A 72,089-nucleotide genomic window follows, 5' to 3' on the forward strand; every position below is an offset into this window, starting at 1 on the left:
CTACAAAAAAAATTCTGCCTTGAAACATTGCACTTGGTCAGTGCAAATTTCTCTCCACTTGTCTTTTTGACCTTAATGGTAGAAGATTTTGGCATTTTGTTTACCTGTGTGTGTGTCACGACCACTCTTTTTTGCTTCCTGTGGGACTGATATTAATCATAAAACTACAAAACATGTTTTCGGGGGTGTTATGTTCACAATTGAAGCACTTGGACACATGGATGCAGACAAAGCTTTGTGTACTGTTTCTCTGAACGGGGCTCAGAAGCTTATTTCCAACGGCCATGCTGTGACAGGACGCTACAATGTAGTTAGTGTGCGAGATCAAATGACAGATAAATGATTGAGCTCTATTTTGAAATATATCAAAACAATAATATATCATACATAGCTAAATACTTTTGGCCATGTTGAGTCAAAACTGGGAAGAAAGCTTTCACTATAACTAGTTGGTCCAGGCCCTAATGCTGGTGTTTCATAAATATGAATACATATGACTTTATATTATTAAATATAAAATGGCTGTCTTCTCTCTAACAGCATGATGCCCATGTCAACATTAAAGTGTCCAGAGTGTCTGCTTGCTAAACAAGTTTCTTGTGGGCATACTTCCCTTCTTCCAAGTGTATACTGTGACGTTCTTGTCCCGTTGTTTCAAGTATGTGATCATTTTGTTATCACCTTTCCTTTTCCAAGTTTTTAGGACAGTATTACTTTTTTAATATGTTTGCCCTGTTGCACATAAATATCAAACAAATGTAACTTTACTATTCCAACCTTATTTATGAATGCCTCTGCATCCTTCCGTCATATTGCCAGATTGTTCAATGCGAGATATGTAAATTCAGTGCCAAAGCCTGTAATAATTTTATAAAACCTGAAATAGGCAGCACACATACTTGACCTGTATGTTGGACAAAATTGCCAGTGAGTTGTAGCATGTCTGTCTGAACCTCTTGTGCAATGTGTAATTTACATAATATGTATTTGTGCCCCACACTACTTGCCGTACGTTGTATATCAGAATATTGGGTTTTACAATATTCTTGTGATGTTTAAGGTTTATATGCATAAATGGTATTTTGACCAGCATTTGATGTGGTAAAAAAAACAAAAGTCTCCTCGATATTTCTCAGAGCAGTACATTTCAATTATGTATTACACCTTATTTACATTATTTAAGCAAAAGTAAAATTAAGGAACCACATTGATTGCAAAAAAAGAAAATGTGTACTGCACAGTAGTGTAAAGTTTGCTCAGGTTGACTTGAAGTTCAAGGTGGCGAATGGTAAATCAAAGCAACTGTTCTACCTAACTGATGCACTGTGCATTTTGCATTGGTTACCATTATTGATTTGCTGCTGGCGTGTGTTAACTTTGCAAATGAGCACAAATGAGAGATTCATTAACAGGCTAACATGGCGGCAGTTTGGTGATGGCAATGGTTGTTGGTCTTTCTTAAAACTTGTCTGTTTATTTTAGTACATTTATTATATAACTATGTTTTTTAACCTAAAATCAAAACATCTGTATTTTGAAACGTCAAAGATGGCAGTCGTGTCAATAGTAGTGATTTTTATTTCCTATTGAGGAAAGAAATAAGGAAAGTAAGCACATCCTGGTTTCCAACACTTTTTAACCGTTTTTGTATTTTAAGCATCAAGGATTTGCACAATTGTTAATGGTTAACCTGCCTCCATTATGTGGTTGAGCTTGTTTTTATTTTTATTTTTTAAATAATAGATAAATAATGATTCTCATTATCTACCACCCCCATTTCAGTCAAAACCTTATTTCTGTTTACTTTTACTACAACATAAGTTAAGCTGGTCAATATGTCATTGGCAGCTTACCCCATTTTGACCAACTTATCCCAAAGGTGAATACAAATATTAAAAACAAACCACACATACTGTAAATTGGAGTTTCAAATGGCATGGGGTAAAGTAGATATCATAAATAGTACATGTGGATGTGTAAAAATTAAGGTTTACATTTTAGGGTTAACCGCTGATTTGACTTTGCCTGTCTTATATATTTTTTGTCTTCCATAAAATCAAATTTTGCTATTGTGCTTTTGTACTTCCTGGACAGTATACACCATAGAAATGGACTGATTTGCCAAGTAATTGAACATCGGCCAAGTTTTCTAGTTTTATCAATCTTTAAGGCGGTCATCAAGCTAAGCCGTGTCCTGTGCTCAAGCATCACGTGTTTAATGAAAGTCCAAAGTCTTTTGTTGCACACTGTGTAGTGCACTATATGTGTGGTGCGCTGTCAATTCCTGACGACATGACCTTCCAACTTCTCTTTTAATAATGGAGACGTACGTTCTGTATCTTCCTTGCTGAGCGATCATATTGCCAAAGACAAATAACCCTCATTATTAAATGTAAATATCATCACTTCATCACTATGGACGTATGTTTGTTTCTTTGGTTTTTTTTCCCCCCCAGACAAAAAACCAACCATATACTTTCTGTGCTGTTTTGTCTTCCAGTTGCAATAAAAACGAAACGTGTGGTCTCTCTCCTCATTCATTGTACTATAAGAGTGCTGCTTCTTATGCCTTCGTAACTCGTGGTTGGGCTGGAATTTGAATCAATGGCATCAATGGTCTCCAGGAGAGAACCTCTTTAATTTCGGTGGCGGGTACCTGTTCTTATAAACCTGGTCTTCTATCTTGTAGGTCTATACAACACACAAATGTCGCCCTGTTGATGTGTTCATTGATTGTTCAATTCTGGAACGTGATCATAGGAAGATACAGGCAGCAATTTACCAAGCATACATTCAATGAGACAATTGGTGTACATAATGTGTACATGATACTTATAGGGAATCCTTCGCACCGTGGGCAGTAACCCCAAAGAAAACATAGGTGAGGAGGAGGAGTGACCATCCCTGAGAGTTAAGGATTGACCATGGCTGAAGTCAGCCATGGCAGGATAGACCAAATTGATTTGCAATACACGTGAAGTGGACATGTCTACAAAGCTGCAAGACAGTTAAAGGAATCCACACAACAAAGAAGTCAGTAGATTGGCATGGCCGTACTGTCACAATCCTACTGTTGGGTAATGTTAAGCTGGTGGGTAACTGGTTGTCATGGTGACTGTGGGAGTGGCTCCCTTGATTGGCCTTGATACTGGTCACCTGAGGGATCCAAGATGGCAGATGGTAGCAAGATGGCTGCTGAACAGACAGCATGGTGCCCACACTTGGTTTCACTAAAAACCCTCTGAAAGACTATGTGAAGGCTATTTGCCTCAAGGACAGCACCAGGATTAGGGATTCCTAAAGGGGGAACGTGACCGTCTATTTGTCGTATATGTTTGTCAAGTGTTCGTCTATGTTATATGTCAAACCATAACCAAACAGGTTACCGTTTACCCCAACGCTTGGGCTGTCCCTCAACCAGTGAGAAGGACCAGAGCTCGCCGGGAACCCAGGTGAGTCACTGCTCACGTGGCCGGAAGCTAGTTGCCTGCCAGCTGAGGTTTTACCACTTATGTGTCTCGACTCCTGGCTAGACAGAGAGCCGGTTCGAATATATCAGTGGGATCATGACAGTACTATTAGACTTTGTGGCTACAGTGGAAATGCAAACGGAAACTATCTTCCTAAAATGTTCCTTTTAAATTGACTTGTAATTATATGAACAATGTTCATATAATTTGTATATCATTTTATATTATAGTTACGACACTTACAATTTCATTTCAATCAGGAGTGACAAGTATTTAAAATGAACCCTTTCCCAACATTTATTGACAACAACACATTTGGTGTTGTTGCTTATCATTTGAAATTGGTCAAATAATAAGCAGGGGCGCAAGTGTTTAAGAAAAAATAACGACGCGCAAAAGGTCTAATTTTATTTATCTTTCACTCCCACTAACCGAATTGGGAGTGAATTATGCAAATGAGAATCAATGCTAGATCATAAGCAGTAGTCAAAGTTGAATAGGTGACTAACCTTAATGTGCTTCTAAGGAGTCTTGAGTGTACGTTGTTATCAGTAAGATGCCTGTGAAGCGTTTGAGTAGTGTAACATTGCAGAGGGTAATTATCTGGTATGCTCTAGGAAAACTGTCAATGACAAATTATTTCATGGGGTGATGGCTCCATGAAGTCTGCCAGAAGATGATTTGCCCCCTAATGGTGTCTATATGCTGGTGGTGGAGGTGGTGGTGGTAGCTATGGCTGGAGATCCTGCCTTGAAGGACACAATCCCCTCCTGAGGGAGACCACAGGAGCTGAGCCAGAGTAGAACAGGATGGGGGGAGGGCTACATCAAAGCACAGCAGAAATGAGGCTGAGAGGGGTATAGATATGCTGAGTTTGGCGCAATTGCTCGTTTGAACGCGAAAAGTGCTTTCTGATTGGTTGAGAGAACAGGGGGCACGGTCTGCAATGACAGCGTGGGAACTAAAATAGAGCATAGGCCGATGAGAAATATAGACGGGGATTCGTCAACCTGATTTAACTTTTGCTTTAGCTACATAATACTGACTAGTCGTGTGAAACCCTGAAAAGAACATGCTATGTAAGTAGTGTTTACAATGTCACCATCAAGCCAAACCTTTGGCGCCCACCATAGATAGACTTTATACAAGGGGAGGCCAAAGTGAACCATTGGGATCACAATACCAATCTGTTTGGGTTGCTCAAGTTGCTCTGTCATGGGAACACAACTGATGGTGAACCAGGCGACAACAGTTGTATTACATGGTTTACAAAGTATTATTATGTCATGTCACATTTAAATTCAAAGCACAGCATATCGAGCAAAGACACCACTCTAGATAAGACAATAGGGAAAGGGAGTCTACATAGAACACAAGCAAGAACCACGCCCCACAGACAACTCAGTTGCTATGCAACAGCAGTAAAGAAAAGGCAAAGACGAGTGTGCATTAATCCGTCCAATGTAACAGCACTGGCTTTAAACACACATTACCTTTTCCCATATTGTCCTGTTCTTTCCTGTATCACACCCTGCTGTAATGACGGCTAAGAAATGTACACACTTAAATATATTATTAAGGTGTGCTCAATGTGGCTCACCAACAGAGCAAAGCCGCGTTCACACCAAAAGCAAAAAAAAAAAAAAAGTCTTTGTATGGAGTTGCGCCGCCCCGTCGCTTTTGGTGTGAACGCGCCATAAGAGGAACTAGATTGCAAGACGTTTGTACATTATATTGTGGATTTCCCCAAATCAATTATGTGACAACACCATGATGGAACCTGCAGGGTCTTTTCCCCCCCGGGATTAGGGTTAGGGGCCCCCAGGGGTCCCTCCAAACTTCTGGATTAGGTCAGCTCTGATGTCTCCTCGCCCAACTCCTTCAGCAGGGGGTTGCCATGGAAACCAAGCTAGTCTAGTTCAGCCTATAATTACAGCTGCAGACTGCCAAAATGTAATTCATATAGATCCCATAATGTTTATATTCACATTTACCATTAATATTATAATAAAGAATTATTGGAATAGTGTATGAATGATAATGATAAAATGATAAAACGGGTGGCTTAAATCAAGCAATCTGATTGGTTCCCAACTGTATATTGAGCATATACACACAGCTATGATGCCTGTTGAGTTTACAGAGTTCCGTATCACTCCGCGCCTAACTTGAACTGTTGTTTATTTATATATAAAAGCAATAGCATAGTTCACTGAAGCCTAAAAATGTGTTGATTGCTGGAGAGGGTGGAAATGTTGTAAAGCAATAGGCACACGGTGAGTGAACTCGATAGTAGGCTAAATTGCCGGCGGACCAAGCTACCGTCTCTAGCCTTCTCTCTGAAGGACGCTACAGTGTGTTGCATAGCAACTGCTGTGCACTTTGCAGGCAGCCAGGAGGGACTACATTTTTGTATTTGTTAAAAAAAATGCTTTTCCGACTTTCTTGCTTTTTCAAAATCGAGGGTGTCTATGACTTTCATTTCGCCATACTTACGTAACCGTTTAAGGGGGTCGCCCGTTGGAACGGACAACGCCCCTTAACAGTGGTATAATGAGAACATACCACTGCCTGTCGTGATCTATTGCTTAAATATATTTATTCTACTTCGTTTAAGAATGCTTGATTCTGATTGGCTGGGAGGAGGGCATTAACCCGGCAGGTTGCCCGCTGACTTGTCGGTTGTACTTGCTGCTGATTGAGCACAGCGTCATCAAATAGTAGATCAATACGCTGTTTCTATTTTTTTTCTATTACAGAAATTTCAAACATGAGGTCCATTGTAAAAATAAACCTTGTTTAAAAAAGTTTCTAAAATGTGTCGGAAAGTCTATCGGAGGGTCAGTCGATACATAGTTTCGCAAGCAAGATACAATGTAGCAACTACGTTATTAAACTAGTGATCAGATGCAGCCTTGTGTGGTTGCTATAGAAACTAATTAGCTACAGCTGAGCTAACGTTATTCGCCGTAGTTCTAAAGGGGACTACTTTTTGAGGGAGATTAACTCAAACAGAGTATACATTTAATAAGCATGCAATACAAATAAAAAAAAAAGCATAATTATTAAAGTATTTGAATTGTTTTATTATGTTGGCAAGCAAGAAGTAGAATAAACGGGATAATCACCTCAAGGCAGGGCAATAAACAGTTTGATATGCCCGGCTCGTGGAAGGTTACCTGTTACCCACTAAGCCGTCCACGAGCCGGGCATATCAAACTGTTTATTGCCCTGCCTTGAGGTGATTATCCCTTACATATTTAGGGCTGCATGTTGGGCCTGGCCTCGCTCTGTCAGGAGCTGTTGCTAAGTAAAACATCAACATTTCGAGCCATCAGTAAGGTAGAACGTAGTTTGATCATACATGTATAAGTTGTACATGAATTATGTATAGCTAACTTTGTAAACTGTCTTTATTCAGTGTTGTTGTGGTCTTCCATGTTGATTAGCCTGAACAATGCACAAAAGACCAGTTGCCTAACCTACAGGTTTATATTTAAAGGGAATCTTGAACGATTCTGAAGGCTAAGCATTCTTGGAGATGCAGGAGCTCACAGGAAAGGGGTGATTATAGCAATGATGTAGAAGTGGTGGATGGAGTTATACAGGTAAATGACAAATAAACTGCAAAAGCAATCTTTGGGTTAACTGTTAGTATAGAAGACGATAAAGGAGGATTGGTGAGGGAGGGTGAGAGGGAGACACAGGGTAGCATGGGTCATTCTTTATTGCTCATTCTACCTGTGAGGGACCAAATAAGTTAGGCACGAGAGACACACAAAATTCTAGCCAACAAAAAGTGAAGAGAAAAACAGAAGACAAAATGTGCACATTGTGCAAGAGTTGCTGTTCATTTACATGTTGTATTGTTTATTCCAATGGTTGTGTCTCCTGTGTGCACACACTTAAAAATATATGGCTGTTTTCACCAATATGGGGGTTGACAAGTATGCTCTAGAGTAGTCTTGGACTGTACAGAATCAATCATTACTTCTATTGGACTACTATATCCTACTTAGTTAATTACATTGTTTTGGTTTGCTTTGAAACCTGACCATGGATTATCACTGATATTTGAACGTTCATTTTCAAGAAGTAATTAATGACAAGGGCTAAACCATACACTATTACCCTCTACTAGCCTAGTAATTAGAAATATACTCAAATGACAATGCATTTTGTTTGTACAAAAGGTCCGCCCAGCTCTTATCAAGGCTTCGGCTGGCGTTGGGTGTTCAACACAAACTTCTTCCAAATGTTTCTCAGCCCCAAGAGGTCATCCATCCATCAGATATTTGTTTAGAGAAGAGGAGCTTTAGAATTTAAATGATTTCCATCTAACTTAATTAACTTAAACATGGATTAGGTTAATTACTTTTTTTATTTATGTCTCTTTTATTGACTGGGGGCCGGCCAGACCACCTCAGCAGGAAGAAAGATATCTAAATCCGCTAATGCAGTCTTTGTCCCGAGGCAGAATGGGGACAGCTACAGGAGAATGGAACAATCATGTCATGCATTGAAAAGTAAAAAAGAAACAACACCAACATTTTAACTGCTGATCTGCAAAGATGCAGGAATATATTAAATGTGAATTGGAATTGCGGAACCGTGTTCTTTCTGTCCTTGGGTAGGTGTGCGAAATACATTGCAGACGTGTTGTTTGGTGACATCTACACCTAGCTCATTCGTCATCCATCTGTCTACATGGTGAAGCATTGAACACAACCAAAGGCCACAAACACCTCGGTCAAATGGTGTGAGTGAATGGTAATAACCCACACAAAGCATTTTAGTGCGCAGTGACTGTTTGGCTAATGTAAATATTATCAAGAAGTTAAGTTATTTGGTTGAACTACTAAGCCTACCAAACCATGGCTGCCTATAATGCAAGTGTGTGTGTGTGTGTGTGTGTGTGTGTCTGTGTCTGTGTCTGTGTGTGTGTGTGTGTGTGTGTGTGTGTGTGTGTGTGTGCGCGCGCGCGTGCGCTAAACCCTCTGTCTGAGTGCTTTTCTTGAATCATGCTGTAGATTGTCTTTATCGCTTTAGGTCAGGAGGGGATCCCTGAAGCTGAATGCAGATGGATTCTCATCAACACCCAAACACAGAAAGTTCAGCAGCACACACAAAGAAACGTCCCCTCCCTCTCTCCCTACATGTCTCCACCATTGAGATGGGTTGCATTTCATACACATATGATTGATAGTTGTGTTGCTATAGTATGTTGCAATAGCTCTATGAAGAACATGCAGTAGGTTGCTTCGCATATCGGTATGCAACAATACTTTCAGTTCTAGAACATAATAAATATATATATATAAATAGTAAAGTATGAATCAGGGAAAATAAATTTCGATTCCAAATGGATTTTGGCAGCACTTAGAAGGCCACAGCATGAATACTAAAGTCAGATGCGTGTGATTTTGCGCGTGCACATCGTATGCGTGTGCGAGCCATGCACGTGCGAGACGCAGCACGTGAAACGTGTGGCACATCCGAGTTGAAGAATGTGACCGGAGTTGAAAGTGAGGGTAATGAAGCCAGAGCTCTCTATGCAAGCTGTGCTGACAAAGCACCTGGAAATGCCAACCTGTGTGACTCTCTCTCTGTCTCTCTCTCTTGCCCTGCCCTTCTCCCTTCTCTCTCGCCCATTACAAATGAGCCTGCGGTAAAATTAATGCGCTGTAACCGAGAAGCTAACGGCGGGTAGCCCACTTAGCTTTCCGCTGCTAATGCCCTTGATCTTTCATTAGGAGTCGAGAGCGAGAGAGAGCCTCTCCAACTTTTCAGCCTCCAGCCCTCTCACACTATATTTCTATACGCTGAAATAGATATGTACAACACACCGCATAACGTAAGCTTCACCCAAAAAGCAGTTGACCTTTATTTTGTGCGTCGCCAGTGCAAGAATAAAAAAAGGCAGTATTCCCAATACTGGGGAGGGATGAAGAAGATCCAGACGGCTGAGCTCTGCAGGCTGAGTGGATCCAGAGCTCCAGCGAGCCACCCGCAGCATGCCACCTGCAGCCCGCGCTTGCGGGAGGAGGGGCCTGTGGGGAGGAGGTGCTGAGAGAAGGAGGGGTGGGGGGCGTCGTGGAGGAGTCTTGATTGGGCTGGAGCTTAATTGGGAGGTTATTTACTTGATGAGGCGTGTGTGTGTGTGTGTGTGTGTGTGTGTGTGTGTGTGTGTGTGTGTGTGTGTGTGTGTGTGTGTGTGTGTGTGTGTGTGTGTGTGTGTGTGTGTGTGTGTGTGTGTGTGTGTGTGTGTGTGTGTGTGTGTGTGTGTGTGTGTGTGTGTGTGTGTGTGTGTGTGTGTGTTGATCCAGCTCTAAGTGTCTTTGTTTTTGTGTGTTTGTTTGTGTACACATGGATATGCAAATGCACTCTTTTTTTTCAGTTTCTTGGAGCCTGGGTAGGCAATTTGGACTCCCAGCCAGAGAAGGCTGGATATTCAGCTAGCTTTAGCAACAGCTCTGCCTCTTGGAAGACGAGGAGGGGGGGGGACGGACGGACGGACGGACGGACGGACGGACGGACGGACGGACGGACGGACGGGGGAGGGCTTGGCAAGGAGATGGGGATCCTGGGGTTCATTTCAATGAGAGTAGATGAACTACGGGGATGCATTAGCAGCATGTGGACAATTGCCGTGTGCCCAGTGACAAAACATTCCTCCACTTTATTACCCTGTAGCTTGTAGGTTCAACATGTCCGTACTTGACTGTAAGTGGGTGGATTTGTTATTTTATCACTCATTATTTGAAAGTATTTTTTGGCAAAGTTTATGGGCGGGGGTTGTTGAAGTGCTGGTTTAAATGAGCAATACCAGTTGTGGATCTTTTGATATTCCCCAGGCCCCAATGCAGCCATTATTTGCACAAGTTTGGCTACTTTTAAGTCGTTACTGTTTGCCAGTAGTGCTTGTTACCTCCACACACTAGCCCTAACAGACAGCCCAGTGAATTACACACTGCATGATAAGCCTTTAGGAGTGAGGTGACCTAAGGCTCTGTTTGACCGTTTAGACGCCAAGTGGAACCGTCTAGGTACCGAGGAGAGAATATATATAGTTATTTGGCGCCATCTAATGGTATTAAGTCAATAATGCAGGTTTTTCGGCATATACACATTCGAATCAACGCTGTTTTAAAAGAGCTTCATTTTAAAGAGCGACAGAATCAACTTTTTTCAATTAGTCGGACAGACGTATGTATCAGGGACCAGGCCCTGGACTACACAGAGTATATAAGTCCACTGCCCTGGTTCATACATTAGCAGAGCCACAAGTAATGTCGTGTTATGAGCACACGGGTGTTGTCCTGTGATGATGAAGGGTCTGCGGTGAGAGTATTTTAGGCCTTAGTTTGCTGTCACTCACATATATGCTCAATTCAAAAGGGCGTTATACTAGCAATTATAATTGACCATTTAATTCATTAAAAAAAAAACGAAAGAAATATCCTAAATAAATCAATGCATTATAGCCTAGCTATAGCCTACGTAATCCAGAGTCATCATGGTCCAGCCGTAGTCTAAGATAACGATTAAGGTCTATTTAGTTATATAATGCTCGAACTGAAACCTCAGATATTGCGTCATTGTTTGATTCGCAGACTTGATATATTGTAATATTGTATTGGATCTTATTTAAAAAAAAAAGAATAAACAAAATACGAAAGAACACAACAACAACACCACGTTGAACAACAACAACAACAACAACAACAACAACAACAACAACACAAACAGCCCACGTGGTTCATAAACAACTGGATAGGCTCGAGCGCCTATGTATTTGTCCCGTAAACACATTCCGGGGAAGCTGCCTGGCCAATCACAGGCCGGGGCAGCCGCCTGGCCAATCACAGGCCGGGGGAGCCGTCTGGCCAATCCCAGGCCGGAGGAGCGGCGCGCGGTGCTTGTTCAGTCACGCAGTGCGTCATCCGGTGTGTGCCGGACTTTAGTTGAACTATCGTCCGTGAAGCTCCGCTCTGCTGGGAGCCGCTCTGAGCCCCCACGGAACCCAACCGCTGACCCCAACCACTGAGCAGGTATGCGGACACTACACTCGATACTGAACAGAGGTCTGGTGCCAAAGCACTTAATGTTGAAGCGGGAGATACTTTGGCTCCTTTCTAGGGTTAGAGGGTTGCCCTAACCCTAACCCGGTGTGTTGTTCGACTGATGTGTGTGTGTGTGCGTGCGTGTGTGTGTGAGGGATCTATTCAAATGTTCTGCTGGCGACTTTCGGTCCGGTGAATGACGTCATTGGGCCGGTTCAGGACGGGGTTCGAGCCGATCTCCGCTGAGCGCTCAGCCCGAGTCCCGGTAGAGTGAAGTCACGTCGGGCTCCAGGGGTTCCCGGTAAACTCTGGATCTATCGGAACTAATAATGGAAATATTGTTGGTTAGAGGGACTAACCAAAAATATAAAGAACTAGATCCATAGGCCTATGTGCAACAGTTCCTACTTAAATCTGTGCAGAGTAGATTCTCAGCCACGTTTGGGACTGCGCCTGTCCATATCGGTGTCGGTGGTTCTAGAACAATACAATACCCCTATGTCCTCCTGATTTCTCCACGGTCACTGTGAGTCTGCGATGATGAGGACATGGGTGTGTTGATTACGTCCACACATTGGCCTGCTCGCTGCTCTCTCTCTCTCTTTCTTTCTTTATTTCTTTCTTTCACTAATATAACTTATTTTTTCCTCCTCACTCCCAATTATTTCTTATCTACACATTTGGGTTAATATACAAAAAATGAAGGAAGTTTGGTATCTTACTATGACAGTGTGTGCTATCAGAGAGTGGCAGTGTGTCCATCTTCCCATTTCCCATTTCCCAACTGTTTCCTGTAGAATCCCATGCTGAGGCTATCCTCTTATCTACCCCCCAACACAACCCTCTCCTCTCTACCATACGCCACAACCGGTTCCTGTAGTGGCTTACACATGAATGTACCGCAGGGTGGATCTGTGGTAGATAGTAACCATCTCATATGATAGTGACCATCTCATTTAACTATCATATGAGATGTTTACCATCATATGAGATGGTTACTATCATATGAGATGGTTACTATTTATCGTATGAGATGGTTACTATCTATCATATGAGATGGTTACTATCTATCATATGAGTTGGTTACTATCATATGAGATGGTTTCATATGAGATGGTTACTATAATATGACATTATTACTTACGTATGAGATGGTTACTATCATATGAGATGGTTACTATCGTATGAGATGGTTACTATCATATGAGATGGTTACTATCATATGAGATGGTTACTATTATATGATATGGTTACTATCTATCGTATGAGATGGTTACTATCATATGAGTTGGTTACTATCTCATATGATAGTTGTGATAATTTCATGTGGCCCAGCCCCCACAGATTAATTCTTAATCAGTGATCTGGAAAGCTATTGCATTGTTTTAATTCCATCCTCTCCTAGCTCTTTCTGTGATACTTGGCTCTGTGCTCAAAGGAGGGAGAGGACAAACTCATGCTCCTGCACTTTTCATGTGACTTAATATCCGACTTGTGAGCAGCATTTCCCTCCCTGCTGGAAATGCACTAGCTAGCAACAATCAGACCCTTGTTGCGTTGTGAGCTATACCTGACAAAAGGATTCGAGATTGCATCAGAAGCAATAATTGCCATTTTCCAAAGTACCCCGGGAAAACGGTGGGATCTATGCCAATCTGGACGGCCAGCCATAGTATGAAACTAGCCTCACTGCGTGGGTGTGTGTTGTGTAGAGGAGATGGATTGAAATACTTTTCTGTGCACCTCAACGAGTTTGTTCTTTTTCTTTTGTCTCCTCCACAGATCCAGATATGAGTGGAATCTGCTGAGCATGTGTGTATACGGTGCTAAAGCACTTCCAGCACACACACAGACAAGTACAGACACACACACTGATCATGGCCACTGCGGCCAATGGCTGTCCGTCTGACCGGGTGGGCTGGGTGGAGTTTGTGGAGGCCTCCTCAGGACACCAGACAGAGCCTCAAACAGGTACAGCCTCACAAACGGCAGCAGAATCTCACACAGTGTATTCCCTTATTGGTGGATTCCACATTTACACTGAATAGAGACCGATACGGTGAAGTGACACAAGTCTGTGACGACGGGGAGTGATGCCTACTGTGGTCGTTCCTCAGCTCATTTCCATGTACATATAATCCAACTATTCAACAAAGTCAAACAATCTAGTTATAATGTTTTCCAATAATGTAGACATACTATTTATAAGTACATCCACAACGGGAGGGCAAAATGTTTGATTGCAGGCTCAATATTTGTGTAGAGCATTTACAACAAACACGTTGTCTTGCTTCTTTCTGGTCAAAACCATTTGGTGTCTGAACAGGTGTCTGATCTGGTGTCTGATCTCGTGTCTGAACAGGTGTCTGAACAGGTGTCTGAACAGGGGTCTGAACAGGTGTCTGAACAGGTGTCTGAACAGGGGTCTGAACAGGGGTCTGATGAAGGGCGGGGTAGGCTAAGGGATCAGCACTTATTTCCAGAACCATGGAGCGCCTGCTGGCAGCTTCAGACGCTTTCAACTCGTAGAAAGGCGGGATTATTGTAACAGCCAGGAAGTTACATGCCACAGACATGCATCTGGAAGCTATGATAACAAATACATATATTGTTAATCTGTGGGTTGTGTCTTTCGATGGGCATACACACTCAATTGGCTAAACAAAATTGAACATTCAACCTCCCATCCGTATATGCACATTTTACAACCCTAATTGAACTTGTGGAATGGAATACACCCTACCTTGCAAACTTGGGAAAATAAAACATGGAAAAGTATTTCCTTTGCGACATAGCAGCCATTCACAGCCGTCTAAACTGATCACATTATGCATTCTTTTCAGTGAATCATGGATTCTTGGAGTCTAGCTCCGCCCCTGCCGATACTTCATCAGGTGGCTTGGCTCCGCACACGCCACAGAATTCCTGGGTCCTGTTCGATGAGAACCCCTGGCCCTCCCCTCCACCTCCACCTCAGGTAAAAGGTACGGCACGCAACCCCCCCTCCCTCCCTCCCCCCCCATCACTAAGCCGTCCACTCCCCGTACAGCATGCCGGCGAAAAGAGACAGGAGCACATGCTGGACTGCATGACGACGACCACTGCAGTGTGCTGTTTAATGAAGCTTTGCCACTTTCACGTCACTCAGCTTTCAGATGAAACATCTGAAAGGCCTTCAGCAAGGGAACCGTTTTTAAGAAGCCTGTGCCCTAAAAAAATGTTTTATGTTTCTCGCATGAACGGCGACAACTGCAGCGATAGTGGCATCTGAAGGCCATGTAAGATAGAATTACACCAACCTGTTTGATGCACTCAGCGGAGTCTGACGGTTAACATAGCATTGGCCTAACCCAGATGTAATACCGAATCCACTGGCGCACTATCAAACCATTGCTTTGCCTTCCCTTGCTGTTCTCGAGTACAACACATTTCACAAGACTGTTCACAACTACCAGCGAGTCCTGCAGTGCTTTCCTAGGAGGCACCGTTTCAGCATGGGATTGCATTCCAACTAGTTTACCCAACAAACGTACTGCGCCACTTACTGTACTTATATAAGTCATCATTCGTAAGAAGTCCAAAACACCATCCCAAACGCTTGTACGTCATTTTACACCAATCGGTGGGAATCCTGTTCATGAGATAATTTATTATTGGCCTGGGGTGGGTGGGTGGGGGTGGGGGAGGAGCTGTCTGCAAAGCAGTCAGTGTGAACAGAAACGTGGACGTGATAGCATCTGGAACATCCCGGTGAACCCCTGGGGCTCTTTGTCTGCGGGACACAGTTGGTATAGTGGCAGAAACAGCAGGAACTGGAATCCACTGAGGCTCCGGTCGGGTGGGGAGATCAGAGTGTTGTGATGGCATGAATACGAGAGCAGGGGGGGGGGGGTGAGGAGGGTCGTGATGTCAGCATGAATGAAATACTGGTCACAGTGTCGGCGCTGAGGCAGGATGTCACTCACACGCTGAGATGTGCATGTGTGTGCATGTGCTTGGTGTGGATGATCACGGCTATTGTTCCGTAGTCTGCTGGGGGCGGGGGGTGAACTCATTGTGAGCTGTAGCCTATTCAAACTGGCTACTTGAAACCGTAGTGTTTTGATGTTTCTTCACAGTGGATGTGTATTTAGCCATTTTCACACGTGTCCTCCTTATTTTCTGAGCATTTTTACATCAGGAGGTTCGATCCTGAGGGTGATTCACACTTGATGCTTTACATGCAGACATCTGTTTCGTTCAGTCATCAGTAGAATCTCCAGCTGGTTTAGGGCGGGATATGACGTAGGGTCTAAGTTTGCAAGAGGCGGTATAAGGACGGCCGCTGTCACTCTGGTTTGTAAACTGGTTTTTTAGGTTTGACCGCAGACAGCACGGAGGCAGAAAGGGCAGAACTCATCGCAATCATCTTAAATGTTGCTACAATGATGCGTCATATATTCCGTTGCATCCACAACATCCAAAGCATCGATGAAATATTGGAGCATGAGTAAGAGACAATAGAAGAAACGACGAAGAAGAAAGGAGTCGTGAACGACTGCGTTAGCAGAGAAAGAGCGTTTTTGCTGTTGAACCTGCATCAACGGCAGGGAAGGATCTGGGAAAGCCGGGACCCTATAATGTTCGGATAACTGTTGTAAATAATAATAATAATAATAATAATAATAAATATAGTTGCCAGCAACAATAACGGGGTCCTACGGTATAACAGCCATCAGCCTAGCCATCAGCCTAGCCATCAGCCTAGCCATCAGCCTAGCCGCCACATATACCATGTGCTCTAGTACTGGCCTCTTGTCAAGCCAGCACCTTCCCCCCAGCCACAAAATGAGACTCCCCTTAAATAAGCCAATCAGTCCCAGGTGGACTGATTGGGCCATACCAATAACAAGGGGAACTTCCCTGGCCAAGGCACCTTCTGCCCCCTAGTTCTTCTGAAATCCAAATACCACATTAAATATGATGTGAGGGGAGAGACAGTGAGAAGGTATGACCCACAGTATGACAGTATGACCAACAGTATGACTGTATGACCGACAGTATGACTGTATGACCAACAGTATGACTGTATAACCGACAGTATGACCGTATGACTGTATGAACGACAATATGACAGTATGACAGTATGACCGTAGACTGCCAAGGGAAGATTGGAGTATATTTTGAGAAATTTAAGTCTTTCCTATGTGGAGGTATGGTGAGCTTGGTTGGTATGGTAATATGCATTGGTATGCCTTAAAAACTGGTTTTCCGGCAGTTAACATATCAAAACAATCACCAACCATGTTACTAAAGCCTACTGTGTCAAAATCAACTGTCAAACGGATGTTTGCGAAATAACGTGTGTACCCCTTTAAGGCCCATCCTGCATTGTAGTGAGGCCATGGTTCAGAAGGGAGAACTTCAAACTAATGTTTTTTGGTTGTTTATTCAGATATAGTCTTCAAATTTGGCATGGGTATACTATGGAATCTCCTCTTAATAGCCACATTCAACAGCTGGGCCTAGGTGTTTTGGATGTAATGTTGGAGCTGTTTAAACGTGTTGTAGAGCTGTATACATATGCATGTATTTCACTTTAAAATACATATCTCTGCCGTCTTTTGCCTTATTGCTATTATTTGATCACCCTATAGTCCCACAGTGACCTGGTACATGTGTGCCAAGTTTGGAGCTTTCAGCACCAAAGGAGTTAATGTGTGGGTGTTTGGTCAAGTTGTGGTCACTGCACTATATCCCAATGGTCTGACAATATGGGTTGCAATGTGAAAGTTGTTCATCATGAGAAATGGTGCATGTATACCAAGTTTCATACAAATTGCACCTTCCTAGTGGTAATGGCAGCCTGTTGAAGTCCTGAACTTCAAGGCCTTGTTATAGCGCCACCTATGTGTTATTCTGGCCCATCTTTTGATTCCTTTACTAACTTTAAGAGTTCTACAAGCCTGCCAATTTTTATAACTTTTGGAGCCAAAAAGTCAGGATAAAAATAATAATAATACTAACGAATACAATAGGTTTCCTACGGATTCCGTAGGACCCCTAATAATAATAATATATATTCTAAAAAATTATGTAAATTTTTTTTAACCATGCAGCGAACAAAAGGCAACAGGCTGATTATCATTTAGGGGGCCACTCAATGACATGCAGATGCGTCATCAACACGCCCCCTCACGTGGTGTAAGGTGAGGTTTCTACGCCTGATTCCCACATAAGGTAATTTACATTTCCTCCAGAGAAAATACTACCTCAGGGGTAATATTTTTTTCAGGGCAATTTCAGGGTACAAATGTCAGGATATATTGTGCAGACATACGGCCCATCAGGAGAATATCAGGACTTACACGTATGTCTGAAAGCAGCTTTTGTGTTTTTTGCCGTTTGCGCTATGGCTCCTGTTTTGCAATGGAATACAACAGGGACCACAATGGAAATGAGTCCATGTCCTGATTGTGTTTCCTTTACATTATGTATCAGGACGATTGTGATCAGTAAGTTAGTAGTCTTGGATATAGCAGTCCACCTGTGTTATAGCGTCATGGGAGGCTCGGAGCCTGGGCTGGTTAGCCTTATTTCCTTGATGGTACAGTGTTGATTGGATCCTTTTTACACTATACTACGGCTGGCCAAGTTTCTGTGCCAATGAGGCCAGGCCCTTCTAGATTACAGTTGACACAAGGCGTGTTTAATCTGAGAAAGCCGCCTCCTGTTTTGTTTTGTGTGCTGGTCATTGTGATGACTCCAGCGGGGAACAGGACTTCCTAGTGTCTCGTGAGTTAACGTTGGAAACGGCCACCTTTAACCTTTTGTGACTCATAGCTCTCAATTCGTTGTTGTTTTATTAGCGGATAAGCGTCAAGGCGCTTCGACCGATGGTTAAAAGGTTTCATTTTAGACATTTAGGAGCCGGTGTGACCGGGTCGTTTTTATATGGTCTGATAGCAGCCAGACAGACGGGACGTCCCCGTCATTATTAGACGGCCTGATAACGGCCAGACAGACGGGACGTCCCCGTCGTTATTGACAGACGGACTTCATTTCGCTATCGGATTTCCTTTCCTTTCCAGCAGATGAGAAAGCGCCGGATCTGGCTCATTTATGGACGTAGAAAGAGGGACGGAGTTGAGATTAAACTAAAGAGATTAGATTAAACTAAAGAAGACACAGAGACATGAGGGATTTAGGGTCAAAGTAAAGTGGATAAAGAGATGGATGGGTGATGGGAGGAAACAAGGAATACCGGAAAAGTCCTCCCTATTCTCAGTATGCATCTATTCAGGGAGAAGGAGAAATGAATCCTGCATTTGGTTGAATAAGTAAGATGTGTTTATTGATATGGCTGTCATAGTTACAGTTGTTAAAATGACGCCATGGAGCTCTGACCTTCTGTCCTTCAATGGCTGAGGAGGAAACACTCATAGCGTTATGCATAATGTACAACACGTTGTAATGGCAAACGTTTCAGCCAAAATAATTGAGCAACGTTAGTCAAGGGCAAACAATTGTATTTCCATGCCTTTACATTTTGTTAAATCAAAGCACATAAAATAAGGCAGGGAGTTAAATATAACACAGCTTTCAGATGTGGTCCACCACTGTGTTGGGGCGTTCTCTGACGTGTGTGTGTGTGTGTGTGTGTGTCTGTGCGTCTGTGCGTCTGTGCAGCCCGCCACAGTGTTTGCTCGACAGCCAGCTTTTGGAGCACCGCACCCACTTCAGAGAGCAGTTGGACCGGCCAATCGGAGCCGAGCTTGGCCAGCAGCGGGGCGTCGCCCTGTGAGCTCAGCTCTGGGGAGCCCGGCCCCGAGGAGACGGCGCTCACACGCGGTAAGTGGAGTCTGACCTCGCTCAGCACGCCTCAGACAGAACGACAGGACGAACGCGAGCAGAACGGAAAGTGTCAATCTCAAAGATCTCTCGTGTTCATTGAAATGTCCAAATGAGGTAGCGTTAGTAGGGGTAACACAGTGGTGTTTAGGGTTAGGGTTAGTAGGGTTAGGGGTAACACGGTTGTGGTTAGGGTAAGTAGGGTTAGGGGTAACACGGTTGTGGTTAGGGTAAGTAGGGTTAGGGGTAACACAGTGGTGTTTAGGGTTAGGGTTAGTAGGGTTAGGAGTAACACGGTCGTGGTTAGGGTAAGTAGGGTTAGGGGTAACACAGTGGTGGTTAGGGTTAGTAGGGTTAGGGGTAACACAGTGGTGTTTAGGGTTAGGGTTAGTAGGATTAGGAGTAACACGGTTGTGGTTAGGGTTAGGGTTAGTAGGGTTAGGGGTAACACAGTGGTGGTTAGGGTTAGTAGGGTTAGGGGTAACACAGTGGTGGTTAGGGTTAGTAGGGTTAGGGGTAACACGGAGGAGATTAGGGGTAACGCGCAGAGATGTATAAAGTACTAGAGACCCAGACTTAAGTAAAAGTACAAGTACTGTATCAAAAAAGTGACCTGAGTAGAAGTGTTCTTTAAACACCCCACTTAAGTGGAAGTACTAAAGTATTCTAAATGTTTTGTACTTAAGTATTGCAAGTAGTTTGTTTTAAAATGTACTACTCAAGTACTGAAAGTAAAAGTATTGTGTTATGTTTATATTAAAGAAAGCAGTCAAAAGTTTGAATATCATATTGTTTATATTATCTCAAATATTTAAACCGAAGGACACACAATCCCTTTGGCTGTAGCAGCAGTACAAGGACAGGAATACATACAGAGCTGTCTTAAAGCTGTTGAAGGCCACATACAAGTTTTTATGTAAAAACAAACAACTAAAACATCTCAAAGACCAGTGGGGTATTCCAAGAAAACGGCTAACATTGAGCCCCCTTTCTGGTTTGTCTAGGTTGAAATAGAGTGGTTGACACAGACATTTTGACTATTGGTCATGTCTCGGGTATTTGGCTCATTTAGAATTGCCCCTGCCTGCTTCAGAATGGCTGGTGACGTGTCCTTAAAACAACCCTGAACGTTTGTTTTCAGAAATGTGCAACTCACCGAGTGGTTAGTGGTGTTTGTTGATGTTCCAAATCAAGTATTGTAGCGAAATACAGTTTCTGTCGTGTTAGATTGCTATTTTATCGCATTTTGTAAATCCCATTGAGTTCTGTTCGAAGACTCATTGCTTGTTGCCCGGAAATGGAAAGGGGGCTGTTTACATTTGGTTCTAGTCTTTTCTTTCGGTTCTAGCTCTACTGTTGAGACGGAGAACCGAACGAAAAGACTACAACCAAACGTAAACAGCCCCCCTTTCCGTTTCCGGCCAACGAGCAATGAGTCTTCCGATAGAAATCAATGGGATAACATTTTTATAATTGTAATGAGTAACGATTCAGCACATGAAAAATGTATTGGAGTAAAAGTATTAAACTCATCAAAAATATGTAGTGAAGTAGGAGAAAAAAATAATACTCCAGTAAAGTACAGATACAGCATTTTAGTACTTAAGTACAGTAGTGAAGTAGTTCTACGTCGTTACTATACATCTCTGGTAACACGGTGGTTACTTGAGCTATTTCCCACTGATGAAAGCCCTTGCATTTGCAGAATTATGAATGTTACGAACTTGGTGTCGCTTGCAACTTTCTCTTCATCCCTTAAAATCCGAGAGGGTCAGTTCGAGACGCGTTCTCCATCCCCAAGCGGTGGGGGAGCGGTGATGACGAGCTAGTGCTAAAGACACTGTGGAGGGTTAGCGTTAGGGGTAACACGGTGGGGGGTTCCAGAGGAGCGGTGATGACGAGCTAGTGCTAAAGTGCTTCTTGGCCATGTTTGCCAAGGGACGAACGTAACGAAGATCTGTGAGATTGCCACTTTACAGCTGATACGGAGTACGTCAGTATCGGCTGTAATATTTATTGACAGCCATACACAAAGGGCATTTTAATCTGTAAATGTCACGCAATTGTTAAACAAAATACATTTCTTAGATTACATTATGTTGTTATACGTTACTTATACATTTCATCTCCTCTTTCGTCGAAGGGCGATGTTAGAAGGGTGGATACCTGACTCAGAGGACCAGATTAGATAGCGCAGTGTGCCTGCATGCGTGCGTGCGTGCGTGCGTGCGTGTGGTCGGGTGCGCACGCACGCACGCATGTGTGTGTTGTTCTCATGATTTATCCGCGCTCTTTATTTTCTGTCAAAGACACAAACGTCAAGGCTAGGCTTCTGGACCGTGGGTGCAGACTGTCGGTGTTGTGTGTGCAAATAATCACATGTTTTAAACAAATGGCTTAGGGAGAAGACACCGGAGGGACCGCTTTAAGATAAGCTCAACTCCTGCTGGTCCAGAGGAGGGACGTGGGCGTTCACGGCCTCCTGCCCACGGAGCTCAACGCTGCGGCGGGGCGGGGCCAGCCTACAGCCGACGGCTTAGCAGCAGCACTAGAACAGGACTAGATCAGCTGAGCACATCACCGGTTAACGCATGAGGGTCTGCTCACGGGTTTTCACACATGTATGCTGCTTGACGCACACTGACACACGTGTCGGGGGGTCGTCATCGATATGTCCAGGGTCAACAACACACTGTGAAGCAACCAGCCAGATCCACACTTGGCATCGAAGTCAATGAATCACTTATTGCCAACACACCCTCCCAGGGACTGTCCCGTACCAAATGCACCCCCTGTACACACTACATTAATATGCCCCTTCATACCGGGCATTGTAATGTGCAGTGTTGGATCCCCCTGCTCTGTTATTAGCAGTGGGCTGTCATCCTTGTGTCTGGATGAGGACTCTATAGTATCAGGTCTAGGGAGTAGTTTGACATACTTTTCTTTCATGTCAGATTTAGTTCTATCAGGTTATCATCATCACAGCAGCATCTGCAGCAGTTTAAAAATAAATAGTTGTGACACAACATTAATACTTTTAAACATTGTTCCCGGCATGTTCATTTGAAAAATATCAAATATCAAAGAACAAAGAGTCTTGGGAGAGTGGTCAGCATCTTGTCGGCATCTCTTTATGTTGTCGCCTCATAAACTCTGACTAATGTGGTCAGGAATTGAGATTTAGTCAGAAAAAGATCAGGTTCTTTTCTCAAACTTCCTGTTTACATCTCAGTGGAAAATGTAAAGTCATAGATGTAGATGTGAAAGTAGGGAGGGAAGAAGGGGTCGGGTCGGGGTTCAGGTCCAGACAAGCCCTGCAAAGCCCAAGGATCTCTCTCTCTCTCTCTCTCTCACACACACACACACACACACACACACACACACACACACACACACACACACACACACACACACACACACACACACACACACACACACACACACACACACACACACACAGCTTTCATGTGTGTCTTTTGTAGCGTTAAGCGCGCTACCTCTCCCCTTGAGCTATGTCTGTGTCTGCTGCGCTCTGCTTTGTCGCGGTTCAGAGGAGCACACTCAGTTGTTGTGTTTGCATAGAACCGATAGCCAAGGGTGCGGTGGTTTGTCTCCTGCTCATTTCCTTAACGCCTGGTTAGAAGTATGACTCTTTTCTTCCCACATATAGTCATTAAGTGTGCTGGAATCCGTTTATCCGGGGCTGAAACCAGGGAATGAAATGGAAGGGCGTGACGAAAGTGCCTGTTGGCCAGGAAATATGTTTTTCTTTTTTTTTTTTACGTAGACATTTTGAGAAAGAGGGAGGTGAGGAAAACTAGAAAAACTTTGTTTTAATATAACCAAAGCTTCCATAAAATCCAAGTGTGTGTGTGTGTGTGTGTGTGTGTGTGTGTGTGTGTGTGTGTGTGTGTGTGTGTGTGTGTGTGTGTGTGTGTGTGTGTGTGTGTGTGTGTGTGTGTGTGTGTGTGTGTGTGTTTGTCTATGTGTGTGTGGGGGGGGGTCTTTTGAGTGTGTGTGTGTGTGGGGGGGGGGGTCTTTTGAGTGTGTGTGTGTGTGTGGGGGGGTCTTTTGAGTGTGTTTGTCTATGTGTGTGTGGGGGGGGGGGTGTCTTTTGAGTGTGTGTGTGTGTGTGTGGGGGTCTTTTGAGTGTGTGTGTTTTTGAGTGTTGAGTCGGATTGCTTAAAGGTTGAATGTTGGTGTTCAGTGGCTGCCAGCTGACTGCTTCTAGAACGTTCCACATTCCCTGGAGTGTTCCCAATCCTGTTGGATCAGGAATAAACACGTCTGGACTGGTCCAGGACCCGGGCTGTGGCTCTATATGGGATTACCTGTTTCTGCCACATTCTATTCAAACACCAATATGACATGACATCCAATTTATATCCTTGTCTTTTCATTTTTCATTGCTGATTAAAAAAAATATATATATATATGCTGTTTTGAAGAATCTTCAGAACAACCTTGTTTTTAAAGAGGTCACTCATCTGTCACTGACTGGTATTTGAAAGGGTTTCCTCGCCCGTTTGTGTGTGTGTGTGTGTGTGTGTGTGTGTGTGTGTGTGTGTGTGTGTGTGTGTGTGTGTGTGTGTGTGTGTGTGTGTGTGTGTGTGTGTGTGTGTGTGTGTGTGTGTGTGTGTGTGTGTGTGTGTGTGTGTGTGTGTGTGTGTGTTTTTGCTTTTTTTGCTTGTTTTTTTGCTTCAGTGTCTTTGTGTGTTGTCCTTCTCTCTTGGGCAATTAGTATCCCGCCCAGAAAAGCAATTACTTGCCTTCATTACCAACTCTGACGCATTCATTCAGTTCTCTGGAACGTTCCGTCCCACCGTGAAGACATTGAATAAAGACAATGTGTAGGTTATGGGCACCAGGGGACCCTGGACTGCACTCCCTTTTCTAGAGGAGGACTGCAGTGGGACAAACCGCATCCTGACCCCAGTAGGATTGGGGTATGAGGTCAGGGTTCCAATAGTCGTCGCACAATGAGGTTTTGTGTGTTTCGTGTGCGTCCAGTTTGGTGGGAGTGACGTTCAAGGATACTGTATGTGCTCTGTGCTTAAAGATAAAAAAAAGATCATAGCAATCAAAGATCAAATAAAAGTAATCTACAGTCAAAGCAAAAAAATTCCTTCAGGGCCACATCATACTTACCCGATGGCTTAAAATTATGAAAAATAAAAGCCATGCTTCATACGAAGTACTGGACATAATGCCCAATGAAGATTAGTCTTTCAACCACACATTTAGGATTTTTTTTTAATAATTTTATTATAATTTTTTTATTATTATTATTTTATTTGCAGGCTTTCAACCACACATTTAGGATTTTATTATTATTTTTAATTTAAAATTTTAGGGTAACACATAACAGACCTATGGTATTAAAACCACTTCCACGCTCTGCAGACAAATACGCTTGCTATTCCCAGTTTCACTTCCCTCTGATGATTGCTGATTGTGTCTCCGTGCGTTTGAGTGCAGCCGAGTCCTTGCGCTCGATGCTCACGTGACGCAGACACACACAGTTGTGCTGATAATCGTGTGTGTGCACTTCCTTTTCCCCACGGTTCCCTGTTCTCCAGCGGACGCGTGCCCGTTCACCAACGATGAGGGCATCGACGTGGACTCGGTCAGCTGCAGCTCCGCCGGCCCGCAGACGGCCGGCAGCCCGGCGCGCCCGGCCGGCCGCCTGACCTCCTGGGTCACCTTCGACGACGACGATGACGACGACGGCAGCGGCCCCCCGCCTCCCGTCTTCTCCCCCCCGCCGCGGCCCTCTCCCGTCAGGCCGCCGGACACCGTACTCCCCATACCTCCTCGTGGGCTCCAGGACGGTAACCACGGTCACCACGCCGTCGCCAGGGCTCGGAGCCAGAACCGGGGTCAGAGCCACGCGGCCCTCAGGCCCTCCCTCCTCCTGGACCTCACGCCGCCCGGCGCCCGCCCCCCCGTGGACGGCGGCGTCGTCTCCTACGCCAAGAGGAACCCGTTCTTCGACGAGGCCTTCAGCGACGTGAAACCCTCCAGCTTCAACCCCTTCAGCGCCTTCTTTGACGGCGGGCAGGCCCCGGGGGGCCCAGGGCGTCATGTGGACCTCGGCTCCGGCAGGCGCCAGTCACAGAACCTTCCGGCACTCCTCCCCTATGGAGGAGGAGGAGGAGGAGGAGGAGACGTTATCCACGACGGCCCCATCACCAACAAGCTGCACGAGTTGGACGGCCTGAGGGGCCTGCAGCTCTCTGACGGCTCTGGCGGTCCGGGTGCCCCCGACTGCGAGGACGAGGGCGTGGAGGAGGGCGAGGAGGCTCTGGAGCGGCCGGAGGAGGAGGAGGAGGAGGAGCAGGAGCAGGAGGAGGAGGAGGAGGAGCCCTATCTCCCTCCTCACATGATCCCCCAGGAGGGCTGGGCCATGCTGCTCCGCATCCCCGAGAAGAAGAACATCATGTCGTCGCGCCACTGGGGGCCCATCTACGTGCGTCTCTCCGACGACGGCGCCCTGCGGCTCTTCTACGAGCGCGGGCTGGACGCGCCCTTCCGCTCGCTGCGCCTGCTGCCGCAGCACCAGGTGTCGGAGCCCCGCCTCCAGGGCGGCGAGGACGCCGGCGGCGGCCGCGTGCACACGCTGAGCGTGGAGCTGCTGCAGTACCGCGAGCGCCGGCGCGCCAAGCCGCCCGCCGCGCTCTCGCCGCTGCGCCAGCAGCTGGTCAAGCTGGCCACGCCCTGCTACCACGACTACCTGAGCTTCAGACACTCGCTGCTGCAGCTGCTGCGGCGGCTGCCCGGGCCCCCCTCCTCCCCGGGGCCCGCGGCCCCCCCCGGTCCGTCCCCACCCCCCTCCTCCCTCCAGCCCTCCGAGGAGGAGATGCACGTGGAGGTGCGGGACGAGTTCTACGGGACGGTGGCGGCGGGCGACGGGCGCGTGCAGCGGCAGCTGGTGGTCACGCGGGTCAGCGTGCTGTCGCTGGTCTCCGGTCAGCCGCGCTGCCAGCTGGGCCTGAACGACCTGCAGGTAACTCAGGGTAACTGCTGGTGTGAACTAGTGGTGTTCATGTTAACTAGTGGTGTTAACTAGTGGTGTTCATGTTAACTAGTAGTGTTCACGTTAACTAAGGTTATAGTGTTCATGTTAACTAGTGGTGTTCATGTTAACTAGTGGTGTTCATGTTAACTAGTGGTGTTCACGTTAACTAAGGTTATAGTGTTCATGTTAACTAGTGGTGTTCATGTTAACTAGTGGTGTTCACGTTAACTAAGGTTATAGTGTTCATGTTAACTAGTGGTGTTCATGTTAACTAAGGTTATAGTGTTCATGTTAACTAGTGGTGTTCATGTTAACTAGTGGTGTTCATGTTAACTAGTGGTGTTCATGTTAACTAGTGGTGCTCATGTTAACTAAGGTTATAGTGTTCATGTTAACTAAGGTTATAGTGTTCATGTTAACTAAGGTTATAGTGTTCATGTTAACTAAGGTTATAGTGTTCATGTTAACTAAGGTTATAGTGTTCATGTTAACTAGTGGTGCTCATGTTGGCCCCCAGGTGAAGGGGGAGGAGTTAACTCATTCGCTAATGACCCATGCCCCCCGCCCCCAGGTGAAGGGGGAGGAGTTAACTCATTCGTTAATGACCCATGCCCCCCCCCCCCCCCCCCCCCCCCCCCTCAGGTGAAGGGGGAGGAGTTAACTCATTCGCTAATGACCCATGCCCCCCCCCCCCCCAGGTGAAGGGGGAGGAGTTAACTCATTCGCTAATGACCCATGCCCCCCCCCCCCCCCCAGGTGAAGGGGGAGGAGTTAACTCATTCACTAATGGCCCCATGCCCCGCCCCCCCCCCCAGGTGAAGGGTAAGGAGCTGGTGTCCCGTCGGGACATCGTCCCCAACAGCACCACCTGCTGGATCCGCCTGGACGGGCCCCAGCTGCACCCGCAGCACGCCGACTCCGCCCACTTCCTGGCCACGCGCGCCGTGACGTTCACGCCGCCGCCCCGCTGCCGCTTCGAGCTGCTGCGCTTCCGCACGCCGTTCCGCGGGCGGAGCCTCCCCTTCAGCCTGCGCACCACCGCCGCCGTGGCGGGCGCCGAGGTGGTGCTGCAGTCCTGGCTGCTGATGGCGACGCCGGGCGGCGGGGAGGGGCTCAACGCTGTGCCCTGTGAGGACGTGGTGGTGAGGGACGCTGCTCTGATACTGCCCCCCTTTGTTTACCTGGTTCTATGTTTATATATTGATGTAATAAATGACGCTCAGGGCTGTGAGGACGTGGTGGTGAGGGACGCTCTGATATAGCCCTTTATTTACCTAGTTCTGTATTTATATATTAATATAATAAATGATGCTTAACGCCGCGGCCTGTGAGGATGCGGTGGTGAGACTCTAATACAGCCCTTTATTTATCGAGTTCTATATTTGTATATTGATATAATAAATGATCGTCGGTGTTTAGAATCAATCGCAAAAATGAACGTGTCATTTTGACAGCGCTCATGTTTACATTAATGTTTTTTTTTAATTGTATTATTTGTATCTGTTTTCATCATGTTTAAATATATATACACCACACATACATCTATAAATATCTACATCTACATCTATAAATATCTACATGTAGACATTTATAGATGTTGATATTTGTAGATCTATAAATATCTACATCTATAAATATCTACATGTATTAATATCTACATGTATAAATATCTACGTATATATAAATAGCCACATCTATGAATATCCACATCTCTCAATGTCTACATCTCTATACCTCCGTGTCCTCCAGATCCGCTACCCCATCCCCGAGATCTGGGCCAAGAACTTCCGGCGCGAGGGGGTGGGGGGGGAGCGCTCCCTGAAGGCGCGCTTCAACAAGGGGGCGGGGCTCGGCTCGGCCGGCCCCTCGGGGGCGGAGCCCGCCATGAGGGTGACGCTGGGCGTCGCCAAATACGAGCCGGCCTTCAAAGCGGTGGTCTGGAGGATCCCCTGCCTCCCCGACAAGAACTCAGGTGACTGGACCCCCTCTCTAGAGTCTAATGAGTGTTTACTGGACCCCCTCTCTAGAGCTAATGAGTGTTTTCTGGACCCCCTCTCTAGAGCTAATGAGTGTTTTCTGGACCCCCCCTCTAGAGTCTAATGAGTGTTTTCTGGACCCCCTCTCTAGAGTCTAATGAGTGTTTTCTGGACCCCCTCTCTAGAGCTAATGAGTGTTTTCTGGACCCCCTCTCTAGAGTCTAATGAGTGTTTTCTGGACCCCCCCCTCTCTCTAGAGTCTAATGAGTGTTTTCTGGACCCCCTCTCTAGAGTCTAATGAGTGTTTTCTGGACTCCCCCTCTAGAGTCTAATGAGTGTTTACTGGACCCCCCCCCTCTAGAGTCTAGTGAGTGTTTTCTGGACCCCCTCTCTAGAGCTAATGAGTGTTTTCTGGACCCCCTCTCTAGAGCTAATGAGTGTTTTCTGGACCCCCTCTCTAGAGTCTAATGAGTGTTTTCTGGACCCCCCCTCTAGAGTCTAATGAGTGTTTTCTGGACCCCCTCTCTAGAGTCTAATGAGTGTTTTCTGGACCCCCCCTCTCTAGAGCTAATGAGTGTTTACTGGACCCCCCCTCTCTCTAGAGTCTAGTGAGTGTTTACTGGACCCCCTCTCTAGAGTCTAGTGAGTGTTTTCTGGACCCCCCCTCTAGAGTCTAATGAGTGTTTTCTGGACCCCCTCTCTAGAGCTAATGAGTGTTTACTGGACCCCCCTCTCTCTAGAGTCTAGTGAGTGTTTTCTGGACCCCCTCTCTAGAGTCTAATGAGTGTTTTCTGGACCCCCTCTCTAGAGTCTAATGAGTGTTTTCTGGACCCCCTCTCTAGAGCTAATGAGTGTTTACTGGACCCCCCCTCTCTCTAGAGTCTAGTGAGTGTTTTCTGGACCCCCCCTCTCTAGAGCTAATGAGTGTTTACTGGACCCCCCCTCTCTCTAGAGTCTAGTGAGTGTTTACTGGACCCCCTCTCTAGAGTCTAGTGAGTGTTTTCTGGACCCCCCCTCTAGAGTCTAATGAGTGTTTTCTGGACTCCCCCCCCCCTCTCTAGAGTCTAATGAGTGTTTTCTGGACCCCCCCTCTAGAGTCTAATGAGTGTTTTCTGGACCCCCCCTCTCTCTAGAGTCTGAGTGTTTACTGGACCCCCCCCCCTCTCTAGAGTCTAATGAGTGTTTTCTGGACCCTCTCTCTAGAGTCTAATGAGTGTTTACCTCAACATGAGCTGCTGGTTAGGGAGATCAGGTGGTGATGTGCGCGTTAGTGCATGCGTTGGACGTGTGATTAACCCTTTCAACAGAGGTTAATTCCATTGGAACTTACGGAGGTTCTATATTCATATAAAAGGCCCAGCAAGGAGGATGATGTCACCTCCGACTCATTTAGTAGAAAGTGGTTAATTGATTGAACTTGCTCGTTAAGCCGTTGCGAGCCTATGGAGAATGGTCCACGCTCACGTTGGATTATGGGTCAACCCTCAAACCCCCGATCACTGCAGTGTTATTCAGGCCAACCCCCCCACCCCCGCCTGCCCCCTGTGGGGTCTGAAGGGTGAGTGCAGGGCTGCGTGCCCCCCCCCCCAGGCCTCAGTGAAGGGCTGCCCAATGGAGCACTGTCCTGGGACCACACAATGGCGGCTGTCACCATGAGTTACCTCACAGCCCCAGAGGAGCCCAACAGCCCCCCCTCACAGCCCTCCCCCCCCCCCCCACAGCCCCTCCTCTTCAGCCCCTTTCTGTTAGTTCACCCCCAGCGCTGCCTGCTTATGCTGCCTTTCTTTTTTGCTCTCATCAGATTTCTTGCCCTCATTCCCTCTCCATGATTCAGTTAGTTAATGTTATGTTAAGGTTAATGTTGACGTGTAACACCGTTCTGTAACATTCACACATTTCCATCCCGCATTCTGTGAAGGTTACCCCCACAGTGCTGAGCCTACATTTGAATACGCTTCTTTATTCGCCTTTCCTGCAGACAGCGTGGGCCCATTTGCATCACGTTGAGTCGTTGAACCTTTAACCACGGAGCTGAGATAGCTCTACACCAAACTCTAATAAACAATAATAATAATTTTATGAAGACTTTTATGTTTGCTTTAGCTTTCTGCTAAATCTTAAATCTACAATGCTTCTATTTTTTATTTTATTAGTAACTTTGCCTTTATTTTCTCACTTTGTAAAATGCATTTTTTTTTAACTTTGCCTTTCTAAAAAAATTTTTTTTAAACTTTGCCTATATTTTCTATCTATTTTACTTTTTACTTACTTAAATAATCTATTATTTTATTTTATTGTATGACAATGTTTATATGTGAAGCACTTTGAGTCTGCCTTGTGTATGAAAAGTGCTATATAAATAAAGTTGCCTTGCCTAATGAATAACAAATATACATCGAGGGGATCGAGGGGAGGATAACATATCAATTAAATTGGTTTGCTGGCTAAGCTCTGTGCGGAGAACAGAGCTAGTTAGTTGTAAGCCCTCTTTGGTTGCTCTGTGTGACTCCTCCTCTGCTCCTCTCCAGCACTGGGTCACCCGCACACCTTCTTCTGCCGCCTGGAGCTGGGCTCGGACCAGGAGGTTCCCCGGGCGCCGCAGCGCCACCTGGAGGTGGAGTTCGACATGCCGGCCGCTGCCGCCTCGCAGGTCGCCGTGCGCTCGCTGTCTGTGGAGGACCGGCCCGAGGTCAGGAAGTGGATCAACTACAAGGCCCACTTCTTCTACCAGGTACAGACAGACACAGACACAGAGACACAGACAGACAGAGACACAGACAGACAGAGACACAGACAGACAGACAGACAGACAGACAGAGACACCCAGACAGACAGACAGAGACACACAGACAGACAGACACAGACACACACACAGAGACACAGACAGACAGAGACACAGACAGACACAGACACACACACAGAGACACAGACAGACAGACAGACAGACAGAGACACCCAGACAGACAGACAGAGACACACAGACAGACACACAGACAGACAGAGACACACAGACAGACCAGACACAGACAGACAGAGACACACACACAGAGACACAGACAGACAGACAGACAGACACAGACACACACACAGAGACACAGACAGACAGACAGAGACACACAGACAGACACACAGACAGAGACACACAGACAGACAGACACAGACAGACAGAGACACACACACAGAGACACAGACAGACAGAGACACAGACAGACAGACAGACACAGACACACACACAGAGACACAGACAGACAGAGACACCCAGACAGACAGACAGAGACACACAGACAGACACACAGACAGACAGAGACACACAGACAGACAGACACAGACAGACAGAGACACACACACAGAGACACAGACAGACAGAGACACAGACAGACAGACAGACACAGACACACACACAGAGACACAGACAGACAGACAGACAGAGACACACAGACAGACACACAGACAGACAGAGACACACAGACAGACACACAGACAGACAGAGACACACAGACAGACAGACACAGACAGACAGAGACACCCAGACAGACAGAGACACACAGACAGACACACAGACAGACAGAGACACACAGACAGACAGACAGACAGAGACACCCAGACAGACACACAGAGACACCCAGACAGACACACAGACAGAGACAGACAGACAGACAGACAGACACAGACAGACAGAGACACACACAGACAGACAGACACACACACACAGACAGACGGACACAGACAGACACAGACAGAGACAGACACACAGTGGTGTGGTTAGTCCCAGTCATCCTGTGTCTGGGAGCTCCTGTCCCAACATGGCATTAGCCCTAACCCTAACCTGAGCCCCCGTCATTATCCGTTCATCAGTGGAGCCGTCGGTGCTGCTGGCTGACCGGCGGCTGTGGTCGTCCAGCCACCAGCTCCCACTCACTAACAACACTTTCAATGCCTATACTTTGTATAGGCCAGCCCTGTCAGAAGCTGCTAAGGCTGGCTCTAACATTTTCAACGCGTGTTTTGTTTCACACGTGAAATTATTCGCATTGACTTACAAGCAAACGTCATCGGAAAAATACTTTTGGTCTGTTGATTTGTCCTCTCGAATCCATATTATCCGTAGAAGCAACCCAGGTTTCTCTATAGCTCACATGTCCTCCCAGTCCTTTGTAGAGGTCGGGGTGTCTCATGTTCCGGCTGTTTTATGAGTGTGATGGAGCTGTTGAAGCGTCGTGTAGGGTAGATGAGCAGGTGGCAGCTCCCTGCAGTATCACCCAGTTTGTTTTTTTGTCGTTATTTGTTGTTGTTTGTTCTGTTTGTCTTCTCCTTACCTATCGCATATCGTTTAGCATTTTCCCTTAGCGTCTGCTTTTGTTTGTGTTAGTACTTTGTATTCTTATTGTATTGTATTGTAAGCAATAGATCACGACAGGCTGTCGCCGTCCCGACGCGCAGCGCCCCTTAACTGTGGTATAATGAGCACATTTCACTGACTGAAGTGATCTATTGCTTTTATAAAACGGTTACGTAAGTATGGCGAAATGAATGTCATAGACGCCCTCAATTTTAAAAAAGCGAGAAAGTCGGAAAAGCATTTTTTTTAACGAATACAAAAAAGTAGTCCCTCCTGGCTGCCTGCAAAGTGCATGGCGGTTGCTATGCAACACACTGTAGCGTCCTTCAGAGAGAAGGCTAGAGACGGTAGCTTGGTTCGCCGGCAATTTAGCCTACTATCGAGCAGTTCACTCACCGTGTGCCTATTGCTTTACAACATTTCCACCCTCTCCAGCAATCAACATGTTTTTAGGCTTCAGTGAACTATGCTATTGCTTTTATATATAAATAAACAACAGTTTGAGTTAGGCGCGGAGTGATACGGAACTCTGTAAACTGAACAGGCGTCATAGCTGTGTGTATACGCTCAATATACAACAGTTGGGAACCAATCAGATCGCTTGATTTAAGCCACCCGTTTTATAGTATTTATTATTATCCTGTGTTTTTCTACTGCTGCTGGGCTATTGCAACAAACGCATTTCTCCTACGGAGGATTAATAAAGTTGTATTGTATCTCCCCTGTGAAAACACATTAAACCAAAGGGTGAAGAGACAGTACGGAACAGTAAAAAAACCTACTGAGAAGGGCTAGATTTTATTTTAAACACAGTAGCAGTAGTAACTACATTGAATTAAAATTTAAAAAAAAATCCCAAACCAAGCATCCATCCCCACCTGGTGGTGAAACGTATTTACTGCATCAACTCAAAACAAAACTGAAACTTTTTAATTTTTTCAACAGGTCCCCATAGAGCAGAAGAGGGAGGACATCCAGAACACAGGGAACATGGCTGCAGACCAGCCGGGGGAATGTGCACATCAGTGACAAATGGACCAACGAATCCACTGACTGAACTCCTTAGAGCAATGTGGTCGAAAAAAGAAAGAGGAAACCGAACAGGGAAACTTTTTGCACTTTGAATCAAAGCCACCTGCTTTAGGGCGGGGCTTGTCTTTAGGGGCGGGGCTTGTCTTTAGGGGCGGGGCTTGTCTTTAAGGAGGGGCTTGTTGGTGTTACCTTCACAACACTGTGAGGGTGCTAGCTTCCTGTTTAGCACGATTTCGGTCTCACATGTAATTCCATAAGACGACCGGCTCCTTTGGCCGGTTTGACGTACATCACTAACTGATTATGGATTAATAATCTATAGCATTTATCTTCAGGGTGGAATTCTATTTTTACTATGTATGTAATCTAAGGGACAAACGGAGTAGGTTAGCTGCCTATCTAATCTGCTATGTGCCATGTGAGATTACAGACACATATTTTTTACTTTTTCTATCAAAAGGTTGCCCACTGTGATATTGTGGCCTTATTATACACTTGTAGAGTGTAAGATGAGCAGCAGTGGTCTGCAAGCAAGCGGTACATGTTGGCTTTGTTTACCTGGATTGAACTGGATACTGAAAGTGGAGTTATAAGCACCCTGTTGTATGACTGAATCTTTACATGAACTTGAACAACTGTTTTCAAATGTGCCCCTTGCACCAGACAGGTGCTCTTACATTCAAAGTAAGGTATGGATTGTATTAATTTATTCTGCCATTTATTCTGACATCAATATCCACTCAATGAGGATTACATGGAAATGTGTCAATATTAATACAATTTGTCTCCAGTATGTACACCTTTGGTTTGATCAGTATTTGGCTTCCATCCCCTCTAATACATGATTCTCGAAAGGCATCCCCTCTAATACATGATTTGGTAACGCTAAACATAGCTTTATGATGTTACAATCAAAACAGTTTTGTGTGTAAAATTTTTTTTTCTTGTTTTTGTTTACTTTATGTGAGCCTCATGTCCAATGTGCACCTGTACTACTAATGTCAATGGACAGCAACGGCAAGGCTGACAAAACAAGCTCTACTGATCGTGATCTGTTGATAATAGATTAAAATGTTTTCTAGCTTTAATGGTCTGTTGTCTAGCTCCAAGTTATTTGTATTTTGACTTCTTCTACCCCTCCGTATGAATGTCAAAAATAAAAATAACACTGAATTATCAGTGTTAACAGAATTATTATAATGAAAAGACCCCCTTAAATGAATGTCGATTGCTGCTATTCACATGAATTTAATTCCCCCCCCCCCCCCAAGAGTGCAGCTCAGGCCAGGGCAAGTACTAACGGCAGCGGCCTGCGAGAAGGCGGAGTTGGACGTCCAGCCCCGCCCACATCCAATACCTTTATCGTACCTTTATCGTGTTTCATTCTGGACGAAACTTGCTGCATTACATACCAGACCTGTCCTTTTTGTCATGAAACAGTAACATTTCAAAGTGCTTAAAAAAGTGCGTTTGGAGCATATTTTTCCATGTAGCTCTGTCTCGGCCCCCACCCCCATGATGAACCACACCTGACCCTTCCCCCTTAATCACAGGCATGTTATCAACAACGAGCCAGGGCCCGGTTTCCCGGAATCTTCTTAAAGCCTTCTTAATGCTACGTCATTCGTAACCTCTACTTTAAGTTCTACCTCAACACCTTATCACTTGTGTTTCCCGAAATGTTCTTTACTACGAATCTCTTTCATAGCCTACGTCGTTCGTTGATAAGGTTGGTCTGAAGCGCTCGTAGAACCTTCTTAGCTCTACCATAGTGATGTTGCTCCTGACGCTAGTCGCTGCCACTACAGTAACCTTTAGTAATCCCTGTTGCGCATGGAACTGCCACATTGGCAGTGTCGTGTTTCACCAATATTATATACAGTACAGTAGCCTACATATATAGGCTACAGTACAGCAGGCGAGGTCAGCTCGACTCGCTTCCAATGATTTCAAAAACTCGCAACTTCAAAAAATTATTGTATTTATTGCAGAACTTGCAATACTTGCAACTGCAGAAATGAAAGTCATAGTTGCAGAAATCGCTGGTGTACACCCAATGCAAACCAATTATAATGCCCGACTATCGATGTAAATGTCTGTGTTGATAGAATAATATTAGAAATAAAACTATCCTTGTATCGCAATGATCACATTACATTTTGGGGGACTACTTTCTCAGTAGCGGCGGAATTTCACTCTGCTCCGGTGTAGCAACCAATTCACTACAGCAGAAGGTAAACAGAGAAGCGCACTCCAGGTAATATCAGTCCGCCACTGCCATAGCTTGCTTCTAACTACAGGGATTATAAACTAAATGCAATGCGATGCAAGGGTAAGTTTATTTCGAACACTATTTTATCAACACAGACATTTACATCGATAGTCTGGCATTATAATTGGTTTGCCTCAGGAGTGGGTAAAACTTTTTATTGGCAGGCTAGCAGTTCCCCTCGACTTGCGCTAGCCTAGCACCAGCGATTTCTGCAACTAGAAGGACTGAATTAAAAGTGTTGAAAATGGTCTCCGATGATAAATAACACACTTGGCTCACTTGGAAATGAGACCCGATGTCCATGAAAACTGAACATGGATAAATAATGCCAAGTTTAGGCTTCAGGACCTGTAAAATATACCGTAATAAACCTACAGTTTAGCTTCATAACAACAACAATTATCTGCAACAAAACTTATTTCACTCCTCAGTACATTCAACACTCACCGACATGATGGACTTTCAGTCTTCCTTCTTCTCGACCGGAACAGGTATGCTGAAATAGTAGTGTGGGCGGGGCTAGACCTTTCTAGGCAGGGCTGGTCGTCCAGCCACACCTTCCCGCAGGCCGCAGCCGTTAGGTTCTCGGCCAGTGGGGCGCTCGCTGAACCCACCGGACCGTCAGCACAGCACTAACTTTGGGGCAAGAGTAGTAGTACTTTTATTTGTAAAATGACAACCATGCGTTGTACACCGTGAGTTCCTCAGTTAATGCGTGTGTGCAGTGTATTTATTGTTTGAAACATTATTAACCAGCTGATGTAGCCTGGAAATGTGCCAGACCCACATCTAGAATGCTGTAGGGTCTGACAACGAGTAATGAAAATGGCCCAACTCGAGGGGCGGCACCAAGCGTGCATTTGAAAATATCACTGCACGCAATTGGATAACACTACGACCAATATGAAGAATACAAGGGGTGACGTATCCAGACCAGCGGAGCTAACCAATAGATGAGACTTGCCGTATCCGATCGGTAAAACAGCAACGCTTTTGGCCCCGCCTATATCAGATACACCGATGTGATTGGTTCATGTTCTGGGCCAGAACATGAGAGAACATGAGTGAGTATATTGCTCGTTCCCAGAGTGACTCGCTGAGCAAATTCAAATTGTGCTGTGCTGTACTGTTACAACAGTACTTGAGTTACAACACGGGCCCATCAACAACAAACAAACTGGAACAGATATGTACAGGGAGAATATGCTGGAACATTGGAGATCATAAGCAGCAGCTCCGTCCACTCTAGGAGTCGTCGTGAAGGACATGGTTGGAGGAAAGATTTGACATTCAATTCACAAAACACTTGTTTAAGAAACACACTGGACCTCAGAGACAATATTGGGGATGAGTTTAGCTTAAAATTATTAAAACGGAAATCATCACCGGGGCACCTAGGGACATGATCAAAAAGTATGGTGGAGTTTGTAGAAGACAATTTCATTAAATTATTTAAGGAATGATGAACGTATGTATTTAAAAAAAGGAAAATAATAGAAAAAAAAAAGTTTGTTTTAATCAAATTTTGTGGCCTTAGGACTACATTTTTTGAGTTCACGAGCTCTGCCTGCGTCGTGATCAGATCTCACAGCTCTGCGCGGCTCAAACCGAGGAGCGCTTAATAATAATATAGGATTATAATTTATATGCGAGGGGATATTATTGAAAAAGATCGGGAAATAACGCGTGAAGGTCATTCGATGCTCACACCGTGCGTGGGAGGGGAGCTCTGATTTAAATAATTCATAAAAACAATTATTAATAGAGCACGACTATATCGACAACAGCATAATAAAGTTATAACAGCTGTTTCACCATACTATTCAAATACAATGAAAACTGAAAACCCAAACATTTCACGACCCATTAATATAATTTCAAGGTGTTTTGTTCTGTTCATTATTTTTTTGTAATATTCAAGTATTTTTGTTTGAATTGTAGGCTACAATCCAAACTGGATTCAATCCAAACTGAAATATAAAAACATTGGCCAATTCTATGTGTAAAATACATTAATTGAAAATCAAAACAAGACGTAAACGATATTGACATAATGGTAAGGGGAGAGTGGGGGCCTCTATGAATAGTCAAATATCCTAACTTTTATGCCTCCTTTACTTAACCTTAGTGGGAAACGTCATCGGGTCAAGGGGAGATGAAAAGGTGCTTCCTTTCGAACATAGGAAAAGACAGCACTGTTTAAAATGAATTTGACTCCACTTTTCCTAACCGACGTCATTGCGCGACGGCGAGTATTGCTGACCTCTAGCGTCTCTAGCGTGGAACTACAATTTTCCGAAGATGGACTACAACAAGCGCTCTTTGAGCCATGCGTTCTTGTCGTATTGATTTCAATCAGGTTATCGCCAACGGTGAGACTTAGGTCGGACTTGGCCAACGGGAATATTTTAGGCCACTTGAATCCCAATTCACATGTGAAAAAAAAGAGGCTAAACTTATGTTGATGTTGAAATTAACTGCCCCCAGTAGTCTTTCTTAACAGACAAGAAAATACAATTAATAATAATGGCTACCAAATTCAGAAACATTATTTGAATCAAAATGAATTAATTCATTGCTGGTTAGTAAGCACACAATATACACCATAAGAAAAGAAAATGCAGACTGCACATATAAGAAAGACTATAGGCCTACTGGGGGCAGTTATTTCAACATCAACATAAGTTTAGCCTTTTTTTTCACATCTGAATTGGGATTCAAGTGAAATGGTTTTCAGGTTTTCACTTACTACAGCGACACGTAAAGAGGGCACATTTGTTTTTTATGCTCGAAAACGAATTATGACACTTTGATTAAATGCTGGCTACATTACGGTAGCTCAAAATGTATTGTTTGATGCTAAATATTTGTTGTTATAACAAACAATAAGCTAGTTAGCTAGTTAGTTATATTACAGTACAGAATTTAAGTGTGTGTGTGTGTGTGAAATTATTATATTATATTATATTATAAGACTGAAAAACCATACTTTGCTTTATTGTTGAGAGGGTAATGACGAAGAATCGCATGAGAAAAACAAACTAAACTGCAATTTACTTTTAGCATTAGTATGACAACGACTTAAAGTCTCAAAATATATATATTTTTAAATACTTGACATTTCCACAGAGAATGCAAAAAAAACCAAATGTGTGGCTCAAGTCTGGGTCTGTAACTGTATTGGGCTACCACGGACACAACTATTAAGGTAGCCACTCATGTTCTGGCAGGGTTTAATAAGAAAGTTCAATATTCATATTCCATGTTAGTTTTCCAGGAACTGTACAGTACATTTTCTGTTTCAAAGCTGCACCAATCTTACTAATCCAAAGACAAGAACACCTGAATATACCGTATAAAAAATCTGGCCATCCGGCTAAATCTCTCAGATGTACACAGATCACAAGATGGAAGAGATGTATAATTAGATGTATAATTGCTTTCAATCAAATGATTACCTCTGCTAACTAAACGGGATTCAACCCGACTACAAGACAGAATCCTTTTAGTCACTTTGGGGTCAGAAGCACAATTCAGTTGTCCTTCAAGCTAATTACATTTCCAAGATGGAAGACTGTTTGGACGCTATATGAACCCCCATTAAAGCGACATGGGATCCAGATCTCTACTGTAGGTGAGACAGTGTCCTGTTGACAGTAGTTACTGTAGGTGAGATACAGTAGTTACTGTAGGTGAGACAGTGTCCTGTTGACAGTAGTTACTGTAGGTGAGACAGTAGTTACTGTAGGTGAGACAGTGTCCCGGTGAGGCAGTAGTTACTGTAGGTGAGACAGTAGTTACTGTAGGTGAGACAGTGTCCTGTTGACAGTAGTTACTGTAGGTGAGACAGTGTCCTGTTGACAGTAGTTACTGAGACAGTGAGACAGTGTCCCGTTGAGACAGTAGTTACTGTAGGTGAGACAGTAGTTACTGAGACAGTGAGACAGTGTCCCAGTGAAGCAGTAGTTACTGTAGGTGAGGCAGTAGTTACTGTAGGTGAGACAGTAGTTACTGTAGGTGAGGCAGTAGTTACTGTAGGTGAGACAGTAGTTACTGTAGGTGAGACAGTAGTTACTGTAGGTGAGACAGTGTCCCGGTGAGGCAGTAGTGCAGTGTGGGCTTCAGCAGAGCTGCGCCTGCGGCCTCCACAGCCCGATCCGGCTCAGCATGGCCGCAGCGTCCCACTGGAAGGCTCGGGTGAGGAGGGCGTACAGGAAGGGCTGCGTGCACGAGTTCAGAGGGAAGAACAACACCAGCAGCACCTGGAGGGACAAGGACAGGCGTTAGCCTGGTGTTAGCATGGTGTTAGCCTGGACAGGCGTTAGCATGGTGTTAGCCTGGACAGGCGTTAGCATGGTGTTAGCCTGGACAGGCGTTAGCATGGTGTTAGCATGGTGTTAGCCTGGACAGGCGTTAGCATGGTGTTAGCCTGGACAGGCGTTAGCATGGTGTTAGCCTGGACAGGCGTTAGCATGGTGTTAGCATGGACAGACGTTAGCATGGTGTTAGCCTGGACAGGCGTTAGCATGGTGTTAGCCTGGACAGGCGTTAGCATGGTGTTAGCCTGGACAGGCGTTAGCATGGTGAACCTGGACAGACATTAGCATGGTGAACCTATTTAAGAAAACATTAAAGGTGCGGTAGGTATGATTTAAGAGCTATTATTTCGACTGGCTTTTTGGATTGTTTGGATTAAAATAGCATTTATAATCGTTTACTACTTTAACGGCACCGACAATCCAAAAAGCCAGTCGAAACTAGATGGAAAATGTGTGTAGTTCAAAACGTGACGCAGCTTTTACTACTTCGCCACCAACAGAGTTTGTTATGTACGATCATTCAAAAACCCCATCTTATTTCCCATAGACATTTGACCAAGGGAACCGGAGACTCGGAGGCGGGACTTATTCTTCAGAGGTCTAGTTAGATTGTGGCCGTGTCCCAATTCAGGGGTTGCATCCTTCGAAGGACGCATTTGAAGACCGCATACGTCACAGCGGCGCGTCAAGTGCTGTCCCATTTCGAAGGGTCCTTCGAATGCGGCCGAGATATGCAGCCTTCGTTTCCCGGATTTGAAGGACGCATCGGATGCATCCTTCACGGCCCGACGTATCCCAACATTCATTGCGCGTTGGATATTTTTTGAGAAATGGCGCGGAGAGAGCGGAAGCAGCAGCTGCAGCGAATACATATTTAATGACAAAACTTTTTTTTAAATATAAAAGTAAGGTTGGGACCATTTTAAATAGGTAACTTTATTGTCAAAGTTCAATGACATTAACGCTAGACATATAACGTTAAACTAATTAACGTTAAGCCAACGTCCTCTCTTCCTCTTCACCCGGCGGTGAATCTTCTCCCACTCCTCCAATAAAACATAAAACATAACCAATACAATTATGATTTCTGGCTCCATATTTCTCCTCCGCTGTCCGGTTTGAACGGCAGCTGTCAGGGTTGCTAGGAGACAGGAGCGGCGCGTGGTCACGCAAGGTAAAGGACGTTAACGGCTGGTTACGCAATCCGGAAATGCTCCGTAGGCTAGACCGTCCCATTCCACAACGCTCGTTCGGCCTTCGATGCAGCCTTCGCGGTCTACGAAGGCTGCACCTTGGAGTCAACCCCTGAATTGGGACACGGCCTTAACTGCTCCCGGCATAGTTCTGACCAATCAGGGCATCTCTTCACTGATTGGTTAAGGGTACCTGTCAATGACAGCTCCGGAAATGCACCTTTTTGGTTATTTAGTTTAAAAATCGATCTCTCCTTTGCTCTCTCTCTTAACAACTCTCAAATATTACCTACAACTCCTTTGGAAGGGTAACTTCACACAATACTACATTTATGAGGTGATTTATAAGGGTTTTCTAGGGGATATTATCTATAGATACATAATTTATATCAACTAACAATTGCTGTTGCTCATCTAATGCATTAAATTGTTATATATTTCAACAAACATATAAACCACAAAAAGGATTGGAATTGTCCTGCAAAGTTACTTAAAGGAAGATAACGGTCTGTGATTAAACCATCGGTGGCATCTCTCCTGGCCACATTAAAACATAAATTACCAAAGTAATTACAAGCAAGATTACTGAGTAACTAAATGACTCACCACTGCCACAACGGTGGTGAACCGGGTCTTCACTCACCTTGGAGTCAGTGATGGTCTGATCACAGACCAGGTCTAAACTCACCTTGGAGTCAGTGATGGTCTGACACAGACCAGGTCTAAACTCACCTTGGAGTCAGTGACGGTCTGACACAGACCAGGTCTAAACTCACCTTGGAGTCAGTGATGGTCTGACACAGACCAGGTCTAAACTCACCTTGGAGTCAGTGATGGTCTGATCACAGACCAGGTCTAAACTCACCTTGGAGTCAGTGACGGTCTGATTAAAGGTCTAAACTCACCTTGGAGTCAGTGACGGTCTGATTAAAGGTCTAAACTCACCTTGGAGTCAGTGACGGTCTGATTAAAGGTCTAAACTCACCTTGGAGTCAGTGACGGTCTGATTAAAGGTCTAAACTCACCTTGGAGTCAGTGACGGTCTGATCACAGACCAGGTCTGAACCCACCTTGGAGTCCGTGATGGTGATGAGTGGCCGGTGAAGTGCCGACAGCCCGTAGAAGGAGATGGGCGCCACGCACAGGAAGTTGGTGAAGATGAGCACGGCCATGCGCTGGGCCATGCTGGCGTCGTGCCGGCTGGACTGGTGCCGCGGGTTGTGCACCATGCGGTAGATGTGCAGGTAGCAGCCGCACACCACGGCGAAGGCCAGGACGTTGAAGGTCAGCACCAGCACCACGTAGACGCGGGCCGCCGCCGTCTCCACGTCCATGGGCAGGCAGATGCTCACCCGCTGGTAGCTGCTGACGCCGACCAGGGGCAGCAGCGCCAGCGTCAGACACAGCAGCCAGCCGCCCAGCATGGCGCCCACGGCGTGCCGCAGCCGCAGCCGGCGCTCGGGGCTCATGGCGAAGTAGATGGCGTGCCACCGCTGCAGCGTGATGGCGGTGAGCGTGTAGACCGACAGCTCGCAGGAGAAGACGGAGAGGGCGCCCGCCAGCCGGCAGCCGGGCCCCGTCTGCCAGGCGATGGCGTGCCGGTAGTAGTGGGAGCGGGTGTAGACGTCCACCGAGGCGATGAGCAGCAGGTACACGCCCATGCAGAAGTCGGCGAAGGCCAGGTGGCAGATGAGGAAGCGCGTGACGGAGAGGCGGCGGTGGCTGGTGAGCAGGACCAGCAGCACCAGCAGGTTGGCCAGGATGGCCAGCAGGCTGACGGCCCACACCGACACCCGGAGGAAGCCCTGGCTCATCACGTCCTCGCAGGGGTTCAGCGCGTCCGGCTCGGGCACGCAGGCCACGCTCGCCGGCGGGCGGGCGGGCGGGTCGCCGCACAGCGCGTAGTCGAAGCCCTCCTCCGGCGGCTCGGTGGGCAGGTCCACGTAGTACGGACCCTCGTCGTTGGGCCACACGTCGGGCGGGCAGAAGTGGTCGGTGCGGAGGAAGTGGGGAGGGTAAGGGTTTGCGAAGGTCCGGCGACTGCTGTTGCGCACGGCCAGGAACTCGTCCGGCTGGTTGATGCTGGTGTGGCGCCCAAAACGCTTGGGGGTGACCCCCCGGGGAGATCTCTGGCCCAGAGCAGTCTTTGTCAGGTTGCAAATGACTTCTTCTGTTTGTCTGGAATATTAACAGTGAGGGTAAGAGGCCGTTAAGTGCTTATTTCGTAAAAGTACGGACAATAAATCCCAATATTTATGGTTTGTACAATACTTAATTCTGAGCTCTAGTAAAAAAGAGTTGACTATAGCTTTTTTCTGGTAAAAAAAATACAATATTTAAGATATCCAGTTAATACTGTGAGTGTGATGAGCAGAGCTTGTTTCCTGACTCACCCTCTCCAACGCTTCAGCTTTGTGAGGCCACAGCAGTGGCTGGGAAAGGTCAGCTCAGCACTCTGGAGATGCAGAAACGCTGCAAGGGGAGGCAGCGTCTGGAGGCCCCAAGTGTTTTTGGCCTGGAATTTCTCAACGGCCCCGAGTCCCATTGAGGGTAAAGTGGTCACCCTGGTCTCTGAAAGGTCTCTGAGGATCCATACAGAGAGGCAAGTTCACTTCAGAAGGAGACAATGCTGAGATTATTCATGGGGGTTGTTTGTGTTCAATGGAACACATTGAACTTCTTTCGTAGTAGGCATTGGGGAAACTAATTGCAGGCTGCACTAACATTCTTGAGCATCTTGTAGTAGTAAACATGTTTACATTCAAACACACAATATACTTCAGCGTCTTACAAAAGTGTCGGACCGTGAATGACTCCAGAAAATGCCAAAGCGTCTACTGTTTCCAAATCCACATTCCTGTTGAGATACCTAAACAAATAAAAATAAGAAAAAGAGTGTGTGACACATTCCCATATGTCTGTCCTTTGTTCGTGTTGTGTCACTGCTCACAGGGAGCACAGAGAGGAGAGCCTACACTTCCTCCAGTCGGCTCTCGTTGAAGGCAAACGGCTGAATCCTCCTCAGGCCGTTGCCGTTTAACATGCTTAAAAAAAGACAAAAGAAGTTGGAAAAGCGTTACAACTCTTTACACAAAACAATGCAAATAGTCCATACATCATTGATTATTGTTATTATTAGTGATATTTTAGTAAGTAATGATGGTTGGCTTTGAAAAGGGTAGATTATGGATAGATGGTGTCGTCAAAGTATCCCTGAATCCCATAATAGGTTTTTCAAACCACCTGCGACTGCAAACACATGTTATGCAGTTGCTATTGCGGCTTTATGCGATTTCTTGAATGGGTGCTATCTATGCTATATATATGTGGTTTGCTTTTAGCTTTCAGATACACTTCAAGGCTTGCAGGTGGCATTTGACTGAGATGTTGTTTCACGAAATGTATATCAATAACCCCAACTACTGATTTGTTTCCCACTGAAACTGAACCATGCCACCGAAAATATTAATATATCTTTATCGAGAATAAGCTAATTAAAATGCTATACTAGAAGCCAAAGACAGGGAAATGGCTGAACGTGTACTTACATTGTTAAATAATTCTCAGATAATCCATTGAAAGCATTGGCAGGTATCACTTCTAATAACGTATTATCCACAATCTCCCTGTAAGAAAAGATAGAGATAAGGTGGAGCAACATGACAACTGAGCATCACAAATAGAACGTTCAAATTGTACAGCGTGCAGTTGAATGCTTCCATACAAAACAAACTCGGCCTGTACTGAGAGGATGTGTTTAAGGGCAGGGAAGAAGCCGAGCCCTGTGTTAAGAATGCCGCTGTAAATAAAGACAAACATACGAGTCCAAATGAATGCAGATCACCACATGGCTTAGGCAGGTTAGGTTCGTGTTATGTCGGATGGACGGTGTGTGTTTAAATCAGCAGCATGTTGGGTCCTTACAGATACTGCAGGTGAGGAAGGGCCTTGAACGCCTCTGGGTGGATGGAGGCCAGCTTTCTGAGGCTTCGTAGTTCTCTGCACTTGCAAAATGGTGACACACACACACACACACCAATGCAAACACACACACACACACACACACACACACACACACCCATGCATGCAAACAGACCACCCCAGACAGACACACATACACACACAAGCACACAAACACACACACACGGTCAGCCTTATGCCTTCTAGATGCTATGTTAACTTTTCTAGGTCTATACGATACATATTTGAAGTTATGTCAATTGTATTTATCTTAGACCAACGAGGTCAAGTAGGACGACCCAGGGGTGAAGCGTTGGGTGGAGCAGAATGCTAAGTCCTGTGTGTGAGAGGAGGTGCTCACATGTGACTGGTCCTGGGATGGTTGTAGAAAGAGTGACGATCAAGGCCTCTTAACGTCTTATCCTCAGAGATGTAGCTGAAAAAAAACCAGATATCCACACGCATGCATGCACACACACACACACACACACACACACACATTATATATATATATATATATATATAACATGAATATACTGTATATAATAGCTAACCATGCAAGCATAATGTAATTAGCTTTATTTTATATAATCGAATACATTATATGATAAATCACTAAGGAAGAAAATGATGAACGGAGAGGCTTATGAAACATGCGAACAATATTGTCTGGGCTAATAAACATAAATGTTCACATTCAGGAGACTGTACACTCGCATTAAAAACAGACAGCTAAATAAATGGTGAAATACCTACATGTGGGAAATGTTGACTAACTTGGAAAACGCCTCCTGCGGGATTGAGGACAGACGAGTTCCTTCGAGCCATCTTAAACGCAAAAATAATAAACATCGTGTTATCTCATTTTCATATTTTAAATTGTATTAATACTGAATAAGGAATGTTTTCTTACACGCCTATATGCGTCACATTTAGAAACAAACGTAGACTCCAAGATGTCCCGTTTGGTCACTTACACCTCCGTGGTGCGGGGGTGAAACGCGGGCAGCAGCTGGAGGTCGGAGCAAGAGACGCTCCAGGAGGTCCAGTCGCACTCGCAGTAAGGCGGGCAATACTCCAGGTGCAGGGTAGCGTCGACCATCGTCACGAAGAAGATAATACGCGCTAGATAGAGCATCTTCAGCGTCCGTTTGGACCCTGCGTCGACAGGCAGTGAGGCAGCGCAACAAGTGCTTGTGGTGAGAGGAGCGGGTCGCGCGCGCCCCCGCCCGCTCTTTCTGTTGGTCTTTTGTCATACATAACATACAATACCTAGAGCGCTTTTGTATTCCTCAAGTAATTTTTTTTAATGAAAAATATTAAATGTTAGGGCTCAAAATAAACTGGGCCTGCCTCATTCAGGGGAGGGAAAATGGCCAAAACCAAATCACAAGAAGTCAAATTCTGTCATTAGCGTCACATTGTAAGACGTTATTTGCGCTAATGGCCTTCTTTGTTAATGGCCTTCCACACAATGTAAATAATGGTAGCCTAACGTTATTACTTACAGCCTCACAAATGACTCACAAATGATTGTGATTAGTTTAATTTGTGAGTCACAATCACAACATTTCTGGATGGGCGTTGGTGCTTTTTGGCCCAGCAGCGAGGATAGAGTCCCATCTAATTGAACCTGTACATTAGAGCCGTCTGTCAACAGCGGATACGGCGTATCAATATAGGATATTGTGGCGATATAGCTGCACTGAAAGGACGAGACGGGAGTCCAGGTTAAGCAGTCAAATCAACTCCGGCGCCCCATACACCGCTCGGCTACGGGAGTTGTCTTTCTATAACCACGCACCTACTACAGAAAACACGGCACACCTGGCCAACACGAACAGCACTCTCACTCATGGTGTCGGACTAAAAAACGAAAACAATTGTCCCAGTATCGTTTGCGGCACCTGGAACACGGCGACCATGCCCACGGTCGCCACAATATAGTGTACCGAGTACCAGATTGGGCTTACTAGCGTTATGATTGACACATCAATGACAATTACATTCGGATAATGGTTCTTGAACTACAGCATCTTCACGAAAAACACAAATCACAAATTCTGAAATGTTTATTTTTCACAATATTAAACGCTATAAACAACACAACCACTAGAGTGCGCCACCAACCAGGGCTATGTCTAGATATCATACACCCTACGTCTAGATATCATACACCCTATTTCTATCATACACCCTACGTCTAGATATCATACACCCTATTTCTATCATACACCCTGAGGAGAACGCTTTAACTGAAGACAATGGATCAGGTCTCGTTTTAACACAAAAACAGAATAGTGAATAGTGAATAGGCACCCAATACATGACTGAAGTCTACCGATCTCAGCTATTCACCACTATACTACATCACATCATGGATACCTATATTTGTCTTAAGTTTTTCATGCAGTAGCATAAAAAAAACCCTTGGACAAATGTAGAATTTTCATGATATCAGAAAGAAAGCTACGAGGTACTTTTCCCCACAGTCTGTGACAAAAGGTAACAAATAAAAAGGTAATAAAGTGTCAGTGACAGAGTGTTGACGGCTCAATGCATTCAAACGGCCTGTTTCCCAAATGAAGCCGTAAGCCATAAGCAAACATATTTGCCAAATGCAACCAACTTAAGTAATTGGAAACGCATTGGAATTCCTTGAGTATAGAGAACAAGTGGAACGACATGGAGACCCTTTCTATGACGATGCGTCATAACACTCAAGGATCTCTGAACCAAACGGCATCACTCCCTGGTTCGGTGCAATTGAACCGAAGATAAAAGATAAGTACCTCTAACAAAGAGCTGAACCCTACACAACGTAATGTTCTTCTTATGACTATGTGATTATGGGCTTCTTCTTTTGGTGTTCGTACCGTTCTGATGCCCTGCAGTATAGCGGTTACCCACGGCGACACGTGACCACAAGAAGGATCCCATGAACAGCATGTATTATTATATTGTTTAAAATACCACATCATTCAACTAGCATTCTTCTAGATTGAGGAGTATCAGACTGATTGTTCAACAAACTTTATTTTCTATTGTCGTATCGCAATATTCGTTGGTCATATTGTAATATTTTAGGGTTAGGGTTAGTTAACCCTAACCTAACCCTAACCCTAACCCAAATCTAACCATAACCCTAATCTGATGAACAGTGTGACCTTGATTCACACGGCAGGCACCCATGTTGTGGCCGTCATGGACCCCACCCTCCTTGACCCACTCCACCTAGCTCCCTGGGCACTCATCAACTCCCCTCTCTCTTTATTTTTTAATTTCCTTTATTTCACCAGTTTTTCTTCACATATATACACACACACACACACACACACACACACCGATCAAAACAATGATGTGCCGGTGCACCCAGGGTCATCATGACCAACGAAAGCTGCACGACATATTACCTTATACCCCTATATCCCCTAACCCTAACCCTTACCCTTACCCTAACCCTAACCCTAACACTAACCCTAGGCCGGAGTTCTCCATGCAGAACCATGTGACTGTATCATTCATATCATTCATTCAAGGTAGAAAACAGAATTAAGCATGTTTGCATGGAAAAGAGATTAGGGAGATTAGAGATTAGTATATTATAATTTCTAACTCTTGTAATCCAGTTCTAATCCACCATTCTTTATCTGATGCTAATCCTAATTAGTACCCCACAGCAGGGTCGTCCCGAGGTGAAGAGGTCAGAGGTCAAGGTGTCTGAGGCTGGGGGGGGGTCACTGCTGTGGGGGGGGGGGGGGGGGGGGGGGCTTTGGCCTAGGGGTGCCAGACCAAGAGCCCACCCTCCATCGACCAATCAGAGAGAAGAGAACCGGAGGGTAGGAGGCACTCTACTACTCCCCCCCCCGCCCCCCCCCCAGTCCCTGGCACCACCCGCCGTCCGCCCCCGTGCCAAATCTCTGTCTGGCCACTCCTTTTGCCCCCCCCCCCCCCACCCCACCCCCCATGTGTAGATCGATGGGTCTGTCTGGCCTGGGCCGGAGCCTCGGGACAGACGGACTGCAAACAGAAGGACAGACACAGGCAGTACATGACATAGGAAGACAGCAGAATGCAGGTTATGATTCTCAGGGGGGACAGTTGCGGAATCTCCAAATGCATCCCAGTTGGTTCAAATTGTACCAATAAAAAAGCAGCAGTGGTGGGGGCTATAGGAACCCACAACTACATACACACGTTGATATGGACCCGACATATCAAATGCAAAGCAATATACTTTCCATCTGCTGCAACTATGCACCAAGGCTCCAGGTCAAGGTACAAAGACGACGATAAGATGCTAGATAAAACATTTCATTAAAGGTCCCATGGCATGAAATTTTCACTTTATGAGGTTTTCTAACATTAACATGAGTTCCCCTAGCCTGCCTATGGTCCCCCAATAGCTAAAAATTGCATTAGGTGTAAAACGAGCAGTAGGTATCTTGCTCCGGCTTTGAATAACAGGTTAACTCCCCTTTCTCTGCTTGGCCCGCCCAGAGAATTTGGCCCACCAATGAGACAGAACCGTGCGAGCGCAGTGTGTGTGAATACACACACACACACACACACTGTAACGCAAGTGTTCTTTGTTATTTGGATAACCGTTCTGCTGTTGGTGTTATGGCGCATAACACGCAACACAATAACGCAAGCTTGCATAAAGCTCCCATTTGATGAAAAGACTAGACTGCGTCGGGTTCTCTGAGGTCTCTGGTATTTCCACAACGAGATTCGTAGTGCGGGTTATCTCGGCCATGGTTGAGAAGTGTCGAGTGTTTCGCCTATAATGGGTTTTTAAAAGTATGAGTGCTATATAGGAACCTTCAGTCGCACTAGGTGGGAAGACCTCTCCTGGGCCGTCGCCTAGGAGGGGGGGTACCCTAGACTGGTTTCCCTTCGGCCCCGGGGCTTAACCTGTGCTGGCCCTATTTCCTGCCTTCGCAGCTTGGTACTGCGTGGGGGCTATCTCAGTAAACCAAAAGAGAAAAGAGAAGTATTTCCCGCCTTCGCAGCTTGGTACTGTGTGGAGGCTCAGTAAACCAGACACCAGATAAAATAAGGGGGCATCCTTGTAGTTCAAGTTCTCCGTAGAGGTTGCTTTGATAAGCTAGCAGGGGGGGAAAAAGCAGGGCAAGGAAGAAGCAGAGAGTCTAGTGGACTCTGAACACGCGTTATATACCCATATCGCCAGCCAGCGCATGCGTAGTTGTGATAAAATAATGTTCAGTTTTAATCAGGGACAGAGGGGTGTGGAGGTTCCTGTTTCTACGAGGTATTTCGTAACACTTTGTGCTGACGCGACAGCTCAACAGTTAAAAGTCAGTTTTTTTCCATGAGTAGATGCGCACGATTTCTTCGGAGGCAGTTGGTATACTTAGTGTTGAACCAGCGGACCACCGCAATTCAGCAGTTAACAGATGGCCATGATGGTTCCGCTTTTCTTTGAGGTAGTCAGTACACTTATTGTTGAAACAGCAGATCAGCAATACATCAGTTTAGATACAGCAGATCAATAGTTACAACAGTTCAGCAATTCACATATTCGGTCCGGATTAAAAGCGGATGTCCTGCCCTTGATCGGGAAGCTTAGGGCTAGGTGCGTCAATGTGTGGCCCACGGGCACACAACAGAAGGAATTGAGAACCGCGACATGGAGGAGAAAGGGATTGTTGCCCGGGATTGTCCGCCGGAACCCCGCTGCCCTCTGAACGCTGCCCGTTGCCCGGGGTTGTCTCCCGCCAGAGCCCTGCTGGCCGCTGCGGGGCTCCGGCGGGCAGCGGGGCTCCGGCGGGAGACAACCCCGGGCAACAATCGCGGGAAACAATCCCTTTCTCCTCCATTTCACGGTTCAGTCTGTACTTAATATTGACGTGGAAGTGGAAGAACCAGAGGCGTCTGAGAACCCGACGCAGTCGTTTGAGTTTCATAATATCATCCGGAGGCGCAAACAGCTTTTGACCATGAAAATCGATATTATATTATATAGATATCTATATATAATATGATATTATTTAGATATAGAGCTCCAGGACTCCCGCCGGAGCACCCGGATTGTTCAGTGTTCCACTGTAATCACTAGTGCATGGTACCGTGGCCGCAAGCTGCTCAGGGCCACACCGCCACCCTCCACCTTGACCCGCCTCTAAAAAACGGCACGTTTGTGGAGAGCTCATTGTGGGACTGGCTCGTAGTGGCTGTAATTCTGCACCAAGGCTGAATTTCTTGAACGTCTTCAAATACTGTATCAGGGGCCCATTAACACCTATATATAAGCATCCATGAAGTAGCATGCCATGGGATCTTTAAATGTTTCCACTGCGGCGTTGGCTTTAATCGGGTAGGATAGTGGGCTCGCACATGCACACAAGGCCCACATAAACACGCCGTGTCAAAATCGCCATGGAAATCAACCACGCTTACGTTTCATTTTCAGGCTTTGGTCCTGGGGTGCCAGGCTCGGTGAATAGACAGCTGCATCAAGGTGTAAAGGACAGGGCACACCCTGAATGACAGCCAATCAGACGCCTTCAAAAGGTCACACACACAAAGAGGCAGACACACAGATACAATCAGGACGGGTGCAGCTGCAGCCGCAACCGGCACTAACAGCTTCTCCTCACGACTCACGAGGCGAGTCCGGGCAAGACGAGGGGGGGGCAGCACCTTGGGCGCTGTGAAGAGCGGAGCTTGTTGGCACCACAGGCCTCGCACTCGAACGCAAGCGTTAGAGAACCGTCCGATGAGATGGGCACGTCGCACTCTCGCTCAGCGCTGCGTTATGTAACCATCATCACGACGACTGGCACTGGGACCCGGTGGGGCCTATCCGTCCGCACGAATGGGACCGAAGCCCAAGGCAGTCGTCATGGGGGGGGGGGGGGGGGGGGGTGTCTGTGCTGGAGGACACCCCCCTGAGATCCAACAACTTCTGTTGGTCGGGTGTAGAACGTCGGGTTCCACTGGGAGCGCCACTGAGAACCACCAGGCCTCTTTCACATCTTCAAAGACAATTCAAACACATGCACATTTCAGAAAACACAAACAGTGATAAAAAGATATAAATAATCAGAGTATTCAGAGTATTATATATATATATATATAAAAACGACAGATATTTTAATTAAAGTAGTTACACTCTGCAGTAGGTATAGCTGGCTTAGGAAGGGGGAGGGATCAGCTATTGCAGAACAAGATGGAACTGATCCCAGTTCACCGTGTGCCGGATGATCTCACTGCTGCCCACTTTACACACACACACACACACACACACACACACACACACACACACACACACACGTGCAGCCACGCACGTTCACACAGGTGCCATGTTTGCTTTTTTTCTAGCGTGGAGTCCCAGACGAGACAGGCTGGCACGGTGCCCACTCGGCTCCAATATAAACTTTATTTATAACAGCCTGGAGGGTCATCGCTCGGGGGTGGTACCTGGAACAGCCTGCAACAGCCTGGAGGGTCATCGCTCAGGGAGGTACCTGGGACAGCCTGGCAGGTCATCAGGGGAGGTACCTGGAACAGCCTGGAACAGCCTGGAGGGTCATCAGAAGGTACCTGGAACAGCCTGGAACATCCTGGAGGGTCATCGCTCAGGGAGGTACCTGGAACAGCCTGGAACAGCCTGGAGGGTTATAAAGGGAGGTACCTGGAACAGCCTGGAAGAGGTCCTGGCCAAACAGCCGTCAGAGCACTGGGGCCTCCAGAGTGGCCTTCACTCGTCACTGTACTTCTCTCTCTCTCTTTCTCTCGCTCTCACTCTGTCTCTATCTCTCACTGCCTCTGCTCCACACACACACACACACACACACACACACACGTATGCACATACGTATGCACATACGCACACACACGAACACACACAGATGCACGCACACACACGCACTCTCTCTCACAAACATACATCCACACAAATAGGACACATTATCATATTATAAATAAACCTGTCCATTTATGCTACAGTGTAACACAGCACAAAGGTCACTTTTAAACAGCAGAGGACTATGTTCAATGGCCTGGAACGTTGAGCGTAGAGTAGGGATTACAACTGAAACAAACGTAGATATATATATATATTTGAATTAAGTATGCGTAATCACACTCACAACATTCAAAGATATTGCTGGTGAGAATAAATGGCTGAAATACATTTTCTGGGTTGCGTGATATTTATTATATCATATTTCTCTCATTCCAATGTAATATAATGATGGTGGATGGCTGTTTGCAGATGGCTGTGTGAGAAGGACACCGTGTCATCTGATATTGATGACAACATTTGAGAAGCACATACCAGTCAGCCCCAGCCTGGGAACCAGTAGAATCTGGGAGCTCATGTTATATCTGCTCTGGCAGATGGTCTGGCCCCCCCTCCCATTAAGGCAGACCTGCGTACAACCTGGCCCGGCCCGATCGCGACCGTTTACATGTGGCGGATTCAATCCGTTAGCACTGTGAGGCCTTTTGGTAAACAACCAAGATGGCGGCCTCTGACCTGAAAAGTTGAATCAGCTTCGGCGACAGCTTAAAACCAACGGGACAGGATGTTCTCTCTCTAAGAAGAACAAACAACGGCACTGAAAGCCTTCCTTGATAAGAAAGATTGGTTTGGCAAAGTTTGGTAATTGCGACAGGATTTGGTCAAAGTTGAATTTCAGCCCAGGGCTACGTCACATGTTTCATTGCTCTAGTTGGCAGTCGGTCTATCAAATTGCATCCAGAGGTACTTTGGTTGGTGCCCGATTATAGTGCCCCTTGGGAATATAAAATGAGTTGCTTCAACTAACAATCATGTATTTACATCCACTACCAATTAAGTGGTTATGCATACAAAACTTGATTTATGAGAATTGACTGAATGCTGTAAATCATATAATGCAATGAGAGATGCAGAAGTCTCAAATATTGGATTATTATTATTGTAAATTAACTTTTTTTTCTTTTTAAAACTTTTGACATGCCTTAAGAACATAAACCTTTTATACCAGAGATGCACTGTGGTCCAAGATCAGGAGAGGGTGAACGATTTGAGTGCAGGTGAACTGAATAAACTAATAACACAACTATAATATTATGATAATGTAATATGTTTAAAGGCCAATATCCCATTTACACAGGGACATTAACATGGATGAATTTTGCGGCTGACACAAGATCGTTCATATCTTGTGTACTGATCTGTAGGACAGAGGAGGGAATACTCATACTCATTCACCAGTCTCATATGTTTACATGACATTAAATCACATTTAATCTGATCCATTTTCCCCATTTTAGGTGGATTGCATTTGAATTGCATGAAATGTGCATCGGATGAGGTCGTCATGGGCGGACATTAAAACTGATCTTGAGCACCTTTCGTCTCTCAGGAGTGTGCAACTCCCAAATCTATTGCTTATGCTATTGAAACAAAAACATTTATTTTAAATGATTTTGTTCTTTTTTTGTATATGTGCTTACGCATAATTGCGTAAGCACATAAGTGTGTTTTATTGTCTCATCGTCGACTGAATATAATTACTATTATCTACGACTGATTCATGTTATTTTAGTTGTACATTCAAGTGTTGTTGTTTGGTCTCTGTTTTGTATTATTACCATTAAATGATGGTGAACAAACTCTAATACGTTGCTAAATGTACGTTGCTGAAAGTCAGCCACGTACCCTTGACACAGTCGTTGTGAGTTCATTTAAAGGACAATATTTTCTTTGCCTCCATGTCTCCGCCGTCGTAACGGTCAAAGGTTAGAAAATGTGCCAGACGGAGGATAATGTTTTGGATGTTGATCTCCTGTTCCCTGTTTCCTGCCCGAAGCCCCACAGCGTGCCAAGCTCCCTCTGAGAGCTCCAGTCACCACATGAAGCAACGCCACATACCAACCAGCAGGACCTGGGGTCCGGAGATCAAGACTGGACACACTGAGACACAGGCTTACGAAAGGGTTACGATGGAGTCAGCTCAGACACAGGCTGGACCGTAACGATGGAGTCAGCTCAGACACAGGCTGGATGGTAACGATGGAGTCAGCTCAGACACAGGCTGGACGGTAACGATGGAGTCAGCTCAGACACAGGCTGGACCGTAACGATGGAGTCAGCTCAGACACAGGCTGGATGGTAACGATGGAGTCAGCTCAGACACAGGCTGGACGGTAACGATGGAGTCAGCTCAGACACAGGCTGGACGGTAACGATGGAGTCAGCTCAGACACAGGCTGGACGGTAACGATGGAGTCAGCTCAGACACAGGCTGGACGGTAACGATGGAGTCAGCTCAGATACAGGCTGGATGGTAACGATGGAGTCAGCTCAGACACAGGCTGGACGGTAACGATGGAGTCAGCTCAGATACAGGCTGGATGGTAACGATGGAGTCAGCTCAGATAAAGGATGGAAGGTAACGATGGAGTCACTTTCTCGGGCAGTCATGGGAACACGTTAGGGCTCATAGAGTACAGATGTTTTGGATTTAGTTTTTCTGATTTCATGGGGCGGATGTCTTCACGTGCACGGAACAATGTTCAAACCGTCAAGGATCTATTCAAGACGAGTGCAGCAAAGGTGCCTTACGCTAGTACTGAAACACACCACTAGAGGGTTTCTCACCAGCACATCTGCTAAAGGGCTGTCAGCTCAACAGCTGAAACAGAAAAGATACAGAGGCAAACAAAGAATCTACCTGAGCTTCAAAGTGGAGAGAGCTAGAGAATAAAAATGGGAGATGCATGGCAACCTGCAGTGGTCATTGGCAACAACCACGTTCACTCTTCGTCGAAAACGGTGGACGGAAGAACATAGAGAAGAAATAGAAAGGACATTGTGAAGGCAGGAGTAGGAGAAGCCAAACAGCCCCCAGCCGAGCAGACTTAGGTATGGACCCTTAGTTAATCTGACTTGACAGGCACATAATGAGGGAGTCATTTTAACATAGCAAACTTTACAGCTAGCAAGATATATATAGAAACAACCCTCTAACCTTTCATACGTTGCATCTTAATATGTTTGGCTCCCAGCAGCCGCTGGATAGCGGTGAGGTCTCCACTTCATTGTAATGCTAAAGTGGAGAATTTAAATACATCTGTCCTGTCAACTCTTCAACCGCCAAAGACACTTTATCTATCTTCGAAAAAATGAATAAGGCCCCAATCTACATTTTTTTACTTTTACAGTCAAGTAAGCTTTTAGAGTTTAGAGCTATCTGCAAGTGGTCAATGTCCGGACATTTTTCATTAAACATTTGACTTGATATTTGATCATGTGAAATGAACCGGATTGGAGGTGAAACAATGTTTGATGATTTGGAAGTGAATACTAATATAAGGGTTGGTAAATATAATAATACTAATATAAACCACGAGAAATTATTAAACTTCAATTCCTGGCCATTTCCAGTTGGGTAGGTCTTCAACTACAAATCCTCTGTCTATCTATATTGTCATTCTTTGCATCAAGTTTTTGTGTGTGTGTGTGTGTGCGTGTGGGTGTGCGTGTGTGCGTGTGCGCGCGTGTATCAGGATAGCTGTGCATCATTTCCAATGTCAACCAAACAAGCCAGCTTATACACGTATATATTGTTGTCGGCTGAGCTTGAAATGATGTCGCAAGCAGCCAGCCAATAGTCAAACACAGACCAGACAACCTCTGTCACCTCCAGCCGGCTCCTCGTTACATAACGTTATGCACACTTACAGCCGCTCTCATGTGGGAACAAACACCACTGCCAGAACAGGAGATTTTAGTAGTAAATAAAATCATTTAAACTTAGTTTATGTTACTTTTGATTACAAGCACACATTTAGGAATAATTTGTGTGTATTTTATTATATATATATATATGTATATATATATATATATATATATATATATAGGCTATGTATATTATATATTTGGTGTATATTTGCAATGTTGCTAAGAATATTTAAACGTTTCCTGAACCCCTGTCTGAAAGCATTGCATTCAGTGCAACTTAACAAAACACAAACCTGAGAAAATGACTTTACAGTGCAGTAAGGGCAAAGGCACAAACCTCCCTGTGGTCCAAGGACGTTCAGTAATATTAAGTCATGCGTGGGGCACAATATTTCCACTGTCGTGAGTTTCTTTAACGATGACCCAATATTTGTTCAACAAAATGGCCTAATTGTCATTCAACAATTAAGCCATTCTAGTTCTCACCAAAACATGATGTAATAACTTAAGGCTTCAGTAGTTTGCAGCTCCTCTCTGGACCCGCCAACTGGTTGTGTTCAACTCTTGCTCAGATGAACCATTTCAAGGCATGCTCATGATATTATTGTTATTGTTTCACAGATTATATTGTTATACTGTAAATTAGGTCAGAGATTATCCCCCACAGCTTAATTTCTGACCATATAAAAAAGGTACACAATAGATTATGCATATTTTAACATTTTACAATAATAAATGTACTTGATAAATATTTCTTTTCATTTTTCAATAGCTGAATAACTTTTAAGTGAGGTGAAATAGTGTCATAAATATTTGGCCTGTTAAGCCCTTTGAGACTGTTATGGTGATTAAGGGCTATACAAATAAAATTGAATTGAATTGAATTTAATTTAATTTAATTGAAATAGGTCATCTGATGATCTTTGATTCCTGAAAGAAATATAAATAAATACTTGATTCTACGACCGTTCTTGAATTAAGATGTATCTAGATTCAACATTTTTATGAGGCCATTGTAATGAGCACCCAGGGTTAGGGTTAGGGTTAGGGTTAGGGGGTTAGGGTTAGGGGGTTAGGGTTAGGGTTAGGGTTAGGGTTAGGGGGTTAGGGTTAGGGTTAGGGGGTAGGGGGTAGGGGTAATGAAACCATGTCACCTCTGCTTACCAAAGAAATACAAACCCGCTACATTCATTCTCTGTACACTTTTATCTGTTAAACAATATGAGGCTATACATTTTTTTGAGTCATGCAAGAAATAACAACTGGCCATTCTCGCTCCATGTACTTTGGGCTCTACACACTAAAGTATTGATGAGAGCTGGACCACAGAAGCACACAAAGGTGTTCATGATCCAGCAGAACTCTCTAGAAATATCTAAGTATAGTACTGTATGCATCTGAGCACCTCAGCACCTGCCCTAGTGAGGCTATGGATTTAAACTAAGAAGAACCAATATGTTCATTTGGCCTTTGTAATGTTTTACTGGTCTGTAGTAACCATCCAACCTGAATTGGCACATTCCTGAAGTTGAGATCTAAATGATGCTCAACCAAATAGATCAATTATTGGCTCCTTCCTGTTGGCTCCTAACCCAACAACATCAACAACATTGCTCTGCCCGACCGAACAAAGCCTTATTGGGCAGCTTGACCACAATAATCTGCCAATGTTATTCTCCCAATGGATCACCCATCCCTTCTATCTGCTCAATGATGGGCACTGAGTGGCCCAGTGTGTTGTCCTGAACTCATCCTTGTTAAAGCATATTTGTGTTAATAGAGCCTGCATCTTTCTGAGGGTATCATGAGGAGAAAGAAGAACATTCAGTGAACTGCTGGTGTTCTGTGTGTGTGTGTGTGTGTGTGTGTGTGTGTGTGTGTGTGTGTGTGTGTGTGTGTGTGCCCCTTCCCAAGATTTCTTCCTTGCTGATTAAGGGAGTTTTTTCTTGCCTGTGTGGTGGCTTGGGGGGGGGGGGGGGGGTCATAAATATTTGGCCCGTTAGGCCCTTTGAGACTGTAAGGTTGATTAAGGGCTATACAAATACAATTGAATTGTGTGTGTGTGTGTGTGTGTGTGTGTATTTATGTGGGTGTGAGTGTGTGTGTGTGTGTGTGTGTGTGTGTGTGTGTTGGTGTATGTGGAGGTAGGAGTGTTTAAAACAGCTCTTCATGTTTCTTCCATAGCGTCGTCCTGTGTTTTAAAACTGGTGACTGGTGACTGGTGTGAGAAACACAAGAGTAACAATCATAACCATCATTATGTTGTCCTCATCGCCTTCTTCAAATGTAACCTATCCCGCCCCTTCCTCCACACACACACACACACGCACACGCAGACACAGACACAGACACACAGACACACACACCAATTCACAAACATACACATACAAAAACACACACATGCACACACTTACACAACCAACACACACGCCTTTGATAGGGAACCATATATCCAGGTCAGTCTTGCATGAATGGATATTTGACCGTCTGACTCACTGTTTATCTTTCCTTAAAATAATTTGGTCTGTGTGCACATGCAATGTAGTTATGTCCAAAGGTCACAGGCTTCGCCAGATGCTATGAATGCAAGCCAATAAGCACCCAGCTTAGTTTTTTGCTGCAGCTGTATTTCCATGTACAATATTCATGAAAAAAACACATTAAAGAAAATATGTGTGCTTTTGTGTGTGTGTGTGTGTGTGTGTGTGTGTGTGTGTGTGTGTGTGTGTTACACACACACACACACACACACACACACACACACACACACACTGTGTTTGAATGTGCCTGCGTAGTACAGCCGATAATTATTTTAGAACAAATAATAACAATTATACAAATTGAATGTAATTAATAAGTCGTATATGACCCTAACCCTATGAATGACACCTATTACTAGTTCTTCTAATTCTATATCTTGATCTAATTCAGTATATATAAACAGAATAAACCCTGTGTGAATACTCGTGTCTTTATGGGTTGATCAGCTTGGAGCTAACCCTAACCCTTTTGTTTATCAGATGGACAGGAACCCTGAAACATCAACAGTGGGAGGGTTGGTCTGCTGTCAACTCATCAACTTGTGTTTGTGGTTATTTATATGTTTTAATTGTCCGTTTTTTTCCTTTCTGCTCCTACATTTTTTATCCTCTGTTATTTCATTTAAATTCCTAAATCTATGTTTTATTTATGCTCCTTTGTATTTTACTCGACAGCATTGCAAATGAGGGCTTTGCCCTCAATGAATTTTCGAGTTTAAATAAATAAATAAATTCAAATCCAACTCCCAAAAAAACCCCTCAAATCTGTTCCTGAAACGATAGATAGATACAGTTTATATATACAGTATATATGTTTATTTATCTAGAATATATCTGTTTAGAAACAGTATATATATATATATACTATAGACAGACATGACTCATTTGGTATTTTCTGATCATGACATTACATCATTACACATCAATAACTTGAACCTTTCAATGAGCGACGGTCTAGTGACCGAGTGCCACCAGGCTACAGGGATGCTGCAGGTGTTCCGTTTCACTCTATTGTTCTCTGATCTCACCCTTTGTCAACATTACATTTCATGTATAGTTCACAGCTATACCCACAAAAAGCGGAATCATTTTGAAGAACGAAAAAAAGGCAAATAAAAGGTTGTTCAGCGGATAATGTTTAGTAGTAAAGTGGGTCAAGTCTTTTGAGACTGTGGCTAACCCTTCCTGTGGTGACCAGCTATACAAATACATTTAACTTGACATTTCACTTGAAATCCACCCAGTAATGATCAGATATGGGACAATGACACGTCCGACTGCACTACTGTGAGATTGAATTCTAGTGAAGCGATGTCACAAGACATTGTGACTTTCTTTTGATAACAGGAAACTGCACATTGGAAGTATAAGTAAGTTACATTTATTATACTTTGATAAATGGAAGTCCCTCTATCCACTGTTTATGTAATGTTCTGATTATACTAGGGTGCACTATTTGTAAGATTTTAAGCTGTGAAATCCTAAATTATTTTGTTAATACTGTTGACTAAACCTTTCTTCAAATGAACACTGAAATAACCTTTCTTCCTTTCAGCACCATGTTAATCCTAAAGTTAGCAGACTGATTAATTCTGATCAGATCTGATTAATTTGGGCCTTGTGGCTTTCGCTTTCTAAAGCAGTTCAGTCTTTCCTCAGTGCCAATATGCGCAAATCAAATTATCAATTAAAAACATAAATTATGCTTTCGAGTATCTGTTTTATCTCCCCATTGAAGCAACTGAATGAAATGAACACATTAATCTGGCCTATGATCTAAGAGTCAGTGTGACTTGCTCAGTAAAGATAATTCCCCCCTTGCCCCTACCACTTAGCATGACCCCTGTGTTTTACGCGTTCAAGCGTAGGGGTAGGGTTTCCCGCTTCTCGTTTGAATAGTGGTAGGGCTACAAGTCCATCCAAATTGAGATTTTTGGGATATAATTCAATTCAAACAACTTTATTTATCCCGGAGGGCAATTCAATTCAGCAGTCCACAGACTAAACAAAAATGTACAGACAAGAGACAAGAGACACAGACAAGAGACAAGACACAGGAGCACGTCAGAGAGAACACCAATGATCAAAGACCAATGATCCAAATAATTAAATAAATAATAAATACGTTTGAGACAATGATACCCAAGCAACAAACTGTTACAAATGTTCATTTCCAAAGACTACTGTCGAGGTTTAAAAGCCTGACAGCAGACGGGATGAAAGACTTTGAATAGTGCTTTGTTTTCCTGAGTGGTGCTACAAAGCGCCAGCACATAAAGACGTTTTCCTACAGTGCAGTATCCTACAGGATCAGCACTGTAGGAGCAATACCAGCATTAACATTAAGGAAATGTCTAAAAAGATGACTTTCATTCCTTGCGTAACCTTGCCTCTGTGTGATTACTGGCATGTGAATGCACACGCATACTTACATAAGGATATCTCTGTGATCGCAATGTACAGAGATATCCTTATCATCTATAGTATTATCCGTGATAGCTCCTTTCCTCAACTAGTCCAATCTAAACTCCATAGACCTGTGTGTTTGCCTGCCAACTCAAATGACACCGTGCACAAAAACGCACAAAAACTCTGATATGATCAGCTCAAAATGATGATTAAGATGATTAAGAAACTACACATCAATACTGAAACAAACAAATACTAATAACATACACTATTTATATAAAGTATAAAAGTATCTATGATTTAATTGTGCACCTATAATTTGTCATTTGTGTGTAAGTCTATATATTTCAAACAATTCAGCCATATTGTATGTATCCATTTACTTTATTAATATTTTACAAAGTTTGGAAATGGGCTAGCCTAATTTTCAGCTTTTTAATGATAGAAAAAACCCTCATTGGTATCAGATCGGTATCGGACGATTCAAAGAGGTGTTGCTCGGATTTGGTATCGGTTACATAAAAGTGAGATGGGTGCAACTTTATTACAACCATAAGAGACTTGAGACTACTTGGACTTGTGACCATAGATTTGCCCTGGGCCAATCACACGTTTTTCTAATAGGGGGGCAGGTTAGATTTGGTGACAGACCAGAGGAGTGACCTATGGCCGTCGACAACATTTATGGCCCGTTCAGATGGCTGGGCATTACGGGGAAAACATTTTGGCGACGTTGGAAAGTTCTCGTGAACGACACCTCATGACGCTCTGATGATTCTACTTCCTTTCGGCGACTGGGGCCAGATTTTGCCAACAGATTTGCTCAGTTGGTGACGTATGGTTTACTAGTGACGCGCATGAACATGGCGGACTGCAAGGCAAAAGTTTTTACTGATGCGAAAGTTTGACTCAATATAAAAGAATCATCCATCATATCACATAATTCACTATTGATTGACGTTGTCACCGTCTGTTGGCATTGACTTTGCTCAGTATTAAATGTTGTGTACTGGTAAACCAGCTCGAGATAAGGGCAAGTGTAGCCTTCCATACAGTGGCAATACAATGCGGTTCATAATACAGTGCATACAGCAATACAGTGCATTGCTACACAATGTTAACCTCTTTTTTTTCAACCCTTATGTAAACACACCACACACACACACACACCCCTGAAACACACACACACACACACACACACCTGGAACACACACCCAGCTGAATCACACCACACACCTGAAGCACACACACACACACACACACACACACACCTGAAACACACACACACACACACACCTGAAACAAACCACACACACACACACACACACCTGAAACACACAGGACTGACTTATATGTAACAAAACTGAACTGAAATCATATTTTTCATGTGAGTGATGATGACCGTGGCTGCTTGTGATTCGATTGGTATATTGTGCTGTGTGTGTGTGTGTCTACTATCAGGCTCCGTGTTACATCGATAAGGGGCGGGGTCTATGAGTTATGACCCAGCCCCCCCCCCCTTTCTTAATGAATAGGACGAATTATGCTCTCCATTTAAAATATCAACCAGGCTTAAAGTCGTCTTTCAAATGTTAAAAACTCTTATTAGTTTCCGAGTTTCCAGGTAGAGGACTCGGGCGGAAGGCAGCGAATGTGTGAGTGTGTGTTTGTGTGTGTGCGTGTGTGCGTGTGTGCGTGTGTGTGTGTGTAAAGGGGGGGTGGCGGCGAGGCGGGGGTATACTACGTGTGACGTCATGATCTTTCCACCAGATAAGCCTGGCGGCTATGAGCACAACATCAGTATATAAAGAGTGTGATCGGGCGCCGCGTCTGGACATCATACCCGCGGCGCGCAGACAGAGACGGAGCTCTGAGTTGGGCCGCTGGTTCGATCCCCGGTTGATGACCACAGCGAAGCCTCCCCGGAGCGACGCCGTGTTTAGGAGCTCCGCCGCGGGGCAGCGAGCATGGCCGCGAGCTCAACCGAATACACCAAGTTATGAAGTACGCGCCGCGCGTCGGGCCGCCCGCGTCGGGGCCGAGCCGGCCGACGGGGACGGGGACGGGCACCGAGGACCTGCTGGTCGCCCTGCAGATCCTCCCTGGGTTCTTCTCCAACTGCCTGTTCCTCGCGCTGTACGACTCGGTGCTGCTGCTGAAGCGCGCGGTGTCGCTTCTGCGCGCATCCCGCTCCGCGCGCGGCGACGGAGAGTGGCAGCGCGCGCTCACCTCGGAGGGGCTGCGCGCCATCTGGAGGGGCTTCCTGCTGGACGCCCACAAGCAGGTCGGTTAACACGGGTCAACCAGGTCGGTTAACACGGGTCAAACAGGTCGGTTAACACGGGTCAAACAGGTCGGTTAACACGGGTCAAACAGGTCGATTAACACGGGTCATACAGGTCGGTTAACACGGGTCAAACAGGTCGGTTAACACGGGTCAAACAGACCGAGGCGCTCAACACAACTCTAAACGAAGCCTCTTTTGTTTTGAGAGAGGATTTGCATAGATATTATATATATAATAGTAGCATATCAGCTGTTTTAACGTTTGAAAATAATTGGTTACGAAAGTAAAATCCTTTTTTCTTTTAATCGATCTCATGTGTATTCTTAGCCAGTGATCATGTTGTGAATGATAATGAACAACGACTTTGCATTACTTCCCTTCAATTAAAGCATAGTCACCTTTAACTGAACTGTATATGTGCATATACACACACACACACACACACACACACACACACACACACACACACACACACACACACACACACACACACACACACACACACACACACACACACACACAGATCAATAAAAACATTAATAAACAAAACAATACATTCAACAATTAAATATGGTCAAATAAATATTTAATTTAAAGGTGATTAGGTAATTAGCCGCTACAAGCCGTTTTGGAAATCTGCCCCATATGACTTCATAAGGGGCAGAAAGTGGGCATGTCCACCTAGATGTGTGCTGGATAGATCAGTCTACCAGCCTACCCAGTGGACCGTAGCAAATGTTGCTCATCTATCCGTCACACATCTAGGTGGACACGCACACTTTCTGCCCCTTAAGTCATACATAAGGGGCAGAAAGTCATCTTATGAAGTCATAAGGGGCAGATTGTGATGTCTTAAGGGGCTGATTTCCAAAATGGCTTGTAACGGCTAATCACGACACACCTGGTGGCATATCATGGCACCTTTAAATGAATGACGTGCCATTCATGAATTCATTATTACATTCTTTTCATAGGGGGGTGGTAGTCTAGGACAGCAGTGCATGTCCCTCTGGATCTACTTTGTCGTTGGGTTAGGGTTAGGTTAGAGTTAGGTTAGAGTTAGGGTTAGGTCTGGGTTAGAGTTAGGTTAGGCTAAGGGTAGGGTTAGGTTAGAGTTAGGGTTAGGTTAGGCTAAGGGTAGGGTTAGGGCTAAGTTAGGTTAGGGTTAGGTCTCACAGTGATTACTGCAGCTCTTTGGTTGACAAAGAACCGACTGATCAAAGCACAGAACTGGTTTGATGAGCCATTCTTTATGATGAGATCCAACAGATCAGACAGAAGAGACAGGTTCCCTGTGCCCATCTAGCTCAACGCCTATAATACTATAACACCAATATAATCCTGCTCATCTGTCATCCGACGGTGAGTCTCTGCCCCCGCGACCGCACCCGCTTGACCCCTTGGTGACCTTTGACCCCTGCGTCCCTAGGTCAAACTGGGCGGCGAGGCGCCAAACTCCACGGTGGTCAACATCCCGGGCGCTCTGCCCTGCGCCGGGATCAGTGGCGCGCGCGGCCGCGGTGGCGGCGGCGGCGGCGAGTGCCACCTGCTGGACTTTGAGTCGTCGGACCGCCCCCTGGTGGTGAACTTCGGCTCGGCCACCTGACCCCCCTTCATCAGCCACCTGCCGGCCTTCCGCCGGCTGGTGGAGGACTTCAGCGCGGTGGCCGACTTCCTGCTGGTGTACATCGACGAGGCGCACCCGTCCGACGGCTGGGAGGCGCCCGGCATGGGCCAGCGCTGCTTCACCGTCCGCAAGCACCGCAGCCTGGAGGAGCGCGTGGGCGCGGCCCGGCGGCTGACGGAGACCTTCCCCCTGCCGCCGCAGTGCCGGCTGGTGGCCGACAGCATGGACAACAACGCCAACGCGGCGTACGGCGTGGCCAACGAGCGCGTGTGCATCGTGCAGCGCCGCAAGATCGCCTACCTGGGCGGCAAGGGACCCTTTTTCTACAACCTGAAGGACGTCCGCACGTGGCTGGAGCAGAGCTACGGCCGGCGCTAGGGTCCCCGGGTCGGCGGCGGCGGCGGCGCGGGGGGCGGGGAGCGGGCCGGAGCAGAGCGGAGGTTGGTGTTCGGGGAGAAATGAGCTATTTTTGTACAAGGAAGACGGGGGGAGGCTGACCGGGCGATTGTCGTGGCTGGGCCCGGGGAATAAGAAACAGCAGGATACGGTGCAGGGAACCCGTCCCAGAGATGCGGAGCAGCCTCCGGGGAAAGGGACCAACGTGACGCGCGTGTTTGTTCACCAGACCCTCCCCTGCTGAGGGAGGTTATTGTGGGCTGGTGGACGCGGCGATAGTGACGGTAGAGATGCTTCGTATGCGTCCGTTGACGGCTGCACGGCCCTTAGTTACGAACGGGAAGGCTTTTTCTTTTGTCCGCAGAAAGTCTTTGAAAACCTATACCGCTGTTTGAAGAACACCAAATTAAATGAGAGAAAGAGACCAGCTTTGTGTACATATCTGTATACATATTTAAATATGAACAAAAATAATTTATTTTTAAAGTGTTTTTAACAATGTTTGGTCATTTCACAGAGGCAAAATGTTTCTATTGTGCAATTCGACACCCTTTAGGTTATTTAAGATGGCGTGATTATGTGAGTCTCTTGGCACAGTAGGACAGCCATTCAAGAGCATCTTGAATCCATCTCACAGGATGTTTTAGAGGTCCTAGTGTGTGTGTGTCAGCGTGTTGATGGAATGCACATTTGGATGACAAACTTGCATGTGACTTTGGATAAGTTTCAACGCAAGCATCACAACCATCTTTAAACAACACTACATTACAATAATAGATAGATATAGAATAATATATTGTAGTTGACTTCTACTTTTCAGTTCGGTTTTATAAAAGTAGGTATGAACGTTCATGTGACATTAACGGCCACTAAATCGCCTCTGGGGCAGCTGAGAAAGCAACTTTAAATTGCTGGCAATTTCTTGAAGGAGATGAGTGATGGGGTGGGGGGGGGGGTGCAGTCATCGAAGGATGAGGAAGACAATGCAGATGTTTCCATAAGAGCAGATTATTTTTTGAATTAAACACAGTGTACATCCATGACTATTTAGTGCCAACACAGAGTCCGACCAAACACAGCATGTTGACAGTACTTTCAAGACTCCAGTGTGTTATAAAAATGGTGTCTGATTGTTGTGTTTTATGTTATGTTCCTGAAATGTTGTTTTGGCATTCATTTAGGCACATTTTAGCTGTAAAATAGATAGTCTATTGACAAGTGGTTAACGTAGCCTTCTCTGAGCACAACTGCTGCCTCAAGACTTTCTGCGATGATCTATTTGCATCTTTAATGAACTCAAGTTTTCAAACAAATGATCCTGGTCCATTAAGTCTTTCAAGAACTGATAAATGTCAAGACATTTTCAAAAGATGACCAACGCATTAGACTTGTGTCACTGTTTTGCTACGATCTAAGGCTTGTCATGGTTGTCATGGTAAATGATGGAAATAAATGTGTTTCTATTTTGGGTATACCAAATTATTCACATGGTTTGAATCCTATTTTTATAGATCGTCCCAATTTGGCTTCTTCTCCTTGAACAGTTGACCTGTATTTGGCAGCAAACTCACAATTAGTTTGGTGATCAGTTTATTGTCAGTAGGCCAGAAAGTTGCACAAAGTCACATTTAGTCAGAATCATGACGGGACAAGAAAGTGAGGATTAGAGGAGGATTAGGCAGTCGCGGAAAGGGTTCTTAAGTCAGTGGTTAGGGTTAGGGTGAGGGTGAGGGTTAGGGTGAGGGTGAGTCAGTCACACTGCGCCACACGGAGGTGTCACTACAAAACGAACAGGTGGACATGTTCTGCTTCAACGGGACCAAAGGTGTACGAATGAAAACCTCAGACGAAAGGGTTGCTGACTCTGTCTGAGGTTGGAAAGCAAAGCCACACCACGTCCCCGTTGGACAGGACAGACCCTGCTGTTCCTTTTGTACAAAAACAATATCTTCGCTTTGTTTTGTCAGTTACTGAAAAAACATAACCACTTTCCTTGTTGTTTTTTTGTAATCTATTGTGCTTTTTCATTACTTTTTAGGGCAAGCTGCTGCGTTTTCTAATGTGTCAAAGAGAGATTAATGTAAAAAGAAAAATAAAGGTGAACGTCTGCTATCATTGTCTTGTGTTCCTCGAAAACAAAAGTAAAGGCAACCTCCCATTGTTAACAGTTTGATCTTGATCAGCGTGGGTGTGTTTGGGAAATCCCAAGCATACCTCTGCATACTTACTTTGATAGTCACTCTTCAGAATGTTTGAATGTTTAAAGCTATGGCAACAACACTGACATCCACACATATTGTATTAACCTCAGCTCTGACGAGTTCTGACTTGTGGCTCATGAGGGGGGAGGGGCCAGGGGGGGAGGGGCCAGAGGGGGAGGGGACCAGGGGTGTGGATGTGAGGGGTGGTGTGTGTGTGTGTGTGTGGGGGGGGGGTTCAAGCGGGTTCGTCTGACTCAGGGACTTCTTGCTGAACTTTCTCCCCCAAGCTGGCCAATTACTGAGAGAGAGAGAGAGAGAGAGAGGTAGAAAGAGAGAGAGAGAGAGAGAGAGAGAGAGAGAGAGAGAGAGAGAGAGAGAGAGAGAGAGAGAGAGAGAGAGAGAGAGAGAGAGAGAGAGAGAGAGAGAGAGAGAGAGAGAGAGAGAGACGTAGGGAGCGGAAGATGAAAAAGGGGAGAGAGAGATAGGGTGAGAGACAGCAAGATAGACAGAGGAAGGGGGAGACAAAGGGAGCATGAATCCAGAGACAGTAGAGTCGGGGCGGTGCTGGTTGTTGTCTGATCCGTCACCACTTAGCCACAAACAACACAACCACATGATCCACAGTGGTGCACAATGCAGGACCACCAACGCACAAGAGAAACACAATGAGAGCCGCAATGTGGGTATAAATACACTGCAATTCACACAACTGATGAACCAAATACACGTTGAAGTTTGGTGATATTATAGGCTTAAAAAAGAAGGTGAAGGTCAACAGGTTTCAAATGAACGTGCAAAGTTACAAAAAATGTAAATTAAACACACACACACACACACACCCAGAGGTGCACTCATTGCCTTGTCGTAGTTCTCCATGGACACCCTGTACTAGAGAATAATGCCAAACATCATGAAAAGAGCAGGATGTGTGTGTGTGTGTGTGTGTGTGTGTGTGTGTGTGTGTGTGTGTGTTTGTGTGTGTGTGTGTGTTCCTCTCGTCTCCCATCCTAATTTCCCCCTTTGTGAGTTTGCTAGAGTCTTTCCTGGCATGTAGATTCTTCACACACACACACACACACACACACACACACACACACACACACACACACACACACACACACACACACACACACACACACACACACACACACACACACACACACACACACACACACACACACACAGTTCCTACTTCAGTCCTCTCGACACACTTCACACGTCACAGAGAAGACACAACCGTTTTTAAAGGCAGCTGTCGTGATAAGACAGACCAGCACCAGTCTCAAACGTCACGACTCCTTGGGAGAAAACAACCACACAAGGATGTGTGTGAGAACATTTAACGGAGCAAGAATACACAAACGTTGACTTGATATTAATAGGAGGAGGAGGAGGACTGACATCAAAATAAAGTGGTCTGGTTGTTTGGATTCTGTTGTTGGAGAGTAACTCGGGGGAGTATTTCACTGAAGTGCTAACGTGGCCCCTCTGTGGCCATATGGCTGCAATGCAGAGAGCACACTGTTGAGACCCAAGGAGGAGCTCTTGTCTTCCATACTTCCATACTAAAGCCTGTCAGCCGTAAATACAGCCTGAGTCAAAGCATTGACGTAGATGTGTTATCGTCCTCTCATCACACGACATCTGATATTGAACCTATTGAACTGAAGGAAGTGTCTGCGTGGAGTGATACGCCTTCCTCTAGCGGTGACGCCTGTAAGAGTGGAACCGGCTACAAGTTGAATAGTATGCCGGTTTCATGTTCATACTGTGTTCATACTGTGTTGGCAGCAGCTCAGCAATAATCCATAAACTGCTAAGAAAACACATCCTTTCCAAGCAGTTCAGAGAAAAGTAAATGAGTTAGTTCCGAGTTAAGTTCTCAGAATGGCTAATCCTGGAGTCGTCGAACATCTGGGATGGGACAGATCTGAGAGTGCAGTCTGGGATAATCGTGTCACTTCCGGGTCATTCAATGGGTCGAACCAAGTTGTCACCACTTTTTGTTGTTGTTGTTTTCATTAATGTGTAATTCCTTCCTCATATCCTGCGAGATTCAGCAATGTCATCTGCCGGGAGTAACAACATTAATCCCTGCGATTGAGTGGTTCACCCAATCACCAAATCCGGTGGCCTGTGCCAGCAGCTGGAGCCAGGCTCAAGTATCACAAGTATCAGCAATGTGTGGGAGACATGACCGATCAGAACGAACTGCTGTATGGAGACAGAGTTCTGATACGCAATGTAAGACTGCAAGGGGAGCACAAGTTGCTTCCCTCCTTAACGTATGGACTTAAGGGTGTCTTAACGCCGCCTATATCAGTTTACAGATACATTAACATTTTTAATACCAGAAAGGAGGAATTCAGTTTCGGGGATGAATTTCACTGAAACTCAAAGCACACACACATCTAGATAACAGATGAACTGCAACATTTCCAGGAACATTTTAGCCTGTGTGAGACTGGGTTGATTGTATAGACGGTTTGAAATGCTGAGCGTTAAAATCCCAGACAGTGGTTGAGAGGTATAAAGTTGCTGCATGCATGGACAGAGTTCTATTGATTTTAACCAATTTCTTTTTTGTATTATGACTACTATAATATTCCTTTTCATGTTTCTTGTTTGCGTTAATAAATGTCCCTCTGGCTGGCACAAATGATTTAGGCCGACCCAAGAATGGACCCCTATGATTCAACCCACCTGCACAGGATTGGCAGGAGGCTAGGGGCGGAGCTATGGGGCGTAGCTAGGGGCGTAGCTAGGGGCGGGGCTATGGGCGGAGCTATGGGCGGGGCAGGCGTTTTTAATTTTTAATTTTGTAAATCTATGTCGCTGCTTTTTGTATTTGATCAAATAAATTCATGTTTGTCTAATTTGCCGACCAGTGCAGTGCATGATGGGTACCATATCTGCTCCTTGAACGTCATCTGACGTCAACTGTAGCCTACACACTGTAGGCTGCTCGTTCACTCTCAGTTGACAGTATGGCCAATCAATGGCCTTATTGTTAAAATTGTCAATGACTTTGCTGAACGCAAGGCGCGCCGAATGCCTTTTCAATAAAATCAAAATGAATGTTAGGTTGCAAAATGGCATTTTGACTTTTCCTCGCACTCAAACATACCAACATTTTGAACACAAAATATATAGGATAGATTATAGGCTATTAAAAATAATTGAGCTCTTAAAAATAATTTGTTGGACTAACCTACTATAGGCCTATTTCAGATGTGGTTCAGTAGTGTGTATGTGGCTTTATTTTGTTGGAATCTTTGTAATATATGTTTATAGTTTAGCCTAATGATGATGAGTTGATGATGAGTTTATTGTAGGCCTACAGTGTTGCACTCCAGTCTTCTCACTGGCATAGGCCGCAGATGGGCACTATATTTGCGTGTATGTGTGTGTGTGTGTGTGTGTGTGTGTGTGTGTGTGTGTGTGTGTGTGTGT

General features: G+C 45.1%; 3 protein-coding genes across 3 annotated transcripts; 2 read left to right on the forward strand and 1 right to left on the reverse strand.

Annotated features, from left to right (window-relative positions):
* The first annotated feature begins 11,413 nt into the window (after positions 1–11,413).
* ston2 (stonin 2) lies at positions 11,414–33,889 on the forward strand. Its single transcript, XM_084482077.1, has 9 exons — positions 11,414–11,521; positions 13,316–13,504; positions 14,377–14,517; positions 19,202–19,363; positions 24,946–26,372; positions 27,200–27,526; positions 28,134–28,356; positions 30,889–31,091; positions 33,645–33,889. The coding sequence occupies exons 2-9, from the start codon at positions 13,411–13,413 to the stop codon at positions 33,726–33,728; spliced, it is 2,661 nt and encodes an 886-aa protein (XP_084338203.1). The 5' UTR covers positions 11,414–11,521; positions 13,316–13,410; the 3' UTR covers positions 33,729–33,889.
* A 6,235-nt stretch (positions 33,890–40,124) lies between these two features.
* On the reverse strand, positions 40,125–46,577 carry LOC311362326 (thyrotropin receptor-like; the record flags this gene model as incomplete). The annotated part of the gene is made up of 6 exons (XM_084482147.1): positions 40,125–40,265; positions 42,586–43,693; positions 43,909–44,097; positions 44,307–44,384; positions 44,491–44,559; positions 46,453–46,577. 6 exons carry the CDS (start codon positions 46,575–46,577, stop codon positions 40,125–40,127), a joined length of 1,710 nt encoding a protein of 569 aa, XP_084338273.1.
* Positions 46,578–63,909: 17,332 nt separating this feature from the next.
* Positions 63,910–68,550, forward strand: dio2 (iodothyronine deiodinase 2). Its single transcript, XM_084482082.1, has 2 exons — positions 63,910–64,409; positions 65,842–68,550. The coding sequence occupies exons 1-2, from the start codon at positions 64,125–64,127 to the stop codon at positions 66,415–66,417; spliced, it is 861 nt and encodes a 286-aa protein (XP_084338208.1). The 5' UTR covers positions 63,910–64,124; the 3' UTR covers positions 66,418–68,550.
* The last annotated feature ends 3,539 nt before the right edge of the window (positions 68,551–72,089 follow it).

This window comes from Micromesistius poutassou, assembly GCF_964030765.1.
Source record: "Micromesistius poutassou genome assembly, chromosome: 17".
NCBI classification, from domain to species: domain Eukaryota; kingdom Metazoa; phylum Chordata; class Actinopteri; order Gadiformes; family Gadidae; genus Micromesistius; species Micromesistius poutassou.

Coding starts and splice junctions, on each gene's coding strand:
- ston2 (XM_084482077.1), top strand. CDS start 13,411: ATGGCCACTGCGGCCAATGGCTGTCCGTCTGACCGGGTGGGCTGGGTG. Junction 14,518..19,201: donor ACCTCCACCTCAGGTAAAAG/GTACGGCACGCA, acceptor GCGTCTGTGCAG/CCCGCCACAGTGTTTGCTCG. Junction 26,373..27,199: donor TGGGCCTGAACGACCTGCAG/GTAACTCAGGGT, acceptor CCCCCCCCCCAG/GTGAAGGGTAAGGAGCTGGT.